Source organism: Colossoma macropomum, unplaced genomic scaffold, assembly GCF_904425465.1.
Source record: "Colossoma macropomum unplaced genomic scaffold, Colossoma_macropomum, whole genome shotgun sequence".
Classification (NCBI taxonomy): domain Eukaryota; kingdom Metazoa; phylum Chordata; class Actinopteri; order Characiformes; family Serrasalmidae; genus Colossoma; species Colossoma macropomum.
The window spans coordinates 1,634,223-1,706,311 of NW_023495007.1; the positions used below are offsets into that span (position 1 = coordinate 1,634,223).

Below are 72,089 nucleotides of genomic sequence, written 5' to 3' on the forward strand. Positions count from 1 at the left end.
TTTCTTTACCACTGTTAACTTTACTACTTAAAATGATGGTTAAGTGTTCTTTAATAAAGAAAATGGCTCTATATAATACCATGAACACTCAAAGCAACCTTGGCATTATTAAAGGGTTTTTGCATAGTTAAAGGGTTCTTCAGATTGATGGCGAATGTGCTGTAGATGGTTCTATATAGAATCTTTTTTTAAAACGGTACTATAGTGACCCCAAAAGGGGTTCTTCTTTGAACTATGAAGAACCATCCTTTTTAAGAGTGTAGCTCACCATAACTGTGTAAGCAGAATCCTATGCTAGGAACTTAGGCAGATCAGTTAAGCTCCTACAGTCTGGAGAAACAGTGAAGCAAAAACTGTTGTTTCATGCCTCATTAATGGCTGTATGCAGCCATTTAAATTCTGCCATGGTGGTAGCAACTGATTTGGCAGTCACTTTAATTTGTATACTTTTAGAAAAAATGCATGAGATTGCAAAATTTTTAATTTTGCTCTGTTTTCCATCAGGCAAGCCTAATTTCTAAAACATTAAACCAGGAAATTTATCAGCGTAGTGTAATGGCAACAAAGGGAGCACTGTAAAAAGATCAATATTCAGTTTGAGATATCAACATGGTGACATTCATCTCTCAGTTAATTAAAAATCAATATAAATTCAGGGCTATTGTGGCCAATTTTACACTGTTAAAAATGAGGGGTCTGCTCAACTCAAAATGATATAGTAACTGTTCTAATGGCCTTTCTTGAGTTGACTAAACTTGAGGATATTTGAGTTCACACAACTGAAAGTTCTTAGCTGAGTCAAAAGTTCCCTTAATTCATAAATTCTGCATCTCGGTTGGATAAATGAAATGAACTTTTTTTTATTACCCTCAACTTTCCCCACTAGCCAGGACTCTTTCCATAATACAATCCTGCTAGACATTTTTCCTCCTGGGTACAGTCTTATGGAAGGTTATGGCATTGCTAGGGCTCAAACTCAAAACCTTCTGTTGGGGGGGGGGCAGCTTAGTCCACTGCACCACTCAGGAATGCATAAAGCAACTTGAAAATTTGTGTTGAGAAATGTTTAATACACTGGAGAAAATATTTGTTGTTTTAACTTTGAAACATGGCATAGTCTCATGTGGTATAACTGTCTAATAACTCATCCCACAATCAGATGATTGTGAGTTTGAATCCCAGCAACACTATAGCTGTTCATATCTGGAAGCCCAGGAGTATAATATGCCAAAGGGGACTGTGTGATAGAAGAAGTGCTAGCTAGTGGAGAAATTGACTAAAAACGCAAACACAGTTTTGTTTATCTAACTGAGATGCAGACCTAGAAACAGTGGCTGAGAGAGTTTTGGACTCAATTAAGAAGTTTAAGTTGGGCAAACTCTGGTGTCCAGAGTTTGAGTTGAGTTGAGTCAAACCAAGAAAGGCCATGTAATCAGTTACTATATCATCTTAAGTTGAGCTGACCTCTCATTTTTTACAGTGTAGAAGCTGGCAGCTGTGATAATTTAATGTTGACTCAACACAGTGTTAACACTGATATTTACACAGAAAACAATAACCAGTGAGCTGCATTGCAATCATTTAAATTTCTATAAACCAGGCAAAAAAGAGCCCATGTAAAATTTGCACACAACCATTAAGACAACTCAAAAATTGAACCACAATCCTACAAGAAGCTAATTACATTTTACCATAGACATCTCAGAGCTGTAATTTCCAGCAACAGCTGTGCAGCAAAGTAGTAATGTTATCAAATTGTCGTTTTCCCTATCAGTTATTTTTAACATGCATGCTTATGGTGGCCCATGACACAAACACTAAAATGGCACAAACTGAAATGCGTGTGTGTTTGTGCAAGAGAGATAGCAGTGGGCAATGTCATGGCTCCTTTTATGCACTGCTGCTCTCTCTCCTAGTTGTTTAGCAATTAAAGTTAAATTTATTGTTGTTTATTGCTGTTTAGGTCTATTATGTGTATTTATGTTTTAGTTATTGTGTGTATGCCTGTTTTTTACTTTTTGTATACAGCTACCCTCATGTGGTTTTGTTCCCATAGTCAAGGCAAATCAAAGTTTATGTATATAGAGGGTTTTTCAGTTTGTTGAAGTAAGGTAAACAATTTCAGCCTCTCTGTCCGAATTACATTGTACTCAAGATCTTCATTAGCTTTATAGGGCAGCAAGTTTGTAGAGGTTCACTGTGTGTTTTGAATTTTTTGCCTGATTGTTTCAATTTTATAATTAAAGAAATTCATAAACCCATTGCTGCTGTAGCCTGATGGTATCTGGGGTTGTGTAGCTGTTGGTTCTTAGTCAATTTGAAATTGTGTTAAATAATAATCTAAGATCATTCTTATTATTTTCAATTAGAGAGGAGAGATAGGTTAAGCATGCTGCAGTAAGGGCCCTTCTATAGTCTTTAAGGCTATCCCTCCAGACGGACTGGAATACCTCTAGTTAAGTCAGTCGCTTTAACTGTCTGACAGTCTGTTTTAAAACTCGAGTATGATCATTGCACAATGGGGCAAGCTTTTTATGCCTTATTCTTTTACTTTTAAATGGAGCTACATCATCTAGAGTAGAGATTGCAAAATTTGAGCTTTTTTTATTTGTGGTAATTTGAGCTTTTTTTATGATCTTTATTTACCTTAATGTCTTTCACGTTCATTACATCATGGGACAATCGGCCAGTCAGAAGACGGAGGCAAATGTAAAACAAGGAAATTAGGTTAAAAGCATTGGTAACTTCTCCCTTGGAGCTATTTTCTTTTTTTTAACCATTTGGAATCATGAGCACAAATTTATCAAACAAGTTATTGAACGGATGTTAAACACAGTTTACCAAAGGAGGGTGAACAATGGACTTGTACCACTTTTCAAGCTGACGGGGAGGTGGGCAACCGGGTTCTTGAACTTGAGACTGACAAGTCTTGGCATTGTTTATTAATTGCCATACTCTCTCTCTCCCCTATTACTTTGCACTCGTGGAACTGTAAAAGCTGGTAAACAGAATCACTGAATCCTAAAATTGATTCTCTGTGTTCTATAGATTAAATTGCCCAGGTGCTTGTTACACCCCTCATAATTATTAAGTCCAGGTATTTTAGCCATACCCATTGCTAACAAGTGGATAAAATTAAGCACACAGCCTTGCAGTCTCGATGTAGTAGACACTGGCAGTAGAGTCGTACTGATGAGCTCAGTGTCTTTAAATGTGGCACTGTCAAAGGATGCCACCTCTGCCACAAGTCTGTTTGTGAAATTTCTGTCCTGCTAGATCTGCCCCAGTCAACTGTATGTGCTGTTATTGTAAAATGGAAGCTGTTGAATCACTCACTTAAGAGTTCCAAATTGCCTCTGGAAGCAACATCAGCAAAAGAACTGCAGGTGAGGAGCTTCACAAAATGAGTTTTCTTGTCCAAGCAGCAACACACGAGCCTAAAATCAAAATGCACAATGCCATGCGTTGAGGCAAAGTGGTGTAAAGTACATTACCACTGGACTCTCGAGCAGTGGAAACGTATTCTGTGGAGTGATGAATCACGCTTCTCTATCTTGCAGTCTGACGGATGAGTCTGGGTTTAGTGAATGCCAGGAAAACCTTCAAGCCTGACTGCTATGGGGTTGTTTTTCAAGGGTTGGCCTAGGCTCTTTAGTTCCAGTTAAGGGAAATCTTAATGCTTCAACATACCAAGGTATTTTGGACATTGTATGCTTCCAACTTTGTTGGAACGGTTTGGGGAAGGCCCTTTTCTGTTTCAGCATGACTGTGCCCCAGTGCATACAGCAAGATCCGTAAAGGCATGTTTGGGTGAGTTTGGTGTGGAAGAACTTGACTCGCCCCCACAGACAAGATAAGATAAGATAAGATTAAATTAACAATATAAACAATTATAAATAAATTGAAGCAAAATTATTTACACTGTAAGGATATTTTACCTGAACTGAGTATTGCACATGAGGTACTGATTTATGTTATACATGGGAATGGTGAAGAGTCAGCAATATAAACATTATAAATACAACCCCATTTCCAAAAAATTTAGGGACGCTGTGCAAAATATAAATAAAAACAAAATGCAATGAAGTACAATTCATTTAAACCCTAAATGTAATTGAAAATAGTACAAAAACAACATATCAAATGTTCAAAATGAGAATCTTTATTGTTTTTTGAAAAATATTTGTCCATTTTGAATTTGATGCCAACAATGGGGCTGTATATTAAGATACTGCCTCGGCCAATAAAATCTGCTGGCTAACCTTGTAAGAGTCCTGTGCTGGCCTGCATGCCCTGCCCATGGGGTGGTATGTTCCAATTGTAGTACTGGAGATCTTAAAATTTTTGGTACTGCTAGCTGTTTACAGTTATTAGAACATCTGTACAGTCTACCATCTCTTACAAAAAATATTCTTTGTCCATTACTTTACTTATTTTAGCTTCTTTGTGGGCTTTTTCAAAAAGTGGCTGAAGCGTCTCATTTAGTCTTTGTAATTATGTTATGTTGCTGGGAATTGGGTCTGAAAAAATGCTGTCTAGTTTTTGAAGCTGTTCTTTAAATACAGTGCCCTTCACTTTTTCCTGTCCCTTTAACCTTTTATATTTGTTCTCTGTTGGATCTTAAGCAAAAGCAAGCATGTCTAGTGGGTTACCAAGCTGTCTCTGTCCCTCAGCTTGCAGCCTAATTGTAGCCATGACACTCCTGACTTCTTCCTGTCTTTGTATCTACTAGCACAGGTACATTTTTGCCTAAAAACAGCGTATGGAGCTTCAGGCATTGCTCCTACAGATAGCAGGTAAGGCTGACCCTCAATCTGAACTTGCAGGTCTACTGTAGCGTATTCTTGCTCATATATATATGTATATATATATATATATATATATATATATATATATATATACTATATATATTCGGTTTTCAGAAAACTTGCTTCATCAATGCAATCTGCTATAACAGCATTTGTCTGGAGCCCAAATCAACCAGTGCTTTATACACTTTGTTTTCTATTTTGACCAGGATTACTGCATTAGTGTTTAAGTTTTATTCAAAGGTACTATTGAGTGGCCTAAGCATGTAGCACGACACATGTTCTTAACTCCCTGCACTGTAAATTCGCTCACTTTATGCCCTTCCTGTCCACAGACCATACTGGACTGACTCGTGCTACAGCGTTGCTTCATGTTTTCTTGTAGCTGAGGCTCACAAGGGCTTATATTCCTAATATTGGGGCTTGGGCCATGACCATAAGCCTCCCCAAGGCTCACTGGATATGCTGTCCCAGCCGGTAGCCTTTGTGTGTTCATGAGCTTGGGTTGATGAGGTGAGGTTATGTTCTTGAATCCAGGTCTGCAGCTCCGGGTTGATAACGTAAAGAAACTGCTCCAAGATAATGATGCTGCCAATTTCTTCTTTTATCTTTAGTTTCAGTGTCATCCATTTTGCCTACAAGTCCTTGAGTCACTTGTAATTCTTTTGGAGTTTTGCCTCTTAAAACAGTGCTGGCTTGAAATCTCAGTCTATAAGTCTCTTTATTGATTTCATACTTAAGGAGAATTGCTTCTTTGACTTTCTTGTAGTCATTAATGTGCTCAACAGTCCATTGCCACATAGGCTGCTTGGGCTTTGCCATTAAGGAGAGGGATCAAATGCAGGGCCCAATCCTCAGCTGACCATCTGCACGCTTGTGCAAGTCACTGAACACTGCCTGACATTTTTTGAATGTCATCTTCCTCTTGAAGTGGTGCCATCTTAGGTCCTTTCCAACCCATATACATTGGCTGGAGTCACTGGGCTGTAGTGAGTGTTGACTCATTCACTCATGGCTGCGTATCTTCTGTCAATCTTATACAATGGAGGATGTATGCTCCTGTCACCAAGGCTAGAATTATTTCGGTTGCACTTCCCAGGAACTGCTGCTCTCACTGCTCCTGCTGAACTTCTCTCTGTAGTTGCCTGAATTGACTGTACGTTATCAGTGTTCTCGCTGATGAAATTCATGCGCATACCGTTCCTGGCTAGCCATGAAGTTCTGTAGTAGGTTGGTGATGTAGGCTGTATTCTCTATCGCATCCATTGCTTTTGTTGTTGTGATGTCAATTAGGTTCTCATCTTGCTGTTCCTCTCTTTGTCCTTCTATTGTAGTCGGAACTTGTTTTCTTTAAGGCATTGTGGCTTCTGGTTGGCTGCAAATCCTTTGTCTTTGAGGCTCCGTACTGGACTGGACATAAGTACTGCTGCCACAACTTGTGGTGCTGTTTGCATTTGGTCATAGTGTCTAAAGGGAGGTGCTAGGGAAGCCAGAACAATAGGAGCTCCAGTTCAATGGCCACACCTTTATAAGTTCCCAGAAATCACCAATCAATCAATCACAAATTAAATGCATTATTTACAAGTGAGAAGTGATGAATAGTAAGTGGGAGCAAGGAACAGGACCGACTGGCCTAGACTGGGCGTAAAAACCCCCAAATTCTATTTTCACCAGATGAAGTTCTTCACCCAGGGCCTTGCTGTCTGCACAAGGTGTGCAGATGCATATTGTCAGGATGCTCAACGCAACTTAATTCACTGTGCCTTTTGCTCATAGTGCTCCAGAACCCTCCCACACCTGTGGAGAATTTTAATGCTTCAGAGGAGATGTTGAACTTAGCACTTCTAACTGCAAATCTGCACACAGGTCAGTGCCCTTTTCTTTTTAGGCCCTAAAAAAGGAAGCCCTAAAATGTCTCTCTTCTCTGCTGGCCAACTGCAGAAATTTCATTGCCTGCTGCCAAGGACTCGAGGCCATTACTTAGCAAAATGCTTCATTGCCTCGGCTATGCCAGCTACTTTTTCCAGCTTACTGGAAAGGCAAGGAAACAGACCTATGGGTCCTCAGTACCCTGTCAACAGGCCACAGACCGCAGCTTTATTGCAAGCCACCCTAAGGTTCCTGGCCAAGGGTCCCCAAGGTTCGAGACCCCTGTTTTGGCTTCAATGTTCTCCCGTGAAATCACTTCTTACCTGGACAGAGGGTCCACAGAGGTAGTAAACGCTAGATGCGTTTCACTTTTGTGGTGAACGCCTTCTTCCACATTACTACTGTGCCAGAGTACAGATGCTTTCTCCACTTCGCTTTTCAGCACAGCGTGTTCCAATTCCGAGTTCTGCCCTTCAGCCTTTCTGCCTTTCTTTGGCGCCAAGAATCTTCACAAGATGTGTGTGGGTGGCTTTGTCCCCCTTATGGCTAAGGATAATGTCTTATCCCAATGACTTCCTGATATGTACCCCTTCAAAGCAATGAGCATGCGAGGACCTGCTCTGACTCTGGACTTACATGGTCCATGCTTAAGGCATTTTTTTCTCCCTCCACTGCCTCAGGTTGGGCTCTGTGGTGCAGTAATTAAATCTCCTGTGTCTTCAGGGACTGCTTATGGCAGATTGCATTGAGGAAACTTTACATTTGACCCTTTCATATATGGCTTATTGGCCGGTAGCTGGATGCTGTGTGACACAAGTGTGCGCTTGTGCACATTTCCAGTGAGAGTTGGAAGGACCTCAGCATTTGAAACACCACTGCCTTTGTCCCATCAGGGATGACAATGGAGCAAATCCCCTCTCGCAGGGAGGCGGTTACCATGGATGCCTCTACTACTGGTTGGGGGGCTGTGTGGTATCACAGGGCAGTTCAGCATGTCTGGTTCATGGAACAAGCTTGAGACCACATCAACGCCCAAAAGCTGTGTGCCATAGGGCTGGCCTTGAGACATTTTCTCCCTGTGTTGCAGGGAAGGGATAATGTATTGTGCTCAGACAACGCAGCAGTGGTCTACCATGTGAACCACTTTGGCAGAACAAGGTCTCGCAAGCTTCTGAGTGTTACTTTTCTTTGGACATGGGCCAACCCTGAGTTATTGTCTCTGAGAGCAGCTCAGCTGGCCGGGACCTCCAACAGCACTGCAGATGCTCTTTTTCACCATGCTCTCCGCATGGGTCAGTGGAGGCTATATCCTGACATGATCCAGTCGGTGTGGAGGTTCTTCGGGGATGTCTATGCTTAATTGGACATGATGCACTGGCCCCTATGGTTCCCCTATGGCGTGCTGGACAGCTTACTGGGCCAGGATGCCCTCACCCATGACTGGCCAAGACCTGTACTTTATGTTTTTTCCTCTCTGCCCTCCTGGACAGGGTGCATCTGGGGTGGCATTGAGTACTTTTGGTGGCTACATGGTGGCTAGCCATAGTTTCCCCTTCTGCTATCACTGACATGCAAAGCTCCTTGGGAACTTCCATGGCAGGCAGACCTGCTCCCTCAGTTGAACAGGCAAGTGAGGCACCAACATCCAGAGTGGCTTTGCTTATCGCTGTGGCTCTTAGTCCCCCTAATTTGCACCACATGCGTCCAGCCAAGGTCCAGTACACTATTGAATTAGTGCATTTTTTAAGACTTTGACCAATGGTCCTGTATGCTGCAGATAGTATTGTCCTTCTTGCAGTTGATGCTGAACGAGGGGAGATCCCCCTCAGTGCTTAAGTTGTATGTGGCGGCTTTGGCATGCAACCTGGTACTGACTGATGGACTTTCATTGGGTTTCCAAAGGCTTATAACTTAGCTTTGAGGCCCCCAAGTAGAGAGGGACCATATACTGCAGCTAAGGATGCTTTCAGGGTTAAAAGCCTTTCTATGTCAGTTCCCTGAGCAAAGCTTCACTGCAGTAATGAGGCCTCCCAGGTGAAGAGCGACTGTCTACTGAGGCTAAGGACTCTATCAGGGCTACAAGGCTTGTGAAAAAGTATGTGAAAAAGAATGCATCGATGACTCATCCAGGAGGACAAAAAAGAACCACACGGACATCTAAAGAACTGTAGGCCTAATTTGCCTCAGTGAAGGCCTGTGTACATGGTTTCACAATAAAATACACTGGACACCCATGGGGGAGTTGCAAGGCACAAACCACTACTGACTATAACAACATAAATGCTCATCTTGCATTTGCCAGAAATATTTACACCAAGTTGGATGTGCCTTTAAATAGCTTGGAAAATTGCAGAAAATTATATAATAGTTTTAGAAGTTTCTTGGGTTAACTGGAGGTACCTGTGGCAGTATTTTAAGGCCAACCTTCAAAGCCTACTTACATCTTTGCTTGCCATCATGGGAAATTCAAAAGAAATCAGCTGAAAAAGAATTGTCGACCTCCACAAGTCTGGTACATCCTTGATTGAAAATGATTTATATCAACAGTAAAACATGTCCCATATAGATATGACCTGAAAGGCTGTTCAGCAAGGAAGAAGCCGCTGTTCCAAAGTGCCATAAAAAGCTGAGGTTACAGTAAGCAACTACACATGAGGGGGGGGGTGGTTGAGAAAATGCTGGTCTGATGAAACAAAAATGGAACTGTTTGGCCATAATGACCATCACTATGTATGGAGGAAAAAGGGGAGGCTTACAAGCCAAAGAACACCATCCCAACCATGAAATGGGGGTGGCAGCATCATGCTGTGTGGTGCTTTGCTGCAGGAGGGACTGGTGCAAAGTCATCATGGCATTATGAGGAAGGAAAACTTTGTAGAGATACTGAAGCAAAATCTCAAGACATCAGCCAAGAAATTAAAGTTTGGGTGCAAATGGGTCTTCCAAATAGACAATGACCCCAAGAATACTTCCAAAGTTGTAGCAAAATGGCTTAAGGACTAGAAGGTGAAGGTAATGGAGTTGCCATCACAAAGCTCTGACCTCAATGCTATACAAAAATTTATGGAGAGAACTGAAAAAGCATGTGTGAGCAAGGAGACCTACAAACCTGACTCAGTTACACCAGCTGCATCAAAATTCCAGCAACTTGTTGTGAGAAGCAGTTGACCTCAGTTAAACAATTTAAAGCCAACGTTACCAAATACTAACCATGTGTATGTAAGCTTCTGAGCCTCTGGGAAAGTGATGAAATAAAGTCTGAAATAAATCATTGTCTCTAGTATTATTCTGACATTTCACATTCTTAAAATATAGTAGTGATCCTGACTGACCTACATAGGAATAAATATTAAGAATTGTGAAAAACTGAGTTTAAATGAATGTGGCTTTTGTGTATGTAAACTTATGATTTCAACTATATATAGGAGTGATAATACCCATAAAAGAGCAGCAGGTGTGTGGTTAATAGTGGACAGAGCTTGAGTCAATTAAAAATGGAAGAGTACATGTGCTAATTCTGTAGGGGAAGCCAAGGTGGGGCTGGAGCTGGAATGAGCTAATGCAAAATAGAGTAGGCCTAAGTGGAGTCTCCTCAGAGGAGGGAGACATTGTGACAGGGCTCTCCCTTAAGCACGGCTCCCGGAGCAAGAGACAGGGCAAGCCTTGGCCATGAAGAAACATGGCCAAAACAGATAGTCCAGAGGGGAGGAGAGTCCAGCAAACAGGTCAACAAAGGGGACAGGATTTTGCTGCTACCAACAATGGAGTGAAACGAACTGGGTCAAGATAAGTGCCAGGGACACAGCCTAGGTCAGGATGTGGGCCAGGGATGGGGTCAGCCGCAGAGGCCAGAAGCACTAGCCAGAAAAGCACCGGGAAGCAATCTTTTGGCCTGGCACTGGAGGAGCAACTCTGGGAGCCAGCACCAGAGAAGTTGTCCTAAAAGCCTGCATAGGAGTTTGCCCTGGAGGAGCAGTCTGGCAAGGAACAGAGCAGCAGAGCTGGAGGAGCAGCAGATTGGGACGAGGAAGATGGCACCTGATTAGTTGTAGCTTACGGAGTAGCTTCGTCCCAAAGAAACCACATATAGATCTCAGACTCTTAGCCATGCCCTTGTAGTAAAGAAACTGCAACTTTAATGTCTTGCATAGGACAGACACTCACCACAAACTTTCAGAACCTCTCCAGTGAGTCATCCAACTTCTTAGGAAGGACAGACGGTGAAGCCCTGGGCTTGGTGGCAGCCAACCTTGGTTGGCAAAGTTTTCTTTAATGAATGAGGCATGTAGGCAGACTGCATGCATTGAGAGGCTTTATCAGGGCAAATCCAATGCTCATAGTTATCACATGCAGAGGTCAAAAACAGGCAGGCAGGTACACAAAAGGCAGATCCGTTTAGCAAAAACCAGTAAACAAAGCAACAGTAAAACACAGTGAAACAATCAAAAGAAACTGGAGTGAGCCAATGCAAAACAGGGCAGGTCCAAATGGAGTCTCCCCACAGAGGGGGTATTGTACATACTTTAAGGAAATCAAATTCTTGAATATTTATTACCATTTATTAACATTAAACCTGATTATGTAAAGTGAAATATTATTCCTTGCATCTTTTTTTTTTACCTGTTAATATTTCAGCTCAGTTCAGTCTGTGACTGCTTCATTCTGTAAGCAGCTGAACTCAATTTTCAAGATGAGATTCAGCACTAATGGGGCACATTTTTTCATGGAAGTGTATGTCTTGGCATGGAATGATCCTAAATATTAGCACCCCAGACCAAAACAAATTGCATGCAATATAACAAGTAATTTTTTCCACTTCTATTGTACATGTCTCAGTCATATAGGTTATTTTACGCTTAGAACATTATAGAAGTCAAGACATATAAATATCTAGCTAAAATCTGCCTTCAGTCAACTTCACATAGTAGCGTACAAAATTAATTTCAACAATGCCTCTGAGTTCAGCAGAGAACAGTGATTGGAAAGCAATTATATTTCAGTGCAGCATAATTTCTGCACATTTTGGAAATGCAGTAAAGTTCCTGATATTTCTGAGATGAATAACTTAATGAGTTACCTCGCTTGTGTTCTCAGTTACAAATGTGGCAGTAAAACTCTATGCAGAGACTGGTCTTTTTTGTATTTAAACTTCTATTGAAGAGCAGTGCTGTAGGGAATGATATCACCAGAGACCAAACATAAATATAGGTGGTGATCACAGATATGCTGGCATTCATTTTTAACTGCAGAAGGTACTGTATCAGTGGGGCAACTGCTACACTAGCAATAGTGACCTCATTCCCCTGGTACAAGGAGGATTAATTGTTGATTGTTATTGCATTGCAAAGATTTTATTCATACAAACTTTTTGACACGAAAATTAATTTAAGGTGTTTCAGCAACATGTAATTTATGAATTTTGAATTACGAAATAATGCAAACCATTTCTTCTCACAGGTGTTTTGACACCAGACGGCTGCTAACTTGACTTTCTTGCAGTCAATGTCATCAATAAATTCAACATTTATTCGTCCCTCCAGCTTTTACATCAGTGGACTTTACAATGTTCCACATGCTAGATACTATTACATGTTTCTATGCTTTGTGTATGCAGTGACTGTTTTGGGGAATTCTTTTATAATAGGCATCATATACCTGGCACGCAGCTTACACACTGCTAAATATATAGCTGTATTCAACCTGGCCTTGTCTGATCTGTGTGGAAGCTCTGCTCTCATTCCAAAGCTTCTGGACATGTTTCTGTTTGAGAATCAGTACATATCTTATGAAGCCTGTCTTGCAAACATGTTTTTTGTTTATGTCTTTATGACCCTGCAGTCTCTTACTCTGCTTGCTATGGCCTATGACAGGCTAATTGCTATATGTTTTCCACTAAGGTATCATGCAATTGTCACCAAAACAGCAATGGTTTTGATTATCGGTGCTATGTGGATTCTCTCTTTGAGTGTCATTACTCTAATGGTAGCTCTAGTTACCAGATTGACTTTCTGTAGATCTACTACAGTTAACAGCTATTACTGTGAACATGGCCCTGTTTATAAATTAGCATGTAATGATAACTCCATAAATTCCATAATTGGCATTCTCTGTACTTCTACACTGCTTTACATTCCATTGTTCCTAATAGCTCTCTCATATGTTTGTATTGGTTTTGCATTACAGAAGATCTTGCATGGGGTAGAACAAGTCAAAGCTTTGAAAACCTGCACCTCTCATGTCATATTAGTGGCCATGTTTTATCTACCAATTATTGGTGTTTACACTGCAGGTCGTATAACATCTGTAAATACAAATGTCAGGATAATCAATACTGCTTTGTCACAAACCATTCCACCCATGTTAAATCCCATCATATATACACTAAACACAGAGGAGGTATTGCAGTCTATTAAAGTACTCTACAAACGAACCAAAGTGAGCTCTACAATAACAACAAGGAATTAAAGTCACTGTAAATTGGCCTCATGTGAGAAATAATCATTTGTTATGTCACTTGTTATGTCAGTTATGTCACTTGTTATGTCAGTTGTTTACTTACTGTTTCTATTCTTAACATAGAGCCACTAGTCTAGACATTTTGGCAAGCTGAGATTTTATTTCAATTTTTGTTTTCTTCCTCATTACATTTATACAACAATTTATATTGTATATGTTGTAAAACTGTGCTGTACAGTTACATTAATTTACACTTACTTATACATTTACACACATAAGTAATTATGTAAGTCTATAAATCCATATTGTGCAGTTGCAATACTTGGGTAGCTAAAAGTTTTCTTTTATTTATATGACAACTTATCAGAGTAAGATGATCAAGGTTTATCAATACTCCACACCTTGACTCCTGTCAGCAACAGACTCCTATAAGTAGGAGATGTATGTAGTACAGATGACATGGATTACAGATGCTTTTTTACAGATGACATGGATAACAGATTATTTAATTTGTTAAATAAATCATTTCTTGTGGCCTACTAAACACACCTTTACTGCAGAACTGTGTGTAATTTTAGTTATTTTCCAGCACACCTCTTCTTTTAAAATAACTTTTATGGCCACTTTACATTTTGTCAAACATATTCATTAGGTAGTTATTTTAGACCCAAACCCACAGTTTGGGGTTACTACCTATAAAAAGGAAATATTAGCTGTCAGGAGATTTTCATGTAATGTTCTATGTAATGACAATATTTTTCTGAGGAGACACAGCACTTCCACAAAATTTCGGATTGCCTTTCCTATAAAGTCAGAAAACATCTCATTTCTTTATTCTGTAGTTAATTAATATACTTAAAAATGTAAACACTAACCAAGGTCTTTGTTGGAATAAGGTGGAAGATTTTATCCTTTTTCATTTCAACCAAAAGCTCCAAGTAGTTCAGACTGCAGTAGCCTGTGTGTTAACCAGAAAATGAAAGTTTAAGCATATAATTCCGGTTTTGTTCAATTTACACTGACCTCCTGTTCAGTTCTGCTTTGACTACAAAATCTTGTTAATGGCATTTAAAGTTAATGGTCTAGCTCTGGCATGTCGTACTTTTCTATTGATATGTTATAACCCTTCCAGACCACTTCATTCAGCTGAGGCAGGTTTAGGATTTTGTAAACAAAATGAAAAGTGCAGTATAAATTTATTATTATTATTATTATTATTATTATTATTGTTGTTGTTGTTGTTGTTATAGGCTAGAAAAAAGCTAACAATATAAGCTTTTATTATTCAATTGAATTATCTTGCTGCATTTCCCCTTTGATCCTGGTTTCTCAGTCATAATATCTGTCTGAAAAAGAATGTCAGTGTCAACTAAAACTGAAAAATGTAAAATCACCTGTTACAATATTAAGCTGACTTGCTTCTCTCAAAATTATATTGCGACTGTGAGAAAACTAGCCAACATGGAAAACATATACATCAAAAACATAGACCAACTTATACCCAACAATGCAAGTTGCTGACAAGACTGACATAATGTTATAGTTCAGAAACATTAAAAAGAATTGTTTTTTATTGTGCTTTAATAAACATATACTTCAGCTAAAATGAAATGAAGCTTTGATCTAATCGCTAGCTAGTAAGGATGTAATCAGACACTTAGCTCATGATTTGATGATGTGGTTACAGTTATGCAGTGGGCAGACTGGAACTGGACATTAGACATATGACACTGAACATGATAGTGTGAGTTAAGCTGATTGCAACCTATGATGTTAAGTAAATGCAGTTGCAATAAATCGCATAATTAATATATTTCCAGGTAATAGTTAATCATTGGACAAAATCTGCATTTTAGCATCACTTTTAACTGAACTGAATCAACTTTCCAATCTGATTGTGGTATCTTCTGACCAAAAATACAAAGATTTGCACAGATGCAGGCAGATGAAGCTTCAAACTTTTACTGAACTGTCTTAAGCCACTTGAGCAGCTTTTTAGGAAGGCTAACCAATTTCTTCCTCCTAGCTCCATTTCTAAAGTACTACTGCCGCCCTACTGATTCTGACAGGGGACAGCCTAAAACGATTTACATTGATGTTGATTCTTAATCCGTTTTACACCAATGATTAATACTTTTAAATTGAACTTTACCAAAACCACAACACTAATTTTACTTCAATCAGTCTGAATGAAAATGAACATGATATTGACAGTAGTGATAAGGAAGGTAAGAGCAAAGCCAGCCGTCACTGAAAGAGCTGCTGAATGAAATGAAAGCAGCAGGAGTGACCTTTAAACAAAGAACAATAAGCAATGAACTGAACCTCAGTCATCTCTATTTCTACACTTCACACAAAACTCAAAAAAAAATAAATAAAATTGGACTGATGTACTGTTACGTTAAAAGAAAAAAAAATTCAATTCAGCTCATCATGTTTCAAGAAAGAAAAGGTATGATCTAAGGAAAACTATACACACAATGAAGTACAGAAATGGGAGCATCATGATATGACAAATGAACAATAATCTGGCTAGTTAAGATCTTCTCAAAGCTGTAATGTAACATGTGCAAAGTCAGAAGACATTATGTGGTACATCTAAAGTGGATAACTGCACTGGAAATGTATTAACCTCTTAAATGGCCAGGGCCAAAGTTTTATTACACACTTCTATAACCTAAGAATAGCTCAGCCAGTTTGCATTGAAATCCCTGTAGTTACTGAATAATAAGCCCTAGTATGTAATAAACCTGGGATTCTGAGGGGTTAAAAATGAATACAAACCTGTCAAAATACTTTTTTCACCTCACTATACATTTATATACACTATACATTTTGGTGCTACAGCATCTTGCCGAGTCAAAGCTGTGTCTAATATTCTTACAATTCTTTTATAAATTTCAGCCTACCTCACTGGCATCCTTGACTTTGAGACATATCTCCAAATACTGCTTTCTGGGTTCTGCTCAATGCCTCTTTCTGCATACAATTTATGCAGTTCAATTATTTAAAAAATTATTATTTACAATTATTTAAAATAATTTAATTTAATATTTCATATTTAATTATGTTTGCACTATTATGTACATATGCAAATACTTCACAATAAAATATACATTGATTTTTCTAAGACATGTATTTCTTTATGTTGTTGTGAAGTTTGTGCCTTTCAAAATTCTGACAGATTCTTGAGATGTTCATTGTATCTCCACATATTTGCTCTAATAAATAAAATTTTGACAGAATAAGTTATGGCCTCCTTTTTTCGCAACTGAATTTATACAGTAATAGCTAAAGTAGCAGCTACACTCTCAACCAATTCACATGCACAGAATGCCATCTCAAACTAAGCCCATTTAAGAAGACAAAACATACAAGTCTAGGTTTAAATTAAACATTTGTTTGTACTTATCTTTTGTTTGTGGTCATGCACCTTGTGTTGTTTGTTCTGGGCCAGTGTGAGTAGTGACCACTTGTTGTCTCCTGTCTTTCACATAGCAGTAAAACTGTATGTGAGGACCCCAGCTGGCTTTATCGGTGCCTGGTGCATGCACCCTCAGTACTACAGCAAAGAAAAAGGTGTTCGGAACATATTTAATATATTACTACACGGAAAACATTTTGAACATATTTGTTAGCTGAGGACTTAATCAGTAAATAGTACCAATATATGCACATATTTATTCACTATTGTCATTATATGCCGTTACTGTGCCTCCTTGTACAGTCATTATTGCACTGCCTTTTGCATTTCAGGTTATAGATCTTATTCTATTTGTATATATGCCTGTAGATAGGATTTTTTTAATATATATTCTTCCTTTTTTATTGTGTCACCCTTATTATTATTATTGTCCTGTGTTGTGTGACTGCTACTGGCTGCTAAATTTCCTTCGGGATCAATAAAGTATCTATTTATCTATCTCTATCTATCTATCTATCTAAATATTGTAAATTAAAATAAGTTTTATTGTTATTTATTGTTCATATTTGCTTTATATATATGTATTGTTTATATCTGTATTACTAGGGTGGATATGTTATGCCTGACAGACCCTGTCCGGAATGAAAATTATGTCAATACAATGTCTGTGGTTCAATGCTTTTGAACTTGGCCCCTCTGAAGCCTTCATCATGTCACTGAAACACATATAACAGTATATTATTTTTGTGTGGGTAAAAATAAATCATAGACATGTAAAAGTCAATGAAAAAATAATTATAATCATTTTTTTTCTTAAAATAAATATTTTTAAGTAAAATGTTTATATTCTTAATGTAAAAATAGGAATAGAATTTGGCATGGCAAATGTCTTGTGAAACCTTTTTTTAACTTACATTTTTATTCAGAATTTTTAAGACATAGACATGTAAAATTGGTTATATTTGTAAAAAGCACACACATATAGAAAACATTGATTTTCCATACATAGATTTTCCATTTCTATTTATAGTTATTTGCATGACATTCCAGAGATTAGTGTAAGCTCAGTCTTGTGTGTTCAACTGCACAAGAAGCTAATCAGGAAGTGACACATAGACCTCAGCTTTTACCAGCTCGAAACTGCAGTGTGACTGGCTAACTAACAATCTCTGTTGGCTTAAGTAGAATTCTAGGCTGTATATCTACAACTTTTTATTGGAAACATGAGCAAAACATTACCATAGTGCATATTATCACTATGTTCCTATACTAGCTAATGCTAATCCCGCAAAGTTCCTGACCACTAGGCCATTGCAGTGCCAAAAAAGAGCAACATGCAGGAAAATATTATCACACAAATTTTGATCAGCAATCACAAGCATCCTCATGAGCCGTCATCATTATTGATATCTACATGTTTCAGTAATATAGGTTGTCAGGTAGATGTCATGCCTAGAACACTTCCAAAGTCAACCGAGCACACATTTGCTGGAAATGCAATAAAATTCCTGATAATGATCAGAGCCATGTTGTAGTACTTGAGTCTGGTCTCTGTCTCGAGTCTGGTCTGGAAACTATAAACTAGAGGTCTCTGGCTCAATCTCGTCTCTGTCTTGTCTTGGTCTCAGGATAAGGTGGACTCTGGAAATTGTTGTCAAGACCAGCTGATGCCTCTGTCTGAGGTAGCTGGATTTTTATTACTTTGAATTATTACTGAATATGAACAAAACCAGAATAAACAGAACTAAACAGTTCCTTATCTGCATCAGAGGTTCCTAAACTTAAACAACTCATGGTCCACACAAACAACAGCAAAAGTTTTCTGCCACACATAATGAGAAGGCTGATATAGAAACCAAGTATGGGATGTCAGGCTGAAGTGAGGAAAGCTGCAAATGAAATTCTGTCTCAGTTTAACAGGTTAAGAAACATATTCACTGTGTTTAGTCTCTGAGTGACGGCGTAAACTGTTTTCAGTTTTCAGGGTTTCAAAGCTTGATTTTAAAAAAAGGCCTCTGAGCAAACAGTACAGAGTGAAGTTACTCATTTTCAGTTCTCACACTACATATTCAGTGCTGTATTTCCTTTGTCTCGGGCAATGCCCACAGGTTGAAAACCATGGCTGTATGTGTTTAAATAAAATCTGTTCATTGAGGATCTAATTGATCTTTTACTCAATTCTATATCATTTTATTATTTAATGTTATATGTTACAAATTTAGTATAAAATTAAATACAACCCCATTTCTGAAAAAAAGTTGGTATGCTTTGCAAAATGTAAATTAAAACAGAATGTAATGATGTGCAAATAATTTTAACTTTATATTTAATAGAAAATAGGGCAAAGACAAAATATCAAATGTTAAAACTAAGAAAAATCTGGTTTAGCATTTTCTTGCTGAAATAAAGTCCTTTACTGAAAAAGATCCTCTGGATGGCAGCACATGTTGCCCAAAACTTGTATGTATCTTTCACCATTAATCGTGCCTTCACAGATCTGCATGTCACCCATTGCTATGTGCACTAATACACCCCCAGACCATCATAGATGCTGGCTTTTGAACTGTGAGCTGATAACAAGCCGGATGGTCCCTCTCCTCTCTAGCCCAAAGAATACATCCAAAAAAAAATTTCAAATTTTGATTTGCCAGACCACAGAACACTTTTCTACTTTGTCTCCATACATTTCAAATGAGTTTGGACTCAGAGAAGGTGGCAGTGTTTCTGGACTGTATATATGGTTTCTTCTTTGCATATTTGAGTTTTAACTTGCTTTTGTGGAAGCATTGACTAACTGTGATCTCAGATAATGAGCCCTTGCAGTGATTTCCATTACACAATCGTGTCTATTTTAAATGCAGTGCCAACCTGAGGGCCCGAAGATCAAGGTCAGCCAATATTGTTTTTTGGCTTAGTATCATGCATACAGAGATTTCTCTGGATCGGTGTATCTTGCTGAAATGTTTAAATTGGAGCAGTTTTATTTCAACAGTTGACAACACTTTGCACAAAATTCTCTGGTTTGTATTCAGTTATTTTTGTTGATTTTTGTTAGGAAAAACCTGGAATGATTGACTTTGCCTTTAGTCTAAATTTTTGTTGGATATCACACCTTTGGTTGTGTAATTTTGATTGTTGGTTACCTTTAAACTTACTTTTTGGTGATCTATTTGTATATTTGCAGCTTTTCAATTGTATGTTTCTTTCTGGCACATGATTAAATGCAGTGTCTTGTTCACACTTTCAGTTGGGCCTGTTTGGTGTGTCAGTTGGAGATTCACGAACATTCTGACAATCGTGCTTTGAAAGTAGCTAAAAAGTAGCCACTACTGTTTTCTGGAAATGTAGCTAAATTGTAGCTAGCTACAAATTTTGGGGAAGTAGCTACAAAGTAGCTAACCACTCATTTTTCAGTAGCTATCCCCACCCTGCATGTTACTGACCTGTTGCCAGTTAAGCTAATTAGTTGTGAGACACTCTAACATTTCAAAGGGATCTCAAAAGGATGAATCAATAGTCCTAAAACAGGTAATGATGGCCAAAACCAGAGACAAGTGTAAATCTAACAAAGGGAACATCTATAACCAGAAACAGGCAAGGGGCAAATACCAAAGGAAAGGAGACATGGAATGAACATGAGACATAATAACAAAAATGCAAGTCTAGCTGATCATCATTTAGCTTTTTTTTCAAAATTTTGAATGGACTAATATATTTGGGGTCTAGCTTTCTACACTCTTCTGCAAACCTAAAGTCAAGTCAAGTCAAATTTATTTATATAGCGCCTTTTACAACAGTTGTTGTCACAAAGCAACTTTACAGAGAATCCGGGTCCACGCCCTCAGTGAGCAAGCCTCGGCCACAGTGGCAAGGAAAAACTCCCTCAACAGGAGGAAGAAACCTCGAGAGGAACCAGACTCAAAAGGGGAACCCATCCTCCTCTGGTCGACACCGGATAACAGCACAGACACAAAACAGTATAAGTGGATACAGTTTTACACTTCTGTACAGTGCACCGGCCACATCAGATCCCCCTGGGACATGATTGAGTGGTGTTCACATCAGATCCTCTTGGGACGGGCAGCTGTTCAGCTCAGGGAAAGAGAGGGGGGGGGGAAGAGGGGGACAGATAGTTAGTTCAGAACCAACATTCCCAGCTTACCATAGGACTCTCTGTCCCAGATCTGCACCTTTTTCAAACAGGAAAACTAATTAACCAAAGTCGACTAAACAGGTAAGTTTTTAGCCTAGACTTAAAGATGGAGGCTGTGTCTGAGTCCCGAACACTGACTGGTAGGCTATTCCAAAGCTGGGGGGCTTTATATGAAAAGGCTCCTCCCCCTGACCTTACTTTATTTATTCTGGGTACTAATAATGAGCAGCACCTTGTGATCTAAGTTGGCGTGTCGGTTGATAATAGGAAATAAGGTCACTGAGGTACTGAGGAGCAAGGCCATTCAAAGCTTTATATGTCAGTAGAAGAATTTTGTACTCAATGCGGAATTTAACTGGCAACCAATGTAAGGTACGCAAAATTGGGCTAATGTGGTCAAATTTCCAAATTTCCAAATAGTCCAAATTTCTGGACTAACTAAAGCTTGTTAAGGTTTTGGCTGGAACAACCAGAAAGCAGAGCGTTACAGTAATCTAACCTGGACGTGATAAAGGCGTGAACTAACGTTTCTGCATCCTGTAGTGACAGTGCATTTCTTAATTTAGCAATGTTACGAAGGTGGAGGAAAGCTATTCTGGTAATACTGGTAATATGCTTATAGAAGGGCAGATCGGGACCGATCGTGACACCAAGGCTTTTTACAGATGTGCCTGGTGCAATTGAGAAACTCTTGAGATTAAGAGTAAACGTAGGCAGATTATTCCTAGCAGCTTTTGGACCAAGAAGAAGAACTTCTGTTTTGTCCGAGTTTAGTAAGAGGAAGTTACTTGACATCCAGTCTTTAATGTCTTTGACACAGTCCTCTATCTTATTAAGTTCAATTTTGTCTTCTGGTTTAGCTGAAATATACAATTGTGTATCATCGGCATAGCAGTGGAAACTGATGCCATGTTTTCTAATGATGGTACCAAGTGGTAGCATACATAAGGTAAATAATATGGGTCCTAAGACAGAGCCCTGTGGAACACCATACTTTACTCTTGTGAGAGCTGATGGTTCACCATTTACATTAACAAACTCAAAGCGATCACTAAGGTAAGATTTGAACCACGAAAGAGCTTTACCTGTCACTCCTACTAGTTTTTCAAGCCTGTCTAATAGAATGGAATGGTCTATTGTGTCAAAAGCTGCACTAAGATCAAGTAAAACCAGTAAGGATATGTTTCCTTTGTCAGCGGATAATAAAAGATCATTTACAATTTTCACTAATGCTGTTTTAGTGCTATGGTGAGGCCTGAAGCCAGACTGAAATTTTTCATATATATCACTCCTATGCAGATGGGAACATAATTGTTTTGCCATGGCTTTCTCTAAAATGTTTGAAAAAAAGGGAAGATCTGAAATAGGTCTATAGTTTGATAACTCAAAGGGATCAAGACTAGGTTTCTTTATTAGGGGTTTAATTACACCTAATTTAAGAGACTTTGGAACATAGTTGAGGCTGAGAGAAGAGTTTATTCTAGATAAAAAAGGCTTGGTAAAGGCTTGGCAAAACGTCTTAAAGTAAACCTGTAGGAATTGGATCTAGTATACAAGTTGTTGTTTTTCAAGATGAAATAATTTGGACAAGCTCTGTTTGTTGGAGAAGAGTAAAAGACTCCAGCGTCTCTGTAGTGGTTATACTGCACTCTAGATCTAGATTAGGTTTATAGGACACTGCACTTGTTAGCTGCGCATTTTGAATTTTGTGCCTAATCGATTCAATTTTATTATTGAAGAAGTTCATCAAGTCAATGCTGCTGTAGGCTGATGGTATCTGGGCTTCAGTAGCTGCTTGATTATTAGTCAATTTAGAAATTGTACTGAATAGTAGTCTAGGATTATTCTTGTTATTTTCAATCATTGACGAGAGATAGGCTGAACACGCTGACTTTAGTGCTTTTCTTTCTCTTCTTCCAGGCAGATAGGAAAACCTCAAGTTTAGTCTGACGCCATTTACGCGATAATCGCCTAACAGTCTGTTTTATAGCTCGAGTATGGTCATTGTACCATGGAGCGAGTCTTTTCTGCCTTCTTCTTTTACTTTTTAGTGGAGCCACATTATCTAAAGTGGAGCGAAAAGTGTCTTCCAAACATTTAGTCAGCATATCTAATTCATTAGGTTCAGACGGACAGCTAATTAAGGACGAAAGATCTGGAAGGTTTTCAATAAAGCTATTGGGTGTAGACGATGTTATAGTACGTTTAACACTATAGCGTGTGGATGTATATTACGACTTAAACTGATTTCATATGAGATTAAGTAGTAATCTGACACTGCTGTGGTCTGAGGAAGGATGGCCAAATGCTTAATGTCTATACCTAAGGTCAATATTAAGTCTAGAGTGTGGTTACAGTAATGAGTAGGCCCCATAATATTTTGAGTGAAGCCTAAACAGTCTAAAATAGATAAAAATGCCTTACTTAGTGGATCCTGTGGTTTGTCTATGTGGATAAAATCTCCAACAATTATTACTTTATTTCAGATTGTTATTAAATTAGATAACAGGTCAGTAAATTCCTGTAAAAACTCAGAGTGAGGCCCCTGTGGCCTGTAGATTATGATGAACAAAAATTAGCTCTCATTTGTTCCTCGATTGCTAACATTGAGAAACTGAATTTCAAAGGAAGAGAAACTACGGTCTGCTTTCTGGTTTATTCCTAATGTATTGGTGTAAATGGTTGCTATGCCTTCACCGACCGTTTAAGCGAGGACTATGTACATGGCTATAGCCTGTCGGGGTGGCTTCATTTAAAGATAAGTACTCTTTAGGTCTAATCCACGTCTCTGTTACACACAGAGCATCAAAGTCGTGATCAGTAATAATTTCATTTACGACGACGGCTTTAGGTGTGAGAGATCTTATGTTAGGCAGTCCTAGTTTTAGACCAAAGGTGTGGTCATTGCAGAGTGGTACAACTAGTCTGATATTAATCAAGTTACTAGAGCAAACATTTCGAGGCTTTTTGATGCTCTGTTTTATTCGGGGGAACAGACACAGTCTCAATTGGGAAAAACCTCTGAGCATTTGTAGTTATAGAATAAGTATTTTTATCAGTCCCTTGTTTCTTCCTGTTCCACCTGTTCTCCATGTACAACTCCTGAGACACTACCTGCATACAAACTTATGCTCTTACCTGTGCCTGTCCATCCCTGGGCATAGAGCATAGTCCCTGGTCAAAAGTCATATCCAGTCTCCAGACTGGTAGGACAATCAGCCAGCTCTTTATTTCTTCACAGTAGAGTCTCAATTCACTGATGGGTCTCCTCCCACACCTCTTCACTGTGCTGCATCCAATTGTCTACTGCATGAACCTCAGAATTTAATGCAGTCCACAAGGCTACAGGTGACTGATACCCCAGTACGCACTGAAATGGGGTCAGCCCCATAGCGAACAAATTTTAAAGGTGAATTGAGCCATAATCAGACAATATGTCCTCTAGGATGCCAAAATTTTTGAAGATCTGAGAAAATGAAGTTTCTGTAGTTTCAAAAGCAATTGGAAGTGATGAGCATGGGATAAATCGGAGACTATGGGAAAATCTATCTGCAATGGTGAGATTTGTGGTAAAGCCCTAAGATACTGGAAAGTCAGAGACAAAATTTTTCATAATGTGGGACCAGGGATGGACAGGCACAGGTAAGAGCATAAGTTTGCGTGCAGGTAGTGTCTCAGAAGTTGTACATGGAGAACAGGTGGAACAGGAAGAAACAAATTTGTGAACATCACTACTTAGTATTTCCCACCAGTAACAGTTGATCAGGAGCCGTTGAGTACGTATTTCACTTGGGTGAACTGAAGTCAGGTAGGAATGAGCCCAGGTGATTAGTCGGTCACAATATTGTTCAGGAACATACATTTTATTGAGACACTGAGTAAGTATGGAGATTTTCTCTAGAGCTCTCTCGATTTCCACATTTATTTCTCAACAGATTGATGCTATTTTCACATTATAGGGTAGAATCCGTTCTGGTTCTTGCAGTGAATCCCTGTCTTCATTGTCTTCATACATTCAAGACAACACATCAGTCTTAGTATTATTTGATCTGAGGGGGAAGTATATATTGAACTAAAATCTAGAGAAAAAAGGGACCAATAAACTTGTCAGGGATTTAAACGTTTAGCAGTTCTCAGGTACTTTAGATTCTTATGGTCTGTGAGAATTAAAACGGATGACTATCACCCTCCAACCAATGCCGCCACTCTTCACTGCCAGAAGTCCTCAATTGCCTGTACTGGAATTTCTTTTTACTGGAGTGAGTTTATGTGAGTAGAATGCTAAACGATATAGCTTACAAGGATTTCCAGTGTGTTGATACAATACTTCCCAGTGCTGTCCACCTCAACCACAAAAAGTTCTGACGGGTAGGTTGCTTAAAAACAGGGGCCGAGGTGAACTCTTCCTTGGATGTGCAGAAAGCCCTTTCAGCTTGGGGCGACCAAACCAGCCTTTTACTGGTGACCTTGAGGAGGGCAGTAAGTGGAGCTGTGAGGCTGCTAAAGTTTCTGATAAATCAATAATAATAAAAATTTGCAAATACCAAGAACGTTTGTAGCTCCTAAATGGAGGTGGATGTAGGCTAGTTTATAACTGCTTCCACCTCATAGTCATCTATGACTACTCCACTGTCACCACTATATATATATATATATATATATATATATATATATATATATATATATATATATATGTACAATGATCTTGGCCAGATTGGGATTGTTGGATTTCATGCTTATTGTTTATTCCTGTCATTCATGTCATTACAAATGTGGCAGTAGAGATCTATGCAGAGAATTGACTTATTTGTTTCTTTGGAGTTCTACAGAGGAGCAGTGCTGTTGGGAATGATATCACCAGAGACCAAACATAAATATAAGTGATCCTCACAGATATAATGGTATTCCTTCTCTACTGCAGCGGTACAGTACTCAAATGCACTACACTATCAACAGTGATCTCTTTTCTCTGCCACAACTTTTATGCTTTTATTAATATTATAAAGATGAATTGTTCATTTACTGTAATTACTACATAACTACAACAATGTTTTTTCATTCTTCTATTGTGACAGAGAAGTAATATAAGGTGTTCCAGCACAAATCTAATTACGCAAACCATTTCTTCATACAGGTGTTTTGAATCCAGATGTCTGCTGACTTAACTTTCACGCAGTCAGTGTCATCAACAAATACAACATTTATGCGTCCCTCCAGCTTTTACATGAGTGGACTTTACAATGTCCCACATGCAAAGTACTACTATGTGTTTCTGTGCTTTGTGTATGCAGTGACTGTTTTGGGGAATTTATTTATAATGGGCACCATATACCTGGCACGCAGTTTACACACTGCTAAGTATATAGCTGTCTTCAACTTGGCCTTGTCTGATCTATGTGGAAGCTCTGCTCTCATTCCAAAGCTTCTGGACATGTTTCTGTTTGAGAATCAGTACATATCTTATGAAGCCTGTCTAGCAAACATGTTTTTTGTTTATGTCTTTATGACCATGCAGTCTCTTACTCTGCTTGCTATGGCCTATGACAGGCTGATTGCTATATGTTTTCCACTAAGATACCATGCAATTGTCACCAAACCAGCAATGACTTTGATCATTGGTGTTATGTGGATTCTCTCTCTAAGTGTCATTGCTCTGATGGTAGCTCTAGTTACCAGATTGTCTTTCTGTAGATCTACTACAATTAACAGCTATTACTGTGACCATGGACCTGTCTATTCCCTAGCCTGTAATGATTACTCCATGAATTCCATTATTGGCAGTGTATTGACTGCTGCACTGCTTTACATTCCATTGATATTAATAGCTCTCTCATATGTTTGTATTGGTCTTGCCTTACAGAAGATCTCACATGGAGCTGAGCGAATCAAAGCTATAAAAACCTGCACCTCTCATGTCATATTAGTGGTCATGTTTTATCTACCCATTATTTGTGTTTATACTACAGCTCTTACAACATATATAGATTCAAATGTTGCAATAATCAATACTGCTTTGACACAAACCATTCCACCTATGTTAAACCCCATCATATATACACTAAAAACAGAGGAGGTATTGCAGTCTGTTAAAGTACTCTACAAACGAACCATGGTGAACACTACAATGGAAAAAGCTGTGAAAAAGACTGAGAAGAAATAAAGTGACCTTGTCTGAACGGTAAACATTCTCATGAAAAAAAAAATCGTCATGGAGTTTTTCATGTGTATTTATTTATTATTGGTTATATTATTAAAACAGTTCAAACAGCTCTAAAAATTGTCAATGGATTGGAGCAAGACAAATTTCATCAGTTTCTAGTTTCGTGTCCATGACATTACTACAGTAATTTTTTTGTATGTGCTAAAACTATACAGCACAATTATAGCAATTTGCAACTATGTGAAAGAAAAAAGCCTCCAACTAGTTTAGAATGCAGAATGCTACACAAAGCTTTGAAAACTTTCCATGTCATATTAATGGCAATGGTTTATCTACCAATTATTGTGTGTTAACACTGCAGGTCATACAACATCTATAAGCACAAATGTTACAATAATCAATATTGCTTTGACACAAACTATTCCACTTATGTTTAACCCCATCGTATATACACTAAAAACAGTCTATTTAGGTACTGTGGTGAACTCCACAATGGAAAGAACAGAGGGAAAATCTGTGAGGAATTGAAGTAACACAATTACTGTAAATTGGCCTCGTGAGAGAACTAATCATGGGATAGAATCACTGTTTCTATTTTGTTGCTCATTACATTTATACTACAATTTCTTTGTATATTATAAAACTGTGCAGTACAATCACATCAATACTCATTTTTGTACCTAACCAACAGTCAGGGGTTACAATATTTCTGTAAAAAGGAAATATTAGCTTGGTATTAGGAAACACCAATATTATCTTTGTGTTCCATGTATTAGACTAATTTTTTTATACAATACCAGGGGCATACCTGGACTCAACATTGGGCACTGAGCCAATGGCCCATTTTGCATGGTTTCCTATATCTACAGAAGTCACAGTACATCCACTGAATTTCAGAGTGCCTTTCCTATAAACTTAGAAGACGTTTTGTATTATTCTGTAGTCATCAATTAATACATTTTAAAAATGACACTAGGAAAGGCATTATTACTTCTCTAAAGATTGTATGGTTTTTTTAGTGCAACCAAAAGCTTCAACTAGTTCAGACGGCGGTAGCCCATGTGCTAACTAGGAAATGAAAGTTTATGCATATTATTCTGGTCTTCTTTAGTTTACACTGACTTCCTGTTAAGTGATGCATTGATTACTCATGACATTTAAAGATAATGGACAAGCTTCGGGATATCGGACATGTCTGTTGAGTGTTATTGCCCATCCAGACCACTCGATTCAGCTAAGGCAGGCTGACTGCAAATATTTGTTTAGACTAGTATATGCTTATAAATATTGGGGCTCATTTTCTCCTGTTTGAAACTGTGCTGTGCTTTCATTTGAGGTATAGATTTTTTTTTATGTTTGCATTTTGGGATTTTAAACCAAAATGAAAATAATAATAATAATAATTCTATTTCTTCTTATTGTTAATCGAGTTATTTTGCTGCATTTCCACTTTGTTTCCAGTTTCTCAGTCATAAAATCTGAAATGAATGTCAGTGCCAAATAAAACTGAAAAATGTAAAAAACACCTTTTACAATATTAAGTTGGCTTGCTACTTCCAGAATTATATTGTTACTGTGAGATAACTAGCCAACATGTAAAACATATACATATAACTCATAGGCCAACTTATACCCAACAATGCAAGTTAGCTATAAGAGTGACATCATGTTACAGTGCAAAGACTTTAAAAAGAATTGGTGTTGTTAAGCTTTAATAAACATAGACTTTAGCTAATATCAAAGGAACCAGTGATCTAACAGCTGGCTAGTAAAGATATAATCGTACACTCAGCTTAAGATTTAATGAAGTAATGCGGCTACAGTTATGCAGTGAGAGGACTGGAACTGGAAGCATGAACTCTGATGTTCAGTCAATGCAGTCGCAATAAATGACATAATATCTCCCCAGGGAGTAATTAATCATTTTTATTATTTTATTATGCCTCCCCTCGCTTTATCCCTCTAGTGGGTGGAGCCAGAAGCAGAGTTATGGCTACAAAAGGCACAGGGCTCCAGTAGTGCCGCATTTCACCTCAGTTCCTTTTTGAAGAAGCATATCTCGCATGAGCACTTAAAAAATAGTATAAAAATAGGTAGGAATGCAGCATCCCACCTTCTCGATCTCTCTCACGAATGAGGGGGCTCTGAGCACAATTTTCCAGCGAGGATTTAACAATAGGCTAAAAGATGAGTTGGCCACCCTGAAAAAATAACACAAGGAATCAACCCAGCTCTATGAAATATGCATCAGGCTAGACGCCCGCATGCATCAGAGGGCAAAGAAGAGAGCTAGCAGTGTTCGAGGCCCTGCTTCTCACTACTGTTCATGCAACTTTCCCGCCAGGCCACCGTCTCCTCAGGAGCCCTCCGAGCCCATGCAGTTCGGGGGTACCCATGTCCCCGACCATTAATCAAACCACTCTTTCTCACGAGCAGAACCAACCCTCGGAAAACACAAAAGCCTACGCAGGACAGGGGAACCGAGCATAGGCCAAACATACCCCACTATGGGGCTTCACTTGTACATCACCCTTTCGTGGGGCCCCCACCAACACACCAAACTGCGGGCTTTTGTGGACTCTGAGGCCGCATGAAGCTTTGTTGACTACTCGCTTGCCTCAGTCCTATGGCTATTGGTAGAGACTTTGGACCATCCCTCCATTCTCACCATCAATGGGCGGTCACTGGACTCTGGCCAGGTTACACACTGCACACAGCCCCTTACATTATGGGTAGGCCCCCACACAACAAATAGAGCAGGCTCCACATATCTGGTTAGTTCTAGTGTACCCCTGGCTGAAGCGACACAACCCGCACATTGTCTGGTGCACTCGGTCGGTGTATGCATGGGGTCCATCCTGTCAGGGGACTTGCCTGGGGTTTTCAGGGCCCACATTTGAGCCCCTAGCACCTTGAGACCCAATCGAGTGTGACCTCTCCCAGGTTCCCGAGGTATACTGGGACCTCCGAGAGGTGTTCAGTAAAAAGAAGGCTCAAATCCTACTGCACATAGAGAGTTTCACTGTGCTATCACCACACCTCACCTGGCCTACATACAACAGGCCAAGCAGCTCAATGCAGGCCCAGTGGGCACTGTTCTTTGGCCACTTCCTGTTGTCTTATAGGCTGGGTTCAAAGAATGCCAAGCCAGATGCACTCTCCAGGCAAGGGGAACCTCCTGGCCCCTATCCTTGACCAGATCCCATCATGCCCACTCCTTAGATTCTAGCCCCTCTCCAATGGGGGAATTGATGATGCCATCCAAAGGGTACTTCAGCTGGAATTCCTTCGGAGGCGCTTCCGGTAGGCTGGGATGGAGAAGGATGTCCGCGCCTTCTTCATTTCTTGCAAGGTGTGCACAAGAAATAAAGCACCCAGGTCACGGCCTCAGGGGCTCCTCCATCCCAATGTTCATGGTTGCCGGCGCACCACATTTTGGACCTGGAACTCATCTGTGAGTTCTGCAACCGTGCCTTCAGGCATGGGAGCTTCAGGAGCCACCTAATGGGGTCCTGTAAGGGGTCAGGCTATGATGGCAGCCATCACTAGGGGGCCTGGGCGTCATGCCAGGGGAGCTGCTAGGCATTAATCAGCAATAATCAGTGCTGACTGGTTGGACCTGAGGAACGCTGCATAAAAGCTTGCACAAATTACAGCTCAGCGTTACACCTTTGTAGAGGGGTAACTAGTATGGTACTTCCGCCCAGGTGGGTATAAAGAAAGAAATGGAAAGGAATAAAAGGAAAACAAAAAGGTAGAAGAAAGAGCAACGAAGCGGGCAACAGAAGAGAAAAGAACGAGATCCAAAGGAAAAGACAATCTCAAGGAAGTTTGATGAGCTGGATTCTTCACTCTTATGCCCTCTCAAGCTTGAGCATGGTTTTGTGTTCTTTTTAGTTTCCCTTTTTAAAGAAGTTCCTTTGTTTGAGCAAGCTGGTCTTAAGTGTCCCCTTTTTTTTATTACTGTAATTTCTTTTCTCACCGCCTAGCGTAGCAGTTTTTCCGCCTTTTTGCCAACAGCTCCTGTGATACAGTGCTAAAACTGTGCTCCCTCATGCAACAGGTCACCAGTTTGAACCCTACACAGTGACACCAAACATATCTTTTTCACTTTACCATTGCATGCCAGGAAGTATTCTACACACTACAATAAACACCCAAGAGCTCTGCGCTTGGGCCACCCCCACGAATTTGGTGTCAGTGGTGGGATGGGAAGCTTGAGAGAAAATCTGTTAATTGAAGACCAAATTCCATCATTAATTAATTAATTCTATTCTATTCTGTTCTATCCTAGTATTTAATGTTACATTATACAAATATGTTATAAAATATTGAATAACCCTATTTTCAAAAAAGCTGGGGCACTGTGCAAAATGTAAATAAAACAAGTATGCAATAATGTGCAAATCACTTACACCCTACAGTTATTTGAAATTAGTACAAAAAAACAGGGGCGTGTTTTTTTCAGCTGCTCAACAGTTCGGGCTCTTCTTTATCGTATTTTTTGTTTCATAATGCACTAAATGTTTTCAGTGGGTGATTGTAGACAGGCCAGTTTTGCAGAGTCTTTTACTATGAAGCCATGATGTTATAATATGTGCAGAACGTGGTTTGGCATAGTCTTGTTGAAATAAACAAGGCCTTCCCTGAAAGTGACGTTGTCTAAATGGCAGCATATGTTGCACCAAAACCTGTATGTATCATTCAGCATTAATGTTGCTTTCACAGATGTGAAAGTCACTGTAGCACGTCATGCGCTACCCTGGGCTCAAGGAGGGCGCTGGAGGCAGGATTCACTGTTGCAACAGCCATTTTCACCAAACAAACAACACAAACTGAAAGAAAGCCAATGCTAAGCTGGCCACTTTTCAGTGGTTTTCGACTAGACGTTTTGGTCCTTTTCTCAGTTTAGCTCTTCAGCTCTTCACTCAGTCTTTTGCTGCTGCTGCTGGTGCTCGTCCCTCTCTTTCTCTGTTCCCTCTCTGCTCTAAAAGGTGCTCACGCAGCCAGCTAGGTCAGTCTCTGCTGGTTCTCATTAAGGGCAGCATGAGCACCTGAGCCGAGAGGGAACGAGAGCTTGTTGTTCTGCATCTTCGTTACCCCCCCCCACGCTGCAGTTCCCCCGCCTGGATCGAATGTGAGGTGCAGTGAACAGGGGGTGGGGCCCGGGCGGCAGAGTTCGGGACTCGCTTCCCACTTTTGTGCCTCTCGTTGCCGTCATTGTCATCGCCCCCTCTCTCGCTACTGATGTCCTTCTCCTGCCATCACTCACGTCCCTCAGCAGTGGTCAGGATTTGCACGTTGTCTCCCACTTACTCCTCTCTCCCCGCTGTCCTCACCAGGGTTCATCACCACTCCTGCAAGCTCTTGCAACTGTCAGCAGGGCCCAGGGGACGGGCGCATGCCACAGTCACCCATGCCATGTGCACAAATGCACCCCCATACCATCACGGATGCTGGCTTTTGAACTGTGAGCTGATAACATCCTAGATGGTCCCCCTTCTCTTTAGCATTTATGATTGGGTCTGTTTCTAATGCATGTATGTATGTATGTCCCAAAAGCACTGCTCCTCTTTAGAACTTTAACAAAACAAATAAGACCAGTGCCCGCATACGTCTCTACTGGCACATTTGTAAGAAAAGAAAAAACAGAAGGGATAACTCATTAATAATCAGCTTGAGCTACATACACACATACATACATACATATGTATATATAAATAAATAAATATATACACATATATGTATATATATATATATATGTATATATATAAATATATATATATATATATATATATATACACACACACACATATGTATGTATGTGTGTGTGTGTGTGTGTGTGTGTGTAAATCCTGAAAAAACTTCTGAGTCTTCTGAATCTTGACCATTCCTGGTCTTGGTCTTGACAAGATTTGCATCTAGCGGTCAAGACAACTAGCTCAAGCTGATTATTAATGAGTTATCCCTTCTGTTTTTTCTTTTCTTTACAAATGTGCCAGTAGAGACGTATGCGGGCACTGATCTTATTTGTTTTGTTAAAGTTCTAAAGAGGAGCAGTGCTGTAGGGAATGATATCACCAGAGACCATACTTAAATATAAGTGATGTTTACAGATATGCTGGCATTCATTCTTAACTGATGAAGGTAGAGTATTACTAATACAATTGACACACTATCAATAGTGATCTCATTTCTCGTCTATAATTTGTATGCTTTTATTAATATTATAAAAAAATGAATTGTTGATTTAGTTTAATTATTACAACACTACAACAGTTTTATTCATACTACAACTGTAACAAAGGCATATTACAAGATGTTCCAGCACAAATCTAATTAGTGAAAATCATTTCTTCATACAGGTGTTTTGAAGCCAGATGTCTGCTGACTTAACTTTCATGCAGTCAGTGTCATCAACAAATACAGCGTTTATTCGTCCCTCCAGCTTTTACATTACTGGACTTTACAATGTCCCACATGCAAAGTACTACTATGTGTTTCTGTGCTTTGTGTATGCAGTGACTGTTTTGGGAAATCTGTTTATAATGGGCACCATATACCTGGCACACAGCTTACACACTGCTAAGTACGTAGCTGTCTTCAACCTGGCCTTGTCTGATCTGTGTGGAAGCTCTGCTCTCATTCCAAAGCTTCTGGACATGTTTCTGTTTGAGAATCAGTACATATCTTATGAAGCCTGTCTAGCAAACATGTTTTTTGTTTATGTCTTTATGACCATGCAGTCTCTTACTCTGCTTGCTATGGCCTATGACAGGCTAATTGCTATATGTTTTCCACTAAGGTATCATGCAATTGTCACCAAAACATCAATGACATTGATCATCTTTGCTATGTGGATTCTCTCTTTGAGTGTCACTGCTCTGATGGTAGCTCTAGTTACCAGATTGTCTTTCTGTAGATCCACTACAGTTCACAGCTATTTCTGTGACCATGGACCTGTCTATTACCTAGCCTGTAATGATTACTCCATGAATTCCATTATTGGCAGTGTCTGTACTGCTGGACTGCTCTACATTCCATTGATACTAATAGCTCTCTCATATGTTTGTATTGGTATTGCATTACAGAAGATCTCACATGGAGCTGAACGAAAGAAAGCTATAAAAACCTGCACCTCTCATGTCATATTAGTGGCCATGTTTTATCTACCATTTATTAGTGTTTTTACTGCAGCTCTTACAAAATTTATAGACACAAATGTTGCAATGATCAGTACTGCTTTGACACAAACCATACCATCTATGTTAAACCCCATCATATATACACTGAAAACAGAGGAGGTATTGCAGTCTATTAAAGTACTCTACAAACGAGCCAAAGTGAATTCTACAATGGAAACAGTTGTGAAAAAGACTGCGAAAACGTAAAGTGACAATAATTGTACAATCTTTCTCTTCAGATAAATAACAATGGGATTTACAGTTGTTTTTATTTATTACTGTTTCTCTTATTAAAACTGGTCCACCAGTCTAGTTCAAGAAACTCAATGGATTTGGGCAACACATATTTCATCAGTTTCTAATTTAGTGTTCATTACATTTACACAGCAATTTCTTTGTATGTGATAAATTATGCAGTAGAATTACATCATAAATTTATGTAACAAATTATCATCAGAAAAAGACTACCAAGGTTTATCCATTCTCCATACTGTGTCCTTTAAACAACAGGCTCCTATAACTAGGCAATCTATGGTTTACAGATAACATATTTTAATTTTTCTATTTTTATTTTTCTGTGGTTACAAAAATATGTCTTTTAATTAATTTAGAAAAGAAAGCTTCTGTATTTTTTTTAGCTATTCATGTTAAAACTCTCGACTTTTTTCTGACTCATTTACTGGCTGTCGTACATACTGTTATGCATTTAATTATAGCTTATAGCACTTAGTCACATATGTGACCTGTTCATTTTTTTGACATAATTTTTGACCCAAAACCACAGTTTGGGATTTATATATTTCAGTGAAAAGAAGATTTTAGCTTTAAGATGATACCAGTATTACCTTTGTGTTCCATGTTTTACACCAGAAAAATATATAATTTTTTTTTTTTAAGTAAACTCTCATACCAGGGGCATGACAAGACATCAGAGACTGAGCTTATGGCCCATTTTGCATGGTTTTATCTATTTGCAGTGCTTTCATTAAATGTTAAAGTACCTTTGCTAAAAACATCAGAAAATGTCTCATTTCTTTATTCTGTAATCACTAATAAATATTACAGAATGGGACACCAACCAAAGTGTTTTAAGTCTGCTTGCAGATTTTATATTGATCTTAATGGTTTTCAAGTGCAACCTAAAGCTAAGAACACTGGTATTGATGTTTCAGTTGAGTATCAGTAATATCTCTAAGATTTTATTATTTCTGGGGAGAATCTGGAGAAAAGACAGATTCAGTTTCAGCAAAAAAGTGACCTCAAACACACAGTCAAATTGCCCTTAGTTCTGCCTGATGCAACCTAATACTTTCCAGTGCTTTAAGTTGTGAGACAAATCAATAAAGAAGCTTTTTTTCTTTTAAACATGCTGCCAGCTTCAGCATCTTCAATGATGCCACAGTATGTTTGTGTTTGTATTTATACAAAATGTATTATATTTATTATATTATGTATGTAAGTTTGAAGTGAATATATGCACTGGAAATCTACACATAATTGCCTGTCCCTGTACATGTAATTACAAACTCTTGTGCCACAGCATCTTGCCCACTCGAAGCTTTTTCTGACTTATTCTAAATAGTTTTGCGAAATTTCAGTCTTTCAGACTTTGAGACAGGCCTCCTAATACTGTTTTCTGAGTTGCCCAGCTCTTTACTACTACCTATTTAGCTAGCCATGTTGTGCTGTGCAAGCAGAGATCTGTGAGATGGAATGATTTTTTTTTTTGGAGCATTTCACAAAAAATTGTAAGTTGTCACTTATCGCAGTGTGTATTCATGCTGCTTCTCACCAACAGATTATCATTGATTATCATTTGAGTTCACCTGCCTAGCCAGGCTAAAGTGCAGCCTCCAAATGTCAAACTCTTATGCATTCTTTCCTCATTATACTAAAATAATTTCACACGTTATGGTTAAATAAGTTTGTAAGTTAATTTTTTTTGTGCCATAATCAAAATGGTAGAAAACAAACATATTTTGCTTGAAAAGTTGGCAGAGGGACTATCCCATGATGCCGTAGGCCCTCCTTCTCTTCTCACCAATTGGGTGCAGCTTCTTCAATAGGCCCCAGCTGCCATATGGGCTCTCAATACATTCAGCACTCAGGCCGTTTAGGCTATCTGCACGCTCACTGGCATAGTTCTGAGTTCACCGTAGCTGGCTATGCGCACTGTTAGGAACTGCTGGGTTTTTGCTTCTGTGGTGCTTCACTGCTAGCCAGCCACTGCCTCTGCTATCTTTGAGCTAACTCTTACATGTTGAGAACTCTAGCTCCCCCCCACTGGACGATGGACACCGGCTGTGTTCGTCATGCTTGTGCTTGACTTTTCAGCACAGGGTGTTCCAAATCCAAGTTCTGCCCTTCAGCCTTTTTCTCAGTCTTTACGAGAGCCTTTACTGCCCCCACCCCCCACCCCCATTGCCCAGGGACTGAAGACAATGCCTTATCTTGGTGAATGGCTGGTATGTGCCCCTTTGAAGCACTCAGTGTGGCATGAGCGCTTTTCTGCCTCTGGACCATTCTTAGGTCATACACTCCTCAATCCACTGTCTCAGTCTTGGAGGTGCAGTAATTAAGCCTCTTGCAGATGCAGGCACTGCTTACAGCAACTGCACAGGTAGTTTCATTGGGGAAACTTCATGTTCAACCCTTTCATATGTGGCTTACTGGCTTGCAGCTGGATGTGGTGCACCACAGGTGTGCATTTATGTGCGTTTCCAGAAATTTCTTGACAGCCTACTGCATTTGAAACTTCACTGCCTTCCTCCTGCTGGGGGTGACAGTGGGGCAAATCCCCTCCATTATGAAGGTGGTTACTACAGACGCCTCAACCACCAGCTGGGGGGCTGTGTGGTGTTGCGAGGTAGTCTGGTCGATGCAACAAGCTAGAGACCACATCAACACTCAAGAGCTGTGTAGGAGGATAGGGCTGACCTTGAGACATTTTCTCTGTTTTCTGGGGAGGCATATTTTAATAATGTATCAGTGGTTTATCATATGTATCACTTTGGCAGAACAGCTCCCCGAGTGCACAGACCTTAAGGAGGAGTTTAATAGGGGTAATGCTACGAATTAACATCCACATCGCCCCTATGACTGTGCCATAGACCTCGTAGATAACCCAATCCTTCCAAAAAAGTGTATGCCCTAACTCAAAAAGAAGAACAGGCCATGGACACTTATATTCAAGAAGCTCTTGACCAGGGGTTCATCAGGCCTTCCACATCCCCAGCAGCTTCAGGATGGAGGCCTTCGCCCTTGCATAGACCACAGAGGCTTGAATCAGATTACCAGAACATACCCATATCCTCTTCCCTTTGTTCCAGTAGAACTTGTACAGTTGAAGGGAACCCAGTATTTTACTAAATTAGACTTGAAAAGCGCATATAACCTAAAAAGAATCAAAGAGGGAGACGAGTGGAAGACTGCTTTTGTGACCACTAGGAGAAACTATGAGTACTTAGTTATGCCTTTCGGACTTTCTAACATCATTAGTTCCAAAGGGGTTTTCATGAACGATTAAAAGGTAGATGCTGTTGTAAATTGGCCAACTCCATCTTCTGTGAAAGAACTTCAGACATTCCTTGGATTTGCTAACTTTCATCATCAATTCATTTGAGGCTTTACTGGTATTGCCGCCCCTTCTTGAGGAAGTCTTTTCCACTGCTTCTATACTAAAGCACCCTGACTCTTCCAAGCCATTTGTTGTAGAGGTTCTGAAACTGGGAGAGGTGCGGTTCTCTCATAGTGTTCACTGACTTGCCTGTTCTGTCACAATAACCCCACAGACTGGTCCAGATTCTTCTAGGTGTGGTGGTCGTCCTGGCCAGCCTCGTTCCAAGGCAACCCCGGACTGTTTTAGGGGTTATTGTCACGAATCCCTTTGGCTCTAAAGCCTTCTTGGACTCCATCTCCCAGTACCACCTGGGAATCACATGACTCCTGCCTCTCTCTTGCACTCCAATCAGCACTCTCAATCTCCAGAGTATTGATCTGTTTCACCTGTTGTGTCTAGTTAATTTCATATAAAGCCCAGGCTTCTAGCTTTAGTTTGTGAGGTATTGCTACTTTTCACAAGAGCTACTGAGCGTTTCATTTCTTTGACTGTATATCCAGTTCTGACTTCTTTTTCAGGTTTTCTGACCTGCCCTTTTGCCTGATCCCTTTTTGGACTGTTTGTCTGGTTATGTTTGTGTTTTGTATCTCTGGCCATTTTGGATTTGACCTGTGCTTGTTACCTGACTATGATTGTGGATTGTGATTTCAACAGTAAAGCCTCGCATTCACTTTTTACCTGTTGGCATCTGCGTCATTCTGTTGTGTTACATATATATTAAAGAAGTGCATTGTGGTAATTTCAGCAGTTGATGCTCAAGTATAAGACATTCTTCCAGACAGACTAAGGAGGCAGGAGTCATTTTTAATCCTAAAGTAAATTTTACGAGTTGAATCATAACAATTCAGTAGTAAATAAAGAGTTTCTGCCGTAGGCCCTGTCCTCAGTCCAGATCTTGGAGTGTTGAGGTCCTCGTTGATCCTGCTGGATAGAGATGGCAGAGGCAGAGCCTACCCTCAGACAACCGGTCAGGAACCAAATTAATATTGGTGAGAAGAAAGGAGAGGAATGTCAAAATGTTGGCACCTGAAAGCAATAGAACATGTATGTAAGTTGCATCATTTTAAAGACAGCTATAGGACCCTCATTGGTTGGATTGGGGGGGGGTATGAATTAGTATTCATACTAATATGAATTAGTATTTGAATGTAATAGAATGGCTGCTGTACATTACAAATGTAACTGTCAGTTCAATTCCTGTTTCAAGCTTAATCTGTAAACCATTATTTTAAAAAAGAATATCAAATATAGTGATTGTTAGTGTTTCAAAGCTTTATATCATAGATTTATAATCATAGATTTAATTATAGCTTGACATTAAATATGAGCTTTTTGATTTTATGGGTCTTGCAAGATGATCAGGATCTTCCTCCATGGCTAAGGACTTTTTCCAGGCTACAAGCTTTCTGGTCTGACCATTTAAGCTCTACTGCACGGCAGGAAAAAGTCCTTCTAGGCAGAGAAGGGCTGTCCTCTGCAGCTAAGGACCCTTTCAGGGCTAAAATCCTTCCTATGCCAGCCACCTTAGCAATACTTTACTTCAGCAATGAGGCCTCTTAGACAGAGAAGACCTGCCCATTTAGGGCTAAACACTTTTTCTGGGCTACTCACCAGGGCATGCCACCTCAGCAATACCACACCACAGCAATGTGGCCTCTTGGCCTAAGAGGGACATGTTTTCATAACTGAAGAGTCTGTTCTGGCCCAGTAAGTGACTCTGTACTGTAGTCTGCAAAGTTTTTCCCCATGCCAGTTTATTTGTTATACATTTGTACTTTACAACTGTAAAGTTGTGAAGTTCACTCAGATGTGTTACAAATACATTTTTTTATAATATTTAATATTTACCAATATTTTCTAATAATATTACAATGAAATAGGTATAACTCCCAGCAATGGGAGCAGCAAAACAAGAGTAGCAGGAACTCAGTCGGGATAAGCGCCTGGGACGCAGCCCAGGTCAGGATGTAGGCCAAGGAAGGAGTCTGGTATAGCTGCAGAGTCCAGGAACACTGGCCTAGCTGTAGGGACAGGCTGACAGGGAAAGCAAGCTGTGGACCAATCTTTTGGCCTTTTACTAGAAAAGCAGCTCTGGGAGCCAGCACCAGAGAAGCAGTCCTAAAAACCTGCACTGGAACAGGTCTGGGAGTTGACACTTAAGGAACAGTTTGGGAAACCAGGAACAGGACAGGATGAGAAGCCCATATTTAGACCTCCAACTTAGACATGCCCTCATATTAAAGAATCTACAGCTGTAATGGCTTAGATATGACAGGAACTCACCACGAACTTCCAGAACCTTTCTATTGTGCCATAATACTTCTCAGGAAGGACAAGAGGTGAAGACCTAAGCTTCTGGCAGCTATATGGTGAAGTTTTCTGTAATGAATGGGGCATGTATGCAGACTGCATGTGCTGAGTGGCTTTGTTATGGCAAATCCAGTACTCATAGTTTTTACATGCAGAGGGCAAAAACAGGCAGGCAGGTGCACGTAAGGCAGATCCATTTAGCAAAAATGAGTAAACAAAGCAACAGTAAAACGCAGTGAAACAATCAAGAGAAACTCGGCTCAGCACCTGGGTAAGCAACAGAGAGTCTTGTATACAGGGGTATATATATACTACACTGTACTACTTGCAGATATGTGGTTAATAGTGGACAGAGCTTGAGCAGGAGTGCAGCAATGCGATATGGGGCAGGTCCTCATGGGGTCTCCCCAGCGGGGGGATACACTGTGAAAAATACATCCTTTAAAGAAATGAATTTCTTGAACATTAAACAACATGGATTTTACGTGAAATTTTATTCCTTGCAATGTATTTTACCCTTGTAATATTTCAGCTCAGTTCAGTCTGTAAGTGCTTCATTCTGTAAGCAGTTAAACTCAATGTTTAAGATGCAATTTAGAAACTAATGGGGACTAAATCCTAACTGAAAAACTAACTGGATCACAGTTTTTAAAATTTTGACTGATTTGGTTAAAGTTTTTGTTTGAATTGTTTCATGGGAATATATGTCTTGGCATGGACTAATCCATGAATATTAGCACCCAAGGCGCAAACAAATTGCATGAGATTTCACAAGTAGGCTCCTTCCCTTCTCATATACATGTTTCAGTCATATAGGTTATTTTATGCCTAGAACACTACTGAATTCATCACAGATAAATAGCTACCTAACATCAGCCAAAAAAATTCTGTCAACATCACTTAGTAGCTTTGATAATGCCTCTGAGTTTGGCAGAGGACACTGATTGGACAGCAATTACATTTCAGTGCAGCATAATTTCTGCACATTTTTTTTTGGAAATACTATGAAATTCCTCATAATTGTGAGGTTATTTACTTGATATTTTATCTCTCTTTTGTCCTTTGTTACATATGTGACAAGTAGAGAGCCATGCAGCGACCACACTGAGAGAAAAGCAGGGCTGTAGGGAATAATATCACCAGAGACCAAACATAAATATAAGTGATTGTCACAGATATGCTGGCAGTCTTTCTCAACTGCAGAATGTACAGTATCAATAGAGCAACTGATACTCGACCAATAGTTATTTTACTTCCCTTCTACAAGTTTTATGTTTGCATTAATATTGTAAAAGGATTAATTGTTGATTTAGCATAATTTTTATTGCATTGCATTGATTTTATCCATATATATATTTTAACAAGAAATTAATTGAAGGTGTTTCAGCAATAATTCATTTATGAATTTTGATTTACTTGATAATGTAAACCATTTCTTCTCACAGGTGTTTTGAAGCCAGATGGCTGCTAACTTGACTTTCATGCAGTCAGTGTCATCAATAAATGCAACGTTTATTCGTCCATCCAGCTTTTACATCACTGGACTTCACAATGTTCCATATGCAAGATACTACTACATGTTTCTATGCACTGTGTATGCAGTGACTGTTTTGGGGAATTCTTTTATAATGGGCACCATATATCTGGCACGCAGCTTACACACTGCTAAGTTCATAGCTGTCTTCAACTTGGCCTTGTCTGATCTGTGTGGAAGTTCTGCTCTCATTCCAAAGCTTGTGGACATGTTTCTGTTTGAGAATCAGTACATATCTTATGAAGCCTGTCTAGCAAACATGTTTTTTGTTTATGTCTTTATGACCATGCAGTCTCTTACTCTGCTTGCTATGGCCTATGACAGGCTGATTGCTATATGTTTTCCATTAAGGTATCATGCAATTGTGACCAAAACTGCAATGTCTTTAATCATTGGTGCTATGTGGATTCTCTCTATTAGTGTCACTGCTCTGCTTGTAGGTCTAGTTACCAGACTGTCCTTCTGTAGATCTACTACAGTTAATAGCTATTACTGTGAACATGGCCCTGTCTCTAAACTAGCCTGTAATGATTACTCCATAAATTCCATTATTGGCAATGTCTGTACTGCTACACTGCTCTACATTCCACTAATACTAATAGCTCTCTCATATGTTTGTATTGGTTTTGCATTGCACAAGATCTCACATGGTGTTGAGCAAATCAGAGCTTTGAAAACCTGCACCTCCCATGTCATATTAGTGGCCATGTTTTATCTACCAATTATTAGTGTTTACACTGCAGGTCGTACAACAACTGTAAGTACAAATGTCAGAATAATCAATACTGCTTTGTCACAAACCATTCCACCCATGTTAAATCCCATCATATATACACTAAGCACAGAGGAGGTATTACAGTCTATTAAAGTACTCTACAAACGAATCAAATTGAACTCTACAATGAAAAGAGCTGTGAAAAAGACTGTAAGGAATTGAAGTGAAATTGTCCTTGTGAGAGAAATAACCATGGGTTTTTCAGTTGTTTACTTACTGTTTCTATTTTCCACATAGAGCCACCATGCAGTAAACTGAATTTTGGAAAGAAGAGTTTTTGTTTTAATTGCTATGTTGTTGCTACTTATAATTATGCGGAACAATAAAATGTATTTACAACAATAAATTATTATGTACATCCATAAATCCTTAATGTAAAATTGAAACATTGAGTAGATAAAAATAAAGATTGTATTTCATTTATATGGTAACTTCTCAGAATAAGATGATCAAGGCCTATAAGTAGGAGATCTATGGATTTCAGATGACACATTTAGATTTTTTTTAATTTGCTAAACATTTCTTATGGCCTAGTAAACACACCTTTTATTTACTTTGGAAACACCTGTGTACTTTTAGTTATTATTCAGCATTCCTCTAATTTTGAAAGATGTTCATGGCCACTGTACACACACTCAAACATATTATGTTGCCATGTACACATTTTAGAACCAAACCCACAGGTTTGGGTTACTACATTTCTGTAAAGGGGAGATATTAGCTTTGAGGAGATACCAATATTGTCTTTGTGTTCAATGTATTAGACATTTTTTTTACACTGTAGCGGGGCATGACTAGATTCCACCAATATCAGGCGCAAGGCTCATTTTACATGGTTTCCTACATCTAGAGGAGACACAGCACTTCCACTAAATTTTATATTGCCTTTCCTATAAAGTCAGAAAACATCTCATTTATTTATCCTGCAGTTTTGTAATTAATATTACAAAAAAATGACACTAACCAAGACATTCTTATTCCACTTGAAATAAGGTGAAAGATTTTATCCTTAAAGGTTTTTCAGTGCCACCAAAACTCCAGCTAGTTCAAAATGCAGTTAGCCCATGTGCTAACCAGGAAATGAACATTTAAGTATATTACTCTGGTCTTGCTCAGCTTACATTGACGTCTAGTTAAGTTCTCCATTGACTACAAAGTCTTGCTCATGACATTTAAAATTTTTAAAGGCCTAGCTGCACCAAAATTTGCTTAGACTAGCATATGCCTATAAGTATTGGGGCTCATTTTCTCCTGTTTGAAATTGTGCTGTTAGTGCATAGCGTTTTTATGTGTTTAAATCACTTTGAAAAGTTCTATACTATTATTATTATCATTATTATTATTATTATTATTATTATTATTAGAAGTAGTAGTAGTAGTAGTAGTATTGGCTACCAAAAAGCTAATGCTAGGAAAGCATGAAAAAAAATCCAGCAAAATCTTATTATTCAATTGAGTTATCTTGCTGCATTTCCTTTTGTTCCCAGTTTCTCAGTCATAATATCTGTCTAAAAATGAATGTCAGTGTCAACTGAAACTGAAAAATGTAAAAGCACCAGTTACAATATTAAGCTGGCTTGCATCTCTCAAAATTATATTGTTACTGTGAGTTAACTAGCCTACATGTAAAACACATACATACGAAACATACATTAACTTTTGCCCAAGCTACTAACAAGAGTAACATAATTTTACAGCGTAGTGACATTAGAGGTAAAAAGAATTGATGCTGTTGTGCTTTAACAAACATAAACTTCAGCTAAGATTAAAGGAACTGTTGATCTAACAGCTTGCTAGTAAAGATGGAATCATACACTCAGTTTATGATTCGATGAGGTAATGCAGCTACATTTAGTAGGAGGATGCTGGTGTGGGTTAAGCTGGTTATAACCTCTAATGTTCAGTCAATGCAGTTGCAGTAAAGACATAATTAATATCTTCCCAGGTAGTAATCAATCATTGGACTGATGTTAAATCAACATTATAGTGTATTATCACTCTTAATTGAACTGAATCAATGTTCCAATCTGATGTTGATTCTTAATCACTTTTACTCCCATAATTAGCACTTTAACAAAAAGTCAACACAACAATATTTTTAAACTTTTTAAAAACTATATTACTACAGTATTAATTTGTAAATTCCTTCCTGCCAACTGAACAAAACTATTAATTTGTTTCAGACAAAATATGTTTTTTTGTCCAAGAATCAAATGAATCAAACTTAGTTGCTCATTTGGACAAAAACTGAACAAGGTATAAATTTTCCTCTCTATTATTTTAAAAGCTTATGTATACATCTCAGAGCTATAATTGGCAATATGTGCAAAAGTCAAAGTCAAAAGGCATTATGTATGTACATTTAAAGTGGATATATGTGCTGGAAATCTATTAAACAATTAATGTCCCTTCACAGTACATTTACTTACAAACTATGGTGCCACAGCATCCTGCCCAATCGAATCTGTATCTAACACTTTTGAAATGGTTTTAGACTTTTAGTTGCATCTGCTAATACAGTTTTCTAGGTTGCACGGCTTTATTTGAGACTAGTTTTGAAGATGATCATATTCACCCTTACAGCAAGATTTGCTAGTACCATCATTATGGCATCATAAGAAAGAAAAAAATAGCAGAGCACATTTTAAGGAGGACAATAAACAAGCTAACTTTGTTTTTTTTTTTGGCTTTTTGACTAACTTTAGAAAATGACTTCTTAGCTACAATTCAAAGGCCTGCTTAATGTCTCTTTTCTGCATATAATTAGTTTAAAATTATTAAATTATTGACAAATCATTAATAGTAAAAAATAACAAAAAATAAGTTTAATTAAATATTCAGTTATGCTTGCACTCTCATGTACATATGTAAATACAATATAGTACAATAAACTACATTATAAATTCTAACTACATAATAAAATACATTAATGTATTTCTTAGTATGTCGTTGTGAAGTTGAATTGATACTGTGATACTTAGAGTACGAGCTACCCTCTTGACACACACAAACAATGTCATTTCATACTAAGCCCATCAAAGAAAACAAAACATGTTAAGTCTAGGTTTGACATTGTTTGTTTGTACATGTCTCTTCTATGTAATTGTGCATCTTGTGTTGTTCATTCTTTGGTAATACACCAGTGTCAGTAGTGACCACTTGTTGCCTCCTGTCTTTCACATACCAGCAAAATTGTACGTGAGGCCCCCGGGGTGGCTTTCTCCATGCCTAGCACATGCACCCTCAGTACGACAGCAAAGACAAATGTGTTTGGAACATATTTAATATACTTACACTGGACTAAAAATATTGGTTGTACAATATTTGTCAGTTAAGGCAGTGATCAATAAACATCATAAATTAAATTATATTTTTATTTTGTATTGGCACCACTTCATCCCACTAGTGGGTGCAGCCAGAGGCAGAGTTAAGGCTACAAAAGGCACAGGGCTCCAGTGGTAGAGAAGTTCACCTCAGTTCCTTTCTGAAGAAGGATGTCACTTACAGAAACTCTTTTTTTATTTTTTAATCTAGAGATGCCTGGTATAAGCCCATTTATTAATATATTAATTCAGATAAGGATTTAATAATATTTTTTTTTTTCTCATTTGCAGTTGTTGGTTTGTCATTGATGGGAACTCTACACTGCAAACAAAAAAAAAGTACATTTGCGCTAAAGGTCTGTTTTGTGGTAAGCAATCATTTGCATTCATGAAGGATGTTTCTGTGTCATTTGGTGTCAGTGGTGGGATGGCTTGCCACAAGAACACACTATAAACACTATAACTATACAGACCAGAAGAGCTCCAGACCCCGGCCTGGAAAGTGCATGATGCATGACTCAGGAGATGCAGATAAGCCGATAAAATGGAGGAGGAGGGGAAGAGGAAGACAATTATAATGGAAATGCAACCCGTCCAAATGTTAGTTCCCCAGTGACCCCTGCTGTCACATTAGCACCAGCAACAGATGTGATGACACAAATAAAAATGTCTTGCTAGGCAAGCAGCAGAGAGAGGAGCACATTCAGCAGGAGCTCAGATGCCTTTCTGAGTCTTGGGCCAGAAGACCCAGCAATTCAGCAGCAAAAGGGATCAGCAACACACAGCACTGCTGCATCAGAGAGCCCAAGGATTGAAAACCACAGCTGTATATGTTTGAATAAATTCTGTTAAATAAAGACATAATTTATCATTAACTCTATTCTATTCTTTTCTATTATATTCTAGTATTCAATGTTATGTTTTACAAATATATTATACAATATTATATGACCCCATTTTTAAAAAAGTTCAGACGCTGTGCAAAATGTATATAAAGTATGCAATAATGTGCAAATCACCTACACCCTATATTTAATTGAATTTAGTACAAAGACAGCATATCAAATGTTAACACTAATTGTACTGATTTATTTATTTATTTATTTATTTATTTATTTATTTATGTTTTTTGAAAAATATATGCCCATTTTGAATTTGGTGCCAGCACATTTCAAAAACAGGGGCATGTTTACCACTGTGTTGCATCACATCTTACTTTAACAACACTCTATACGTGTTTGGGAACTGAGGAGACCAATTGCTGTAGTTTTGAAAGTAAAATGTTGTCCCAGTCTTGGTTGATATAGGATTTCAGCTGCTCAACCTTTTCGGGGTCTATTTTTTGTTTCATAATGCACTGAATGTTTTCAATGGGTGACAGGTCTGGACTGCAGGCAGGCCAGTTTAGCATCAAGAGTCTTTTACTACGAAGCCATGCTGTTTTAATATGCAGAACTTGGTTTCCCTGAAAAAAACATTGTCTGGATGGCAGCATATGCTGCTCCAAAACCTGTATATGTCAATCAGCATTAATGGTGCCTTCACAGATGTTAAAAGTCACCCATACCAAGTGCACTAATGCACTCCATACCATCACATATGCTGGCTTTTGAACTGTGAGCTCATAACAAGTTGGATAGTCTCTCTCTTCTTTGGCGTCCATGATTTCCAAAAAGAAGAAGATAAAATTTAGATTCTTTGCACCACAGGACCACTTTGCCTCATTCCATCTTAAATGAGCTCGGACCCAGAGAAGGTGTCATTGTTTCTGGATCCTATTTATATATGGTTTCTTTTTTGCATATTTAACTTGCATTTGTGGATACAGCGACAAACTGTGTTCACAGTTTCTGCAAATGATCCTCAGGCTATGCAATAATTTCCACTATAGAACTGTCTGTTTTTAATACAGTGCCGTCTGAGGGCCCATAAATCACAGCCAACCTATACTGGTTTTCGCCCTTGTTGCTTGCAGATTTCTCTGGATTCTCCAGATTTTTTTTATTATTTTACACTGAGAAACAATATTCTTGAATTGTTGCACTATTTTCCTATGCAGACTTTCATAGAGTTTTGAAACCCTCACTCTTTATTTCTGAAAGATTTAGTCTCTCTGGGATGCACTTTTTACACACAATCATGTTACTGATCTGTTGCCAATCACACTTACTGGTTCCTACAGTGTCTCCAACCAACCTGTAAGCTCCAACTTCCATGATTCATCGGGTCCACCTCCATCTTTAAGTCTAGGCTAAAAACTTACCTGTTTAGTCGAGCCTTTGGTTAATTTGTTTTCCTGTTAGAAAAGGTGCTGATCTGGGGGTTCATGGACAGAGAGTCTTTTGGGAATGTTGGTGCTGTCGTCCCAATGCTCTGTCATCCCACTGCTCTTACGCATTTCACTCAAGTTAGTTGATGATGGAGCAGAGGGGCGCTCTTAGGGAGGCCTCATGTTCTTGTTACCTTCTGGTTCTCCCTCTTAGTTATGCTACCATAGCCAGGCCTACCGCACTCTGTCAACTCTCTGTTCTGTTCGGCCACCCATAACAGAACTAACTATTTGTCCCCCTTAACACCCCCCCTCTCTTTCCCTGAGCTGAGCGGCTGCCCGTCCCAAGAGGGTCTGATATGAACACCACTCACTCCCATCCCAGGGGGTCAGATGCAGCTGGCACTCCATCCTGTGTGGTCCTGTCACTTCATCTGCCATGATTGGATGGGCTGCCCGCATGCATCATAGAGCCTTGCGCTATGTGGATCCTTGTGTGGTCTTCACTGTACAAAGGACTCTTAACTCCATACTCAACACTGTACAGAACTGTAAAACTGTATCCACTTATACTGTTTTGTGTCTGTGCTGTTTTCCGGTGTCGACCAGAGGAGGATGGGTTCCCCTTTTGAGTCTGGTTCCTCTCGAGGTTTCTTCCTCCTGTTGAGGGGGATTTTCCTTGTCACTGTCGCCATGGCTTGCTCACTGGGGGTGTGGACCCGGATTCTCTGTAAAGCTGCTTCATGACAACAACTGTTGTAAAAGGCGCTATATAAATAAATTTGACTTGACTTGACTTTTTAGTCTTTGACAGTCTCTCGTTGAAGATTTAACATACTAGGAAACCAACTGCGATGCTTATAAATGCGAATAAGTCCATTTGTCTTCAAATGTTCATCTTAAACCTCTCTTTGCCTTTTCGTTAGCTACTAGCAAACATATTTTACTGACACAGCGACCCCCCCACAACAACACCAAAATCGAACATGTGCTGCATGGACATCCATTGCCACAGAGTCTTATGTCACCGTAACTGTGCATATTATTGCAGATGAGTGGCAGCCTCCGTCTCATCTGCTGCAAACAAGAATAGTGAATGAGAACCTTCTAGTTCACTTGCCACATCACTTCCATTTGTTATTAGAAAAGATTATTTTGTTATTAGAATAAATATTGGAAGTAAATTCATTATGGATCATTACGAATACTTTGCTTTAAAAGTACCCTAAAGTCCTCAAACAGTGAGAAAAAAGAAATCTTGGTAACACTTTCTATGAATGTCACCTTTGTAAGCATCTATAAACACATTCATAACATGTTATAATGCATTCATAAGGCATTATAAACATGGCTATAAATATTCATAAAAATGCATTATACATTATAGCCATGCTTATTATGCATTATGAATTGTTAACATAATACATTATAAGTACTGTTTATAACATATTATAAGAGCTCATAAGTCGTATTTGTCCGCTCTAAGTAAAGTGAAGCGTACTGTACTAAAGCCTCCTCCAGTGTTAAGAGTGAGGCTTCAAGTTGAAGTATTTACTGAAGGATTTACTGAAACACTAAAACATACACAATACAGCACATTACAGGCTTCAAAGAGTTTAGACTATTGCTGCCATCAGTGTTTTACCCAATGTGGGAAAGTCAATGTACACCACTGTTAGCTTGGTATTTGTCTTTACTTTACGCTCTACAAGCTGGGACTGACTTTTTTGGCACTGACAGTATAACATGTTATCAACACTACTTATAATGCATTATATTAACGATTCATAATGTATAATAAACATGGTTATAAAGTGTAATTCAGTGTAATTCATTTTTATAAATGCTTATAATCATGTTTATAATGCCGTGTGAAGACATTATAACATGTTATAAATATGTTTATAGATGCTTACAAACATGACATTCATAGAAAGTGTTACCGAAACCTTTTTTCGTTTTATAATCGCATCACAGCCCTCTGAATCGTAATCAGTTCGAACCGTGAGTTGCCTGGAGATTCCCACCCCTAATATATATATATATATATATATATATATATATATATATATCTTTTCATTACAAAAGTGCCAATAGAGATCTATGTAGACACTTATTTATTTCTTTAGGCCTCTTTTGAGGAGCAGTGCGCTTGGGAATGATATCATCAGAGACGAAACTTAAATATAAGTGATCTTCACAGATATGCTAGCATTCTTTCTCAGCTGATGAAGGTACAGTATTAGTAGTGTAGCTGATACACTATCAATAGTGATCTCATTCTACAACCTTTATGTTTTAAATTAATATTATAAAAGAATGGATTGTTGATTTAGTTTAATTATTACAACACGGCAACAATTTTATTCATACTACAACTGTAACAAAGAAATATTATAAGGTGTTCCAGCACAAATCTAATTAGTGAAACCGTTTCTTCATACAGGTGTTTTGAAGCCAGATGTCTGCTGACTTGACTTTCATGCAGTCGGTGTCATCAACAAATGCAACATTTATTCGTCCCTCCAGCTTTTACATTACTGGACTTCACAATGTCCCACATGCAAAGTACTACTATGTGTTTCTGTGCTTTGTGTATGCAGTGACTGTTTTGGGGAATTTATTTATTATGGGCACCATATACATGGCACACAGCTTACACACTGCTAAGTTCATAGCTGTCTTCAACTTGGCCTTGTCTGATCTGTGTGGAAGCTCTGCTCTCATTCCAAAGCTTCTGGACATGTTTCTGTTTGAGAATCAGTACATATCTTATGAAGCCTGTCTAGCAAACATGTTTTTTGTTTATGTCTTTATGACCCTGCAGTCTCTTACTCTGCTTGCTATGGCCTATGACAGGCTAAATGCTATATGTTCTCCACTAAGATATCATGCAATTGTCACCAAACCAGCAATGACTTTGATCATCTGTGTTATGTGGATTCTCTCTCTGAGTGTCAATACTCTGATGGTAGCTCTAGTTACCAGACTGTCCTTCTGTAGATCCACTACAGTTCACAGCTATTTCTGTGACCATGGCCCTGTCTTTTACCTAGCCTGTAATGATTACTCCATAAATTCCATAATTGGCTACACTGCTTCACATTCCATTGATACTAATAGCTCTCTCATATGTTTGTATTGGTTTTGCATTACAGATCTCACATGTTGTTGAGAGAAACAAAGCTATAAAAACTTGCACCTCTCATGTCATATTAGTGGCCATGTTTTATCTACCAGTTATTGGTGTTTATACTGCAGGTCTTACAACATTTATAGATATAGATAAAAAAAACATTTATTCTGTAACCATTAATAAATGTTACGAAAAAGGGACACTAACCAAAATGTTTTAAGTCTGCTTGTAATTAAGTTGCAGATTTTATATTGGTTTAAATGTTTTTTCAGTGCAACCCAAAGCTACATTTAAAGAACACTGGTGTTGGTGTTTTAATTGAGTCCTATATCAGTAATATCTCTGAGATTTTATTATGTGGCATAAATATTTTGGATAAACACATCCCAAATATGACACATTTTCCCTACAAGTTGCTGAAAAATTACTATGTGCTTTCATAATCACTAAATTCAAGTACTGCAACAACTTTCTGGCTGGATGGATGCTTTCTCTCTAAACAGCCTACAACCAGTTCAGACTGCAGCAGCCTGTGTGCTTACCAGAGAAAAAAAAAGTTTCAGCATATTACACCAGTCATATTCAGTTTACACTGACTTCCTGTTAAGTTCTGCATTGACTGCAAGAAGGTCTTCCTTACGATATTTAAAGCTCTTAATTTTCCAGCTCAAGTATATCTTACTGATCTGTTGACAGGGTTGGGAGGGTTACTTTCAGCACAGATTACTGAATACATGTAATGTGTAACCAAGGAATTACTATTTTAAGGTAATGTAATCTGATTTTCTGTGTAAACAAGGCAGGAAACAGGAAGACTGCACTGTTATATGAGACAAAAACAATACATTATAGGTGACACATAACTGCCAATGGCTCAAACAGAATTTCAAACCACAGCCATCTAAGAGCATTATGTCAGTGACATCGCTGTAATGAGGTTGACAGCCATCAATTAGCCAAGTAGCTTACTTCATTGTAGCTTCCACAATCAGAGAAAAAATTACATTTTAAACACATAACTGCTGACCTTGCATTTAACTGCCCATATAACTTTAACGGCTGAGAGCACACTAAGGTGGCTAAAGGCTAATTAAACAGATTTCTACTTTTTCCAGCACTAGCCATAGATGCCTAAGACAAATTATTGATGACTGCAGTTTTCTTGTTGTTCAAAACTGATCTTTATCTTTACCACTATCAATTTTTTTCCACTTATCAGGTTCACCATACCTATGCAAGCAGAATCCTATGCTAGGAGTCAATACAGATCAGTTAAGATCAGTTAAGCTCCTACAGTCAAAACAGTGGAGCAAAAACTGTTGTTCCATGCTTCTTTGATGGCTATATGCAGTCGTTTAAATGCTGCCATGCTGATAGCAACTGCTTTGGCAGTCACGTTTATTTGTGTAATGTCAGAAAAAAAGGCATAGAATGCATAATTTTTAATTCCGCTCTGTTTATAGCTAAAATCTACAACTCTAAACCAGGAATTTTATCAGCACAATGTAATGGCAAATAAGGGAGCACTGTAAAAGGATTAATATTCAGTTTGAGATATCAACATGGCGATATTCCTCTTGCAGTTCATTATAAACCAAAGTAAATTTAGTGTCATTGTGGGTAATGTTAGGAGCTGGCAACTTTGTTTAATAATTTAACATTGATCCAACACAGGATTAAAGTTTACAGAAAGAACAATAAGCAATTTATTGCACCACAATCTGCTTGATTTCTGTAAAGAATGCAAAACTCCTCCACTAAAAAGAAGCCCATATACAATTTGCATACAACCATTTAGACAAATCAGAACCTTTCAGAGCAATGTACAATGGTCAGATGAAACAAAAAATAGAACTCTATCAACAAATTAGCTTGTCATGTTTGAAGAATGAGGGGTTGCACGTGTGATCCGAAGAATACTGTATCCACGGTGAAGTACAGTAAAGGGAGCATTAAAATATAAGGTGACTTCTCTGCAAATAGCATTGTGGCATTCCATGCCATCAATGTAAACATCTGGGGAGAAGATAGATGTTTCAGCAGAACAGTGACCCCAAACACACACACACACACACACACACACACATACACACACAAACAAACACTCTCTAAACCACTTATCCTTCTGAGTTGTGGGGGGAGCTGGAGCCTATCCCAGCAGTCATTGGGCGGAAGCACCCTGGACAGGTCGCCAGTCCATCGCAGGGCAGACAGACAGACAGACATATACATTCACACAGACATTCACCTAGGGGCAATTTAGCATATCCAGTTGGCCTGACTTCATGTTTTTGGACTGTGGGAGGAAACCAGAGTGCCCAGAGGAAACCCACACAGACGCCGGGAGAACATGCAAACTCGACACAAAAAAAGACCCTAGTTGCCTGGCCGGGAATCGAACCCAGGCCATTCTTGCTGTGAGGGAACTAGCCAGTGTTCTGCCTGATGCAAGGTGGTTTTTGCCCACCTAGTGCTTTTCAGTCCTTTAAGCATGAGAAAAATCAATAAAGAAGCCGTTTTTTCAAACATGCTGCCTGCTTCAGCATTTTTAATAAAAAAGCCACAATATGTTTTTGTTTGTTTGAGATATCATGTGTGTACATTTAGAGTAGATCTATGCACTGGAGGTATATTAAATAACAAAAAACATAGTTGTCTGTCTCTGTGTGTTTAATTTCAAACTCTTGTGTCACAGCATCTTGCCCATTTGAAGCTGTTTCTGACTTATTTTAAATGGTTTGCGAAATATCCGTCCTAATATTGTTTTCTGAGTTGCCTAGCTCCATTTGAGACTAGTGCTGAATTTACATCATCCAAGTGTCTGCTCTATCTTATGCCTTCCTATTATCAATTGCATAAGAAGCTGATCAGGAAGTGATACGATATATCTTAGCTCCTGCCAATTGAAAGTAGCAGCATGGCTGGCTGGCTTGAGTAGAATTCTAGGCTGCCTTTTTGCAAATTTCTTATTGGTAACATTAGCAATATATTATCATGTACTTTCACCATAATACCAAGTAACATAAATTATTCAAAAAAAAAGCATCACAACAAATATTACCCCTACCTATTTAGCTAGACAGGGGGCTGTTTCTCAAATCTTGCTCCATGCAAGCGGAGATCTGTGAGATGCATTGATTTTTTTTTCTTGTTTTGGAGCATTGTCAAAGAAATTTGAAGCTATCACTATTGCAGTGTGTATTTATCCTGCTTTCCATTGACAATCAAATTATTGTCAATTATCATTTGAATTCACCTGCCTAGCCAGGCTAAAGTACAGCCTCCACATACCAGAGTTGTTTTATCACACTCTTATGCATTCTTTTCTCATTAAGCTAAAATCATTTTACCTGTTATGAGTGGGTAAATAGGTCTGTAAGTTTAATATTTCTAAGGAAGAGGTCTGCACCATAATCAAAATGACAGAGGATAAATATATTTTGTTTGACAAATTGACAGAGGGTCTATCCCATCACACCAAATAAAAGTGGCAGGAAATCACTAATACGGTCAATGCCGTCATGAGCAATCAAACATCTTTACTCGTAATTAAGGATGAACCATTTTTCCACCATGAACCAACCAGTCTTGGCACATGGAACACTGAAAAAAACATTTCTCCTGATTGCCAAGGTGGTGCTAAAAGTCAAAGGAGCTTCATATTCTCCGACCTCAAGAGCTGTTATTTCCTTTGGATGTATCTATGCTGTGCCACAGCGAGCCGAGAGTGTATGTCAACAGAGTCGCTCATGATGAAGCATGTGGACCAAGCGTGGGTATATTTATCGTCTTGGTACATGCTGTAGGTCATCCTTCTCCTCTCACCTGGAAACAGTTGAGTGCAGCTCCTTCACTAGGCCCCAGCTACCATACAGGCTCTTGATACACCGAAAGCCACCGTATTCAGCATTTGCATGCTGTTTAGGATATTTGCATCATCACTGGCATAGTTCTGCGTTATCACTATTACTACTTAGTGCTAATTTACATCAAGTTCATCATAGCTGACTATGTGCACTGTTGAGTACTGCTGGGCACTTGCTTCTGTGGTGCTTCACCACTAGCCAGCCACTACCGCTGCTATGCGGTCATTGGGCTAGCTCTCACTTGTTAAGAATTCTCGCTCTGCCCACCAGACGATGGTCCCTGTGCCTGTCATGTTTGGGTTTAGATCACCTATGTGTAGTGTCCTTGGCTATTTTTGATTCATAAACTGATCTGAACTTCCTGGACATAGCAGAATTTTCTTTCACTTCAGAGACAACTGATTTCTCCAGACAGCAGGATGTCAGCAAGAAGAAACAGCAGCCGAATTTCTGACTCGGAGTGCTAAACACACTATCCCAACCCCCATTTGCTCTCACCTCAGAGCCATTCCCACTCTCACCCATAGGTCTGGAGACCTTCTGACTAACATATAAGCGCAACATTAGTGGAACCCTTCTTTTTAAACACCCTGAAGAGACATTTGGACCTAATCAGAGTAAATTCTGGATACAAAATAAGTTATGACTTTTGAAAATTCCTTTCCCTGTGTCACACACACATCTCATTTAACTACAGAGAGAAAGACTTCTGGCCCTAAAGCAGATGTCAGAGGCACAGATCACCCTTGGGTTGATAGAATAATGGGACTTCAAAAGATGTGTGGATAGATACTTTTAAGTGCATTTTTCAGCCTTGTAAATTTTGGTTCTGCCCAGAAACTAGGCTCTTCAGAGCTCAGCTTCAAGTCCCCTCCTTTCTGGCAAATTATTGACAATATATGATCTTTATCAAATACAAAGGTGAATTAATACTAAACTCCCTACAATTACTAGTTATGTAGATTTTTGAACTGAAACACAGTTTCATTAATCTAGGTTATTGTGTTGATCTTTACTTATCCTGTAACTTTCCATGTCAGCATTGTTTAGAAATATTAGTGCTGATTAACTTGAGCTTATTTATTTTGAAAAATAATTTCCTTTCTTTAGTACTCATGTCCCTTACAAGTAGCTATGTAATACCATTAGATATGATAATCTGTAAGCTCAATAATTACTTGTAATAGTTAATATCGAAACAATAATGTTTTATGTATGAAATTGCATGCTTATGTTCTTTTCCTTAAGTGGTAACCAAGCAGAAATGTTTGAAGTTTTGTACAGTTGTCTCAATGGTGAATTTGCATATTTATTGGAAATTGGAAACATTTCCCCATCTTAGCTCCGCGTTAGCTCCACCTTCATTTCACCTCTCAAAGTTCCTCTTTTTGTGACTAAACACAGGAAGTCGAGTCAGTCAGTCGAGTAGAGAGTGAGAAAGACAACATGGAACCTCGAAGAAATGACAAGAAAGAAACTCTCTCCTCTCTTTTTGCACTTTAAATCTGCAGATGTTCCTCGCGTGTTTGTTCGGTTCATTTTGTTTTCATTTACACGCTAATCTTGAAGTGTTGGTAACTTGCAGACTGTGTTTACAGGTTGAATAGCTGCATCTAGCTTGTTTGTTTTCAAGTTTCGATTCATTTTGAAAGTCTAATTGGCAACAATAGGTCACTGTAAACATAGTTTAGGAATAGAAACAGAAGCAAACACAGCACTGACTGAAATACATTGAAAGAGTCTGCTCCAGTGTCCCTGTGTAAAGCTGTGGCTGACTGCACCAGCTAACCACCACTGCAAGCCAGCTCAAAAGCCGCCTTCCTCACCAGAGACCGACATGAGCCAGCTGGAAGCCCGCCTTGCCATTTTGATTAGGTCAGATGTGGTGCCCCTGAGGTTCACGTTTTCAGTGACCTCATCTTCAACTCATGTACCCTTCTCCAGCCCACACGTGCAGTCTCTTCCTCAACGTGGCGCGCATTGTCTGAAGTGTCAGGTTGTAAGGCTCATTTTTACTGCTACTTTATGTGATTTCAGTCTCGCTGTGAAAAACACCATATGATAATTTCGAGTCTCAGCTAATTACAGTATGTTTGATCTGTGAATTTAATACCTGGACAGAGAACTGGACAGAAACAGAGGATAAAGTAAAGAAATTAATGTCAGAAAAGCTTAACATGGATTCAAAAAGTTGAAATTGAAAGAGCTCACAGAACCAGGAAACTGACAAATAATAAGGCCAGACCATGTTCTGTAGTGGTAAAGTTTCTCAGGTACAAAGATAAAACAACCTGCCAACAACACCTGAAGGGAAGCAACATCTACATTAGTGAGGACTATACAGAAGTTGTATGTCAAAAGAGGAAAGAACTTATTCCAGCAATGAGAGCTGCAAGAGAAAGGGGAGAAGAAGCATGCATCAAGTATGACAAACTAGTAGTCCATCCTCCCTCAAAAAAAGAAAAGAACAAAAAGGATGTACAGAGAACAAGAGGTGTGAGTCCAGCTGTACATACATGAATCAGAACACATGCACAGACAGATAATGTGAAACATTAAGAAGCACAGTAATATGATGTATAGCAAAAACTGACAGAGACTGACCTATCAAATGTCATCCTTAAACAAATTACCAAAGAAGGACCTGAACATAGCACACATTAATATATGTAGTCTGAGAAATAAAGTTTATGAAATTTTGGAAATACTGAAGGAATATGAAATTCACGATTTTAGCAGTCTCAGAAACACACCTAGACTCTACCTTTGATGATGATGCAATTAAGATACATGGTTTTAAAATTTTTAGAAAGGACAGGAACAGCTATGGTGGTGGTATAGCGATCATTAAGTCAAACATTGCAGTAAAGATTGGAGCTGACTTAATCTTCAATGATATTGAAGCCTTATGGTTGCAAGTTCATCTACCGTATGTGAAACCTATGCTTGTGGGATGCTGCTATAGACCACGTAGTGCCAACAGCCATTATTTAGAACTGATGGGAAAAATGTTGGATAAAGTGTCAGATGGTAAAAGGGATGTGTACTTTTTAGGTGACATAAACATTGACTGGCTATCAACTTCTTGTCCATTTAAAAACAAATGGATAAATATCTTAAACACCTGCAACATAAAACAAGTTGTAACTGAATTTATAAGAGCTGTGACAAGCAAAGCAGGTCTAAAAACATCAACATGTATTGATCATATTTATACAAATGTACCTGATCTTTGCTCCAAAGCAATTTCAGTACCAACAGTTTGCAGTGATCACAATATAGTGGCCATAATAAGAAAAACTGCAAAAGCTGCACCTAAAGTGATATAAGAAAGTCTTACAAAAATTTTATCTTGGACAAATTTTTAAGTGATGTAAAATCTATATGCTGGGCTGAGGTATACAAACAAAGACATCCTGATGAAGCTTTGGAAATCGTGCATGAACCCTTAAAGAAGTCTACAGTAAAAACTACAAAGGCCCCCTGGATGGAAGCAACTAAAAAGTATCATAGCACAAAGAAATGAAGCAAAAACAGATGCTGTGAAAAATGGTAGTGCTAAATATTGGAGTGAATACTGTAAATTGAGAAATTATGTGTGCAAACTTAATAGGAAAAAGAAAAGGGAGTATTACAAAAACAAGATTGAGGTTTCAATGAATAATGGAAAGGTATTATGGAAAACATTGAATTGTATCTTGGGCAAGAAAGGTGACTCATTGCCATCTTTTATTGAGATAGAGGGGTCTTTCTTAACCAAACCAGGAAAAATTACAAATTATTTTAATGATTATTTTATAAAGAAAACAGACAATCTTCAAAACAAGATGAGCAATACAGTTAGTGAACAAGCATGTGTAAATATTAAAGAGCTAATTGTGAAAAAAAAAAAACATGTTACGTAACTGAGGAAGAGGTTGAACAGCTTATAAGAACTATATAAAATGAGAAAACATCCGGGATTGATAATCTGAATGGGAAACTATTAAAAATTGCTGCAAAACATATAACTAAACCAGTTTGCTATATCTTCAATTTAAGCTTAAAAAAGGGAATATATCCAAAGCTGTGGAAGGAAGCGAAAGTCATCCCACTGCCAAAAGACAAAAAAGCTTCCTTTAATGGACCTAATAGTCGACGTATAAGCTTGTTGGCAGTTTTAGGAAAACTGTAAAAGGGTAAATCTAGGAGTACCTCAAGGAAGTTGTCTTGGCCCATTATTATTTTCGATATATAAACGATCTGCCTTTAGTATTAAGCAGAGCCACGCTGCAGCATACTACTCTGTATGCAGCAGCCAAGACAGTAAAGGATCTTTCAAAAATGCTGGATGGAAAATTAAAGATAGTGGTATCTGGATTGAAGGCAATCAACTTATACTAAATGTACAGAAAACAAAAAGTATAATAATCGGGTCCAAATCATCACTGAAAGGAGAACCAAAGTTAACATTAAATATAGGCAAAGAAGAAATAGCACAAGTTCAAGAGGTACAACTCAAGGTGTTACAATAGACAACAGATTATAATGGTCAAAACATATTGAGAGCATATTTTAAAAAATGGGAAAAGTCTTATCATTAATAAGGAGATGTGCAACATTTTTAACACCAAGGTCACTAAAACTAGTGTCAGAATCACTGGCACTATGTAATTTAGATTACTGTGCTGCAATATCGCCAAATAAGGCAAAGAAACATCTGACAAAACTGCAAATAATGCAAAATAAGGCAGCAAGAATTACATAACAATGTCTGTATAGAACCAACATTAATAAAATGGATCATAAATTTGAATGGTTAAAGGTTGAGGACAGGTGGAAGATGATTCTTACTTGACGTTTTAAAAATACTTATGAACAAAAAATATCCAGCAGATCTCTTTAATCAACTGGAGCAGGTAAAAGGTAGAGAAACTAATATAACAAGATACACGACAAAAAATTATTTCAAATGACCCAGAGCAAAAACTAACTACATGTGTCGAACAGTAATTTATAGACCCATAAAGGAGTGGAATTCCCTACCGGTCTCACTGCTTAAAATTGAGGGTAAAAAAATGTTTAAAAAACTGATAAAAAAAAAACACTATTTAACAAATTTAGAGATCAGTTAAGCAGGTAGGTCCTTGATAGCTGGAACAACACTATGGTGGATTGGGCAGGAATGTAGATATTTACCAGAATATAGTCACTAAAGTTTTTGTAAATGTACACATGATATTTTCTTCAGTGTGATTTTTCAGTTTTCAATCGTTTTCCTTATGTTCTGTTACGGTGACATTGCCTACCTTGTATTTATTTTTTTTCTCCTTCTCTCCTTCTGTCCTTTTTTTGTTTTGTTTTGTTTTGTTTTTCTTGATTTTTTACTCTTGTATTTTGTATGACTTGTACTGTTGTTACCACACTATTTTTGTTATGTATGATATGTCTACTGGACCCCAGGAAGAACAGCAGCTATCACAATAGCAGCTAATGGGGATCATAAAAATAAACAGAATAAACAAAATAAACCTCTGTTTTCTCTTCATAACTGATAATCTAGTATTTAGTGCCTATATACCTTTTGTAATTCATCATTTAGTGCTTATATACTTCTATCAATAAATAACTAGCTCCTCTGCACCCTCTCGCTCACTCTTCTTGGTAAAGAGGAATATCCTTCTGCTGCAGCCACGTTCACAACTAGATAAAACTGAAATAAGCTTTGGTTAGCTAACTGGGCCCAGACACCCCAAAAACAGTGGTTTCACAAGATGAAGCATTTTACCCAGAGCCTCACTGTCCAAGCAAGGAGTGTAGACGCATAGATGAGTTGATTGTCAGGATGCACAATTTGGCAACCTAACTAGGTAGGCTTCTGAACTCACTGTGCATTCTGCTCATAGCACTTAAGAACCCTCCTGCACCTGTGGAGGATGCAAATGTTTCAGAAAAGCTGTTGAACTTAGCTCTTCTAACCATGAGCCTGCACACCCGCTGCCAAACATAGATGGGTCAGTGTTTGTTTCCTGAGCCGTGCCAAGCTTCACTGGGGTTTGTGCCCTTAACTTCTCTTAGGGGCAGAAAGTTTCTTTTTGGAAGGGAAGCCCTGGAATATCACTCCTCTCTCACAGAGGCACAAAAGCTACATAGTGCTGGCCAGCTGCATACATTGCATCATCTGCTGCCACAAGCTTGAGGCCATGACTAATCAAAACACTTGGTGGGCTTCAGACTGCAGCTTTATCGCCAGCCACCCCTAAGATCTCACCCAAGGGTCACCATGGTTTGAGACACAGTTCTGGCATTGAGGCTCTCCCACAAAGCCACTTCTCTCCATGGGCCATAGAGGTAGTTGATTCTCATGTTCACCCAGAAGGGTTTTTTAGTTCATTTCATTGATCCAAAAAGGGACAGCGATTTGCATCCAATTTTGGATCTTCGACAGCTGAAAACTTTTCTGAAGGGTCTGCCCTTTTAAATGTTACACACAATGATTGTTCTTTGCACAGTTTGCAAAGCAGAGTGGTTCACTTTGATGGATCTCATGAATGCCTTCTTCCACAATCCATTCACACTGGAACACAGACACTTTCTCTGGTTCATTTTTTTAGCACAGGGTGTTCCAAATCTAAGTTCTTCCTGTCTCTGGCTGCAAGAGTCTTTACGAGATGTGTGTGGGGGGCACTGTTCTCTATTATAGCCCAGGGGCTGAAGATAATGCCTTATCTTGAGGAATGGCTGGTATGTGTCACTTTGAAGCAACAAGCATCCGAGGACACACTCAGTGTGGCATGAAAGCTTCGCTGCCTCTGGACTGTTCTTGAGTCATACTCTCCTCCATCTGTCACCTCAGGCTGCGCTCGCAACTGCAGGGACTGCAAATGCGCAGGTAGTTGCATTGGGGAAATTTCACATTCAGCCCTTTCATATGTGGCTTATTGTGGCTGGATGTGGTGCACAATAGGCATGCATTCATTCGTGTTTCCAGAAATTGCTTGACAACTGTGGCAGCGGAGAGGCAGAGCCGTAGCCTAGCCCCGACTCCTTTGCTGATTGCGCATAGGAGCATAGACTCTTTAAAAACTGGCTCTGTTTCCAGCGTAAAGGAGGCTGCTGACCTGTACGCCACACACCAGGAGAGAGAGCAAGGCACTGAGAGAGGTTAGTAAGGCTGAGCTAGCCAAGTTTGGTTTTGGGTGTTTGTTTCATGCAGATATGTGTAAAAGCTCATGCTAGTATTTGTGTGTGTGTCTCTGAGCTGTCATTGGCTTTCCCAGTCTGGGTGCCTCGCCCCCACCAGCCGAGCCACATTTGTGGAGAATGTAGGCAACGCCCCTTTCTGGGTGGGTTCTGTGATTGGGAGCTGAGCAAGGCTCAGAAGCACGCCGCAGCTTTGGCGCGAGTGGCGTTAGTTTAAATCTTTTTTTGTTTTTAATGAGACATTTTCAATGTAAATTTTATAGGTTTACATGCACAATTTGTCTAGAACAAGTCTGTGAAGGCTAATGAAAGGCTTTGTTTAAAGTATTGATTTTTAGGGTATATGCAAGTGTATATGGAATGCAATTAATAAAGGCAACTAGCAGTGCTACCTTGGCAGCAGTCAATTCATTATACATTTGCTTACATTTGTTACAATAAGTTCAACATTTTAAAAATAATACTCAATATTTATCAATATTCAGTAATAATATTACAAATGAGGAGGTATAACTCCCAGCAATGGGAGCAGCAAAACAGGGATGGCAGGAACTCAGTCGGGATAAGTGCCTGGGACGCAGCCCAGGTCAGGATGTGGGCCAGGGAAGGAGTCTGGTTGAGCCAGGAGCACTGGCCTAGCAGTGGGGACAGGCTGAAAGGGGCACTGGGAAGCAAGCTGTGGAGCAATCTTTTGGTCTAGCACTAGAAAGGCAGCTCTGAGAGCCAGTACCAGAGAAGCAGTCCTACAAGCCTGCACTACAACAGGTCTGGGAGTTGGCACTTAAGGAACAGTTTGAAAAACAAGGAATGGAACAGGATGAGAAGCCCATACGCAGACCTCCGACTTAATCATACCATCATAGTAAAGAATCTACAACTGTAATGTCTTATATAGGACAGAAACTCACCACAAACTTCCTGACCCTTTCCATTGTGCCATAAAACTTCTCAGCCATATAGGGGAATCTACTGACTGCAACCTTCATTGGTAAGGTTTTGTGTTATGAATGGGGCATTTAGGCAGACTGCATGCACTGAATGGCTTTATTACGGCAAATCCAATACTCATAGTTTTCACATGCAGATGACAAAAAGAGGCTGACAGGTGCACAAAAGGCAGATCTATTTAGCAAAAACGAGTAAACAAAGCAAAAGCAAAAGACAGTGAAACAATCGAAAGAAACTTGGCTCAGCACCTGGGTAGGCAACACAGAGACTTGTATACAGGGGTATATATGGGACTGATAACGTCCATAAACTATCTGTGTGATTAATAGTGGACAGAGCTTGAGCAGAAGTAAAGCAATGCAAAATGGGCCAGGTCCAAATGGAGTCTCCACAGAGGGGGGAGGCATTGTGAAAAGTACGTCCTTTAAAGAAATCAATTTCTTAAACATTTAACAACATGAAATTTGATGATATAAAGTGAAATTTTATTCCTTGCAATTAATTTTACTCTGTTAATAATCTAGCTTGGTTCAGTCTGTAAGTGCTTCATTCTGTAAGCAGTTAAACTCAATGTTTAACATGCAATTTAGAAACTACTGGGGACTAAATCCAAACTGAAAAACTAATTGGAGCAAAGTCTTTGAAATTTTGCATGATTTCATTGGTTAAATTAAGTTTCATGTGAATATATGTCTTGGCATGGATTGATCCATGAATATTAGCACCCCAGACACAAATTGCATGAAATTTAACAAGTAGGCTTCTTCCTTTCTCATGTACATGTTTCATGGGGCAGTCATGGGCTGGAGGGTAGGGAACCAGCCTTGTGACCAGAAGGTTGCCGGTTTGATCCCCTGGGTACGACAGAACGTGACTGAAGTGCAAGGCACCTCACCCCTAACTGCTCCCCAGTTGCCATGGATAGGGCTGCCCACCGCTCCAGGCAAGTGTGCTCACTGCCCACTAGTGTGTATATGGTGTTTCACTGCACGGATGGGTAAAATTCGGAGGTGAAATTTCCCTGTTGTGGGACTAATAAAGGTCACTTAACTTCAGTCCTATATGTTATTTTATGCCTAGAACACTGCTGAATTAATCACAGATACGTAGCTAGCTAAAGTCGGCCAAAACATTTTGTCAACATCACCTAGTAGCTTTGACAGTGCCTCTGAGTTTGGTAGAGGACACTGACTGGACAGCGATTACATTTTAGTGCAGTATAATTTCTGCACATTTTTGTTGGAAATGCTGTAAAATTCCTCATAATTGTGAGGTCAGATACTTGATGTGTCTCTCGTTTGTTCTTTGTTACATATGTGGCAGTAGAGAGCCATGCAGAGACTTGTCTTTCTTTGTTTCTTTAAAGTTCTATTGAAGAACAGGGCTGTAGGGAATAATATCACCAGAGACCAAACATAAATATAAGTGATTGTCACAGATATGCTGGCAGTCTTTCTCAACTGCAGAATGTACAGTATCAATAGTGCAACGGATGCACTGCCAATAGTTATCTCATTCTCTTTCTAAAAGTTTTATGTTAATAATTGTTAATTTTGTGTAACTATTATTGTACTGAAATGATTTTATTCATACATATATTTTGACATGATATTCATTTAAAAGGTTTCAGCAATAATTCATTTATGAATTTTGAACTACAAAATAATGCAAAACATTTTTTCTCACAGGTATTTTGAAGCCAGATGGCTGCTAACTTGACTTTCATGCAGTCAGCGTCATCAATAAATGCGACGTTTTTTCGTCCATCCAGCTTTTACATCACTGGACTTTACAATGTCCCACATGCAAGATACTACTACATGTTTCTATGCATTGTGTATGCAGTGACTGTTTTGGGGAATTCGTTTATAATGGGCACCATATACCTGGCACGCAGCTTACACACTGCTAAGTATATAGCTGTCTTCAACCTGGCCTTGTCTGATCTGTGTGGAAGCTCTGCTCTCATTCCAAAGCTTCTGGACATGTTTCTGTTTGAGAATCAGTACATATCTTACGAAGCCTGTTTAGCAAACATGTTTTTTGTTTATGTCTTTATGACCATGCAGTCTCTTACTTTGCTTGCTATGGCCTATGACAGGCTGATTGCTATATGTTTTCCATTAAGGTATCATGCAATTGTCACCAAAACTGCAATGTCTTTGTTCATGAGTGTTATGTGGATTCTGTCCATAAGTTTCAATGCTCTGCTTGTAGCTCTAGTTACCAGACTGTCCTTCTGTAGATCTACTACAGTTAATAGCTATTATTGTGAACATGGCCCTGTCTCTAAATTAGCCTGTAATGATTACTCCATAAATTCCATAATTGGCAATGTCTGTACTGCTACACTGCTTTACATTCCACTGATACTAATAGCTCTCTCATATGTTTGTATTGGTTTTGCATTGCACAAGATCTCACATGGTGTTGAGCAAATCAGAGCTTTGAAAACTTGCACCTCCCATGTCATATTAGTGGCCATGTTTTATCTACCAATTATTAGTGTTTACACTGCAGGTCGTACAACAACTGTAAGTACAAATGTCAGAATAATCAATACTGCTTTGTCACAAACCATTCCACCCATGTTAAACCCCATCATATATACACTAAACACAGAGGAGGTATTACAGTCTATTAAAGTACTCTACAAACGAATCAAAGTGAGCTCTACAATGGAAAGAACTGTGAAAAAGACTGCAAGGAATTGAAGTGACACAATCACTTTAAATTGTCCTTGTGAGAAAAATAACCATGGGATTTTCAGTTGTTTACTTACTATTTCTATTTTTAACATAGAGCCACCAGACTAGTCTGGTAAACTGAATTTTGGCAAGGAGAGATTTTGTTATAATTTCTATTTTGGTGCTTATTATAATTATCCAACAATTTATTTGTATGTTAAAAAACTATGCAGAACAATAATATTAATTTACAATAATAAGTTATTATGTACATCTATATATCCTTAATGTGAAACTGAAACACTGGATAGGTAAAATTCAAAATTGTATTTCAGTTATATGATGACTTCAGAATAAGATGATCAAGGCTTATCCATATTCCACACCTTGACTGTAAGTAGGAGATCAATGGATCACGAATGAAACATTCTGATTGTTCTAATTTGTTAAACCATTTCTTGTGGCCTAGTAAACACACTTTTTATTTACTTTGGAAACGTCTGGGTAATTTTAGTTCTTTTCCAGCACTCCTCTTCTTTTGAAAGATTTTCATGGCCACTGTATATGCAGTCAAACATACTATGTAGCCAAGTACACATTTCTCAATCAAACCCACAGATTTGGGCTACTTCATTTCCACAAGGGGAAATTTTAGTTTTAAGAAGGTACCAATATTGTTTTTGAGTTCCATGTATTAGACATTTTTATTTTTAGAGGAGACACAGCACTTCCAGTAAACTAGATTGCCTTTCCTTTGAAGATAAACATCTTATTTCTTTATCCTGTAAGACACATACACTAACTTATGCCCAACAATGCAAATTACTGACAAGACTGACATAATGTTACAACATAATGATAGAGTTACAAAGAAGTGATGCTGTTGAGCTTTAACAAACATAATCTGTAGCTAATATTAAAGGAACCACTGATCTGACAGCTAGCTAGTAAAGATGTAATAATACACTCAGCTTATGATTCGATGAGGTAATGTGGCTACAGTTACGTAGGTCTAGTTACCAGATCAACGGTTCAATGTGATGTTGATTTTTAATCACTTTTACTCCCATAATAATACTTTAACACTGAACGTTTAACAAAAAGTCAACATAACATAAATGATATTTCAATCAATTTTACACTTCTTAAAAATTCTATAACTGCAGTAAAATTTGTAAAATCCATCTTGCCAACTGAAACAAAAACCTTTAAATTGTTTCAGACAAATACTTCTTTGTTCACATTAACTGGTTAACAATCTAACAACCAAAAGGTTTCAATTAAGTTTTCAATAGTGCAAAAATAATCACATACTCAAACTGTCAATCATCACCCTAACCATCAGATGACTCGCTCACTTCATGGCATGTCCTTTTTCATTCTGGAGCTGTAATTGGCAACACGATCAAAGTCAAAAGACATTATGTGAGTACACTTGAAGAGGATATATGCACTGGAAATTAGCCCCTTAAATGACAGAGCCTGCTGTTAGGCCTAAAGTTTTATTACGCACTTCTGTATCCTAAGAATAGTTCAGCCCATTTGACTGAATAATAACTTTTACTGAATAATAGAGCTTAGTATACAATAAGCCTGGGATTTTAAGGGCTTGAACAATAAAAAAAAATCAAAGATTGAAGATGATCATATTCACCCTTTGTTTAAAGCCTCCATGAACAGCAAGATCTGCTTGTATCATCTGGCACAATAAGAGAGAAAAACTAGCAGAGCACCTTGTAAGGAAAACAATGAACAAGTTAACTGTTTCATTGTCACTAATTTTATAAAAGGACTTCTTAGCTACAGCCCAGCTCAATGTCTCTTTTCTGCATACAATTAGTGCATAAAAATCTATTGTTATAAGCCCACTAACAATTAGCAAATTAAATATTTAATTATGCTGAAATATGCTATCATGTGCATATGCAAATACATTACAGGACAATATACAATATACACTAATATTTCTAAGACATGTACAGTGCTGTGAAAAAAAATATTTAACCCCTTAACCACATTTCTTCTATTTTTGCATATTTGTCACACTTCAATGTTTCAGATCATCAAACTACATTTAATGTCAGACAAAGGTAAACAAAGTAAACACTAAATGCTGTTTTTGAATAATTATTTTCATTTATTGAAGGAAAAATGCTGTTCAGCTCTACCTGGGCCTATGTGAAAAAGTAATTGCCCCCTTAGCTACTAAATCAACCATTTAAACATATACAATTGACTATTGGATATTGACATGATAACTGTCAGAGATGCTGAACCTAAACATCACTTAAATAAAACCTGTCTGGAAACAGGCTAGAATGTCTTAAAAAGCAGCACACAATTCAACATTCTAAAGAGATTTAAATACAGATGTGTAACAAATTCATTGAAATCTATTGGTCTTACAGTTTTATATTTTTGGGACTCATTCTTGGGATGAGTCAAAGGTGGAACCTTTGGAAAGACATGGGTGCCATTACATCTGATGTAAAGCTAACATCGCATTCCACCATAAGAACATCATACTAACTCTCAAACATGGTGGTGGTAATGTGATGGTCTGAGGCTACTGTGCTTCTGCAGGACCTAGATGACTTGTCATAGTTGATGGAAGCAAGAAGTCTGCTCTCTATCAGAAAATCCTGAAGGAGAATGTCTGCTTGTCAGTTTGTGGCCTAAAGCTCAAGCACAGTTGAGTTATGCAGCATGACAATGATCTGAAGCACACAAGCAAGTCCACATCCGAATGGCTGAAAAGAAACAATATTAAGGCTTTGGAGGGGCTGAGTCAAAGTCCTGACTTAAATCTCATTGAGATGCTGTGAAAAGACCTTAAATGCAATGTATCCAAATGAAAACAATTCTGCAAAGAATGAGGCAAAATTCCTTCACAGCAATATGAAAGACTCAACGTAAGTTATCACAAAAGTTTGATTACAGTTGTTATTGCCACGGGTGGCAAAACCAGTTATTAAATTTAGGTGGACAATTACTTTTTTACATGGGTGATATACACTGATCAGGCTTAGCATTATGACCACCTCCTTGTTTCTACGCTCATTGTCCATTTTATGAGCTCCACTTACTATATATGTGCACTTCATAGTTCTACAATTACAGACTGTAGTCCATCAGTTTCTAGTCACCATCTCCTCTAGTCACTGCCATTAATTACCACTCCCTTTCAGCATATTGCCTTGCAATGCTTTGAAGAAGAGTAGTTCCGGATAGTAGTATATCATGGTCATCAGGAATGACGCAACTCAGTATCACATACAAAGGCCCCAACTTCACTTTTAGACTCATGAAACAACTCCTACCATCTCTAGTAGACTGGCTTGGTTGAGAATTTCAATCAACACAACAACATGCTGCACACGTTGGTCAGTGACACAGGGAAAAACTGGGATAAATTATGAACTTTCCTTCTCTTTATATAGTAGGAGGTTTCCAAGGCTTCCACTGGCTTCTCAGCCTCTGATGTATTGGTGGCCTATCCACGGGCCACTTGATTTACTAAAAAATGAAGCGGGATTTGCCACTGGCAGCAGTGACAGAGAAGAGGATTGTGCAAAATATTCTGGAAATGCAAGACCAACTGAAAAGTTGCAGGGGGAGGAGGTACTGTAGAAATTGGAGTCCCCAGAGCACAGAAGAGGTGGTCTGACCACCATGCCCGGCACCATGATCATCAGCCTGGTCACAATGTTCCTGAAGGGCCAGGCGGAGGTGAGTTATCTGGAGAAGAACCAAAGAAAAGAATGCAATGGATCTTTGACATGTTTCCACCCCTTTTCAAACAGAAGCCCATAAAGGCTGATCTCCTAGAGCCCACACCCGCTTGAAAGACCACATCCCAATCTGACAAAGACCATACCAGGTTTTTGTAACTCTGTAAAAAATAAAACACCCAAGCACTGAAAGTACTACTTTTTGGCAAGCCATCCTTTCCTTTTTAGTCATGAAAGATGTTTGTGACAGTGTGTTTGTATTTATGTGTTTACTAACTTTTTCTTATTTTTGCTGGACTGCCCAGCAGGCAGGCTATGTGCTGTATTAATGCTTGTGTCTAAATCAGGGGTATACAACTCCAGTCCAGGGCCAGTGTCCAGTGCAGTTAGGTAGTTTCCCTACACACCCATTAACCTTGGCTATTAACAGAGAAGTGTAATAATGTGTGTTTTAGCAGGTAACCGTGATGTACACAGGCCCTCTGGCACCTGTGCTGTGGATTAACATAATAGACCTCAGCTCCTTTCCATTAAAAATAGCAGCACGACTGGCTAGCTATAGGTTTAAGCAAAATTTCTGCTATGTTTTGCTAATGTTACCCATAGGAATTTGTTGTCTCACAGCAAATTCTCATAGGAAACATCAGCAGAACATTGATAGTAATACTGTAACTTTTTAACCAAGCTAGCTAACGTTAATCGGTCAAAGAAACAGCATCACAACAAAGATGGCTTCCTGACCACCAGGCCATTGCAGTGCCAAAATAAAAGAAATATACAGGTACCCAACCCTAGTCTTGGTGAACTGCATGTCCTGCACATTTTAGTATTTTCATGCTATAACATACCCGCTAAATCTGAGAAATTGCTTGTCAATTAGCTGATGAGTTGAGCAGTGTTTTGGGAGTAGTGATAACACTATAATGTGTAGGGTAGGAGGCCAAGAGCAGCATTGCTAACCACTGCAAAAATAAATAATAAGCATAAATTTGATCTTGGATCAGCATTCACAAGCAACTTCATGCGCTGTCATCTTTGTTTTAATGTAGATGTTTTTAGTCATATAGGTTATGTAATGCCTAGAACACTATTGATAGACAGGCAGATAACTATCTAATGTCAGCCTAAACGTTCACAGGTGACTTTACCCAGAGGCTTCCAAAACTGATTTCAAAAATGCCTGTATGCTTGGCAGAGATTGCATTTCAGAGTAGCATAATTTCTACACACCACACACTACATACAAGAATAATGGTCAGGCTGTTTTATTCTTCTTCTCAGTTCATTACAAATGTGGCAGTAGAGATCTATAGAGACACTTGTGTAGTTTGTTTGTTCAGAGTTCTGCAGAGGAGCAGTGCTGTAGGGAATGATATCACTAGAGACCAAACATAAATAAAAGTGATCTTCACAGATATGTTGGCATTCATTCTCAACAGCAGAAGGTAGGGTATCAATAGTGCAAATAATACATTAGCAATAAAGATTTCATTACCCTTCTACAATGTTTTTGTTGTCATCACTATTATAAAAGATTAATAGTTCATTTATTGTGACTACTGCTGCAATAATATTTATTTATACTTGTATTATAACAGCAGTAGAAGTTGTTCCAGTACAAATTTGATTAATGCAAACCTTTGCTTTATACAGGTGTTTTAAAGCCAGATGGCTGCTAACTTGACTTTCGTACAGTCAATGTCATCAATAAATTCAACATTTATTCGTCCCTCCAGCTTTTACATCATTGGACTTTACAATATCCCACATGCAAAGTACTACTATGTGTTTCTGTGCTTTGTGTATGCAGTGACTGTTTTGGGAAATTCATTTATAATGGGCACCATATACCTGGCACACAGCTTACACACTGCTAAGTATATAGCTGTCTTCAACCTGGCCTTGTCTGATCTGTGTGGAAGCTCTGCTCTCATTCCAAAACTTCTGGACATGTTTCTGTTTGAGAATCAGTACATATCTTATGAAGCCTGTCTAACCAACATGTTTTTTGTTTATGTCTTTATGACCATGCAGTCTCTTACTCTGCTCGCTATGGCCTATGACAGGCTAATTGCTATATGTTTTCCATTAAGGTATCATGCAATTATCACCAATACTGCAATGACTTTGATCATCAGTGTTATGTGGATTCTGTCTATGAGTTTCACTGCTCTGATGGTAGCTCTAGTTACCAGACTGTCCTTCTGTAGATCTACTGCAGTTAACAGCTATTTCTGTGATCATGGTCCTGTCTTTAAACTAGCCTGTAATGATTACTCCATGAATTTCATAATTGGCAGTGTCTGTACTGCTGTACTGCTTTACATTCCACTGATACTAATAGCTCTCTCATATGTTTGTATTGGTTTTGCATTACAGAAGATCTCACATGGAGCTGAGCGAATCAAAGCTATGAAAACCTGCACCTCTCATATCATATTAGTGGCCATGTTTTATCTACCAATTATTAGTGTTTACACTGCAGCTCTTACAACATCTATAAGTACAAATGTCAGAATAATCAATACTGCTTTGACACAAACAATTCCATCTATGTTAAACCCGATCATATATACATTAAAAACAGAGGAGTTATTACAGGCTATTAAAGTACTCTATAAAAGAACCAAGGTAAACTCTGCAATGGAAAGAACT

The 72,089-nt window shown here is 38.6% G+C and overlaps 6 protein-coding genes across 6 annotated transcripts in view; all 6 read left to right on the forward strand.

Moving 5' to 3' along the window:
- Positions 1–12,158: 12,158 nt before the first annotated feature.
- On the forward strand, positions 12,159–13,142 carry LOC118800832 (olfactory receptor 1-like). The gene has a single exon (XM_036560975.1). The coding sequence runs from the start codon at positions 12,180–12,182 to the stop codon at positions 13,140–13,142; it is 963 nt and encodes a 320-aa protein (XP_036416868.1). The 5' UTR covers positions 12,159–12,179.
- A 12,717-nt stretch (positions 13,143–25,859) lies between these two features.
- LOC118800833 (olfactory receptor 1-like) lies at positions 25,860–29,083 on the forward strand. The gene is made up of 2 exons (XM_036560976.1): positions 25,860–26,801; positions 29,033–29,083. The coding sequence occupies exons 1-2, from the start codon at positions 25,860–25,862 to the stop codon at positions 29,081–29,083; spliced, it is 993 nt and encodes a 330-aa protein (XP_036416869.1).
- A 4,167-nt stretch (positions 29,084–33,250) lies between these two features.
- LOC118800834 (olfactory receptor 1-like) lies at positions 33,251–34,261 on the forward strand. The gene has a single exon (XM_036560977.1). The coding sequence runs from the start codon at positions 33,251–33,253 to the stop codon at positions 34,259–34,261; it is 1,011 nt and encodes a 336-aa protein (XP_036416870.1).
- A 7,182-nt stretch (positions 34,262–41,443) lies between these two features.
- Positions 41,444–42,454, forward strand: LOC118800850 (olfactory receptor 1496-like). Its single transcript, XM_036560999.1, has one exon. It carries the CDS (start codon positions 41,444–41,446, stop codon positions 42,452–42,454), a length of 1,011 nt encoding a protein of 336 aa, XP_036416892.1.
- Positions 42,455–64,719: 22,265 nt separating this feature from the next.
- Positions 64,720–65,730, forward strand: LOC118800849 (olfactory receptor 1496-like). Its single transcript, XM_036560998.1, has one exon. The coding sequence runs from the start codon at positions 64,720–64,722 to the stop codon at positions 65,728–65,730; it is 1,011 nt and encodes a 336-aa protein (XP_036416891.1).
- A 5,372-nt stretch (positions 65,731–71,102) lies between these two features.
- The window catches only part of LOC118800836 (olfactory receptor 1496-like), a 1,011-nt gene continuing 24 nt past the window's right edge, over positions 71,103–72,089 (forward strand). Inside the window, exon 1 of the mRNA XM_036560978.1 lies at positions 71,103–72,089. This exon is cut by the window's right edge and continues 24 nt beyond it. Coding sequence (XP_036416871.1) covers positions 71,103–72,089 — 987 coding nt within the window.

Coding starts and splice junctions, on each gene's coding strand:
- LOC118800834 (XM_036560977.1), top strand. CDS start 33,251: ATGTCTGCTGACTTAACTTTCATGCAGTCAGTGTCATCAACAAATACA.
- LOC118800849 (XM_036560998.1), top strand. CDS start 64,720: ATGGCTGCTAACTTGACTTTCATGCAGTCAGCGTCATCAATAAATGCG.
- LOC118800832 (XM_036560975.1), top strand. CDS start 12,180: ATGTCATCAATAAATTCAACATTTATTCGTCCCTCCAGCTTTTACATC.
- LOC118800850 (XM_036560999.1), top strand. CDS start 41,444: ATGGCTGCTAACTTGACTTTCATGCAGTCAGTGTCATCAATAAATGCA.
- LOC118800833 (XM_036560976.1), top strand. CDS start 25,860: ATGTCTGCTGACTTAACTTTCACGCAGTCAGTGTCATCAACAAATACA. Junction 26,802..29,032: donor AGGTATTGCAGTCTGTTAAA/GTACTCTACAAA, acceptor ACAATTTTCCAG/CGAGGATTTAACAATAGGCT.